General features: G+C 46.7%; 3 protein-coding genes and 1 long non-coding RNA gene across 4 annotated transcripts; all 4 read right to left on the bottom strand.

The window, feature by feature from the left end:
- Positions 1-33785: 33785 nt before the first annotated feature.
- On the bottom strand, positions 33786-45188 carry LOC125524492 (probable sulfate transporter 3.3). The gene is made up of 13 exons (XM_048689539.1): positions 44850-45188; positions 44591-44639; positions 44067-44280; positions 43787-43958; positions 43613-43678; positions 42232-42345; positions 42020-42136; positions 41770-41896; positions 41353-41639; positions 41059-41249; positions 40898-40977; positions 34044-34120; positions 33786-33935 (listed from the first exon to the last, which is right to left on the bottom strand). Exons 1-13 carry the CDS (start codon positions 45186-45188, stop codon positions 33786-33788), a joined length of 1983 nt encoding a protein of 660 aa, XP_048545496.1.
- A 7543-nt stretch (positions 45189-52731) lies between these two features.
- LOC125519263 lies at positions 52732-53117 on the bottom strand. Its single transcript, XR_007288210.1, has 3 exons — positions 53091-53117; positions 52908-53003; positions 52732-52820 (listed from the first exon to the last, which is right to left on the bottom strand). It is a non-coding gene; the product is annotated as an uncharacterized LOC125519263 (long non-coding RNA).
- An 11688-nt stretch (positions 53118-64805) lies between these two features.
- Positions 64806-65162, bottom strand: LOC125519364 (probable alkaline/neutral invertase D). The gene has a single exon (XM_048684199.1). The coding sequence runs from the start codon at positions 65160-65162 to the stop codon at positions 64806-64808; it is 357 nt and encodes a 118-aa protein (XP_048540156.1).
- Positions 65163-65536: 374 nt separating this feature from the next.
- LOC125519363 lies at positions 65537-66243 on the bottom strand. Its single transcript, XM_048684198.1, has 3 exons — positions 66133-66243; positions 65961-66038; positions 65537-65545 (listed from the first exon to the last, which is right to left on the bottom strand). Exons 1-3 carry the CDS (start codon positions 66241-66243, stop codon positions 65537-65539), a joined length of 198 nt encoding a protein of 65 aa, XP_048540155.1.
- Positions 66244-72089: the final 5846 nt, after the last annotated feature.

Genomic DNA, 72089 nt, shown 5'->3' with positions numbered 1-72089 from the left:
CTCTCAGCTCGACAATTTGATTGAGGATGAGCTATAGAAGAAACATCAAGCCGGATGTGCTCTCATTGACAAAACTCCTCCATAGCCCCTTGGGACAGATTAGTGCCATTGTCAGTGATAATGATGTGTGGAAAACCAAAACGGAAGATCACCTTTTTCATGAACAGAACCACCGTGGCCGCGTGACACTTACTCACAAGCTCCGCCTCAACCCACTTGGTGAATTTATCAACTGCCACCAAGAGATGTGTCTTTTTATCCTTAGACCTTTTGAAAGGTCCCACCATGTCAAGCCCCCAAACCGCAAATGGCCAAGTGATTGGAATCATCCGGAGCTCTTGAGCCGGTACATGCACTCGTCGTGCAAACTTTTGCAATCCATCACATCTACTGACAAGATCTTCTGCATCAGCGTGAGCCATCAACCAGTAAAAACCATGACGAAACGCCTTGGCCACCAAAGATTTTGACCCGGCGTGATGACCACAATCTCCTTCATGGAACTCATGAAGGATTTCTTGACCTTCTTCGGGGGAAACACACCGCTGAAACGCTCCGGAAACACTGTAATGGTATAACTCTCCATCCGAAATCTTCATTGACTTAGACCGCCGGGTTATCTGTCGAGCCAGGGTCTCATCCGCTGGCAACTCTCCCCGGGTCATGTAAGCCAAGAACGGTACTGTGCAATCTGGGATGACATGAAGAGCCGCCACCAACTGCGCCTCCAGGTCAGGAACAGCTAAATCTTCTTCTATGGGCAACTTGACAGAGGGGTTATGCAAAACATCCAAAAAGGTGTTAGGTGGTACCGGCTTACGCTAAGACCCCAACCGGCTTAAGGCATTAGCTGCTTCGTTCTTTCGACGGTCAATGTGCTCCACCTGATAACCTTTAAAATGCCCTACAACGGCATCAACCTCCCGGCGATAAGCCGCCATGAGAGGGTCCTTGGAATCCCACTTGCCATATACCTATTGAGCCACTAGATCTGAGTCGCCAAGACATCTGACCCAGCTCAAACTCATCTCTTTTGCCTCTCGAAGACCATGGAGCAAGGCTTCATACTCTGCTGCATTGTTAGTGCAAGGAAACATCAATCGTAACACATAACAAAATTTGTCACCTCGCGGAGAAGTTAACACAACTCCAGCCCCCGAGCCTTCCAACTGTCTGGACCCATCAAAATGAATAGTCCAATACGTGTTGTCTGGTTTTTGGCATCTGCATCTCTGTCCAGTCATTAATGAAGTCAACTAGTGCTTGAGATTTGATCACAGTACGTCGCACATACTTCAACCCATGAGACCCAAGCTCAATTTCCCACTTGGCGACTCGCCCAGTGGCTTCTCTGTTTTAAATGATGTCTCCCGAAGGAGCAGAACTAACCACGGTGATTGGATGTCCCTGAAAATAATGCTTAAGCTTCTGGCTTGCCATGAACACCCCATATACGAGCTTCTGCCAATGTGGATATCGTTGCTTGGATTCAGTCAACACCTCACTGACGTAGTAAACCGGATGTTCCTTCCCAGCCTCCTTGCGCTCCACCACAATAGCCACACTAATAGCTCGTGAGTTGGCGGCCACGTATAATAACAGCGGCTCTTTTTCAACTGGAGCAGCAAGGACTGGTGGCTCAACAAGCTGCGTCTTCAGATCCTCAAAAGTAGTATTTGCAGCATCACTCCAAATAAAAGCATCTGTTTTCTTCATCATCTGATACAAATGCATTGCCTTCTCCCCTAACCGGCTTATGAACCGGCTCAAAACAGCAACACGACCCGCCAGCCGCTGAACGTCATTGACGCATGTTGGTTTGGCTAGGGATGTAATTGCCTTGATTTTCTCCGGGTTAGCTTCAATACCTCGGTTGGACACCAAAAAACCCAAGAGCTTGCCGACTGGGACTCCAAAAGCTTGGACGGGTTAAGCATCATTTTGTAGACCCAGAGATTATCGAAAGTCTCTTTCAGATCTGTAACCAAGGTTTCCTCCTTCCTGGATTTTACCACTATATCATCCACATAAGCATGAACATTGCGCCCAATTTGATCGTGAAGACAATTCTGCACACACCGTTGGTAAGTCGCCTAGGCACTCTTAACACCAAAAGGCATAGACACATAGCAGAAAGCTCCAAAAGGAGTGATAAAAGTCGTCTTCTCCTGATCTTTGACCGCCATCTTAATCTGATGATAACCTGAATAAGCATCCAAGAAACTCAAACGTGCGCAACCCGCCGTAGCCTCAATGATCTGATCAATACGGGGGAGTGCAAAAGGATCAGCCGGACAGGCCTTGTTCAGATCGGTGTAATCCACACACATACGCCAGGTGCCATTCTTTTTTAGTACAAGCACCGGGTTAGCTAACCATTCGGGGTGAAAGACCTCCACAATGAACCCGGCCGCCAATAGCCGGGCCACCTCTTCTCCAATAGCCTTGCGCCTTTCTTCATTGAATCGTCGGAGAAACTGTCCGACTGGTTTGAACTTTGGATCAATATTAATAGTGTGCTCAGTGAGTTCCCTCGAGACACCCGGCATGTCTGAAGGTTTCCATGCAAATATGTCCTGGTTCTCACGAATGAACTCGATGAGCGCGCTTTCCTCTTTCAGATCCAAGTTTGCACTGATGGTGAACTGCTTGGATGAGTCGCCATGCACAAAGTCAACCATCTTAGTGTCATCAGCTGATTTGAATTTCAACACTAGCTCATGCTCTGTTGTTGGTTTCTTTAATGACGTCATGTCTGTCGGTCAACATGATCCTTGTAAAATTTTAATTCCTCTGTTGCACAAACATATTCAGCATAGGCAGCATCACCTTCCTCACACTCCAAGGCTATCTTCCGGCTCTCATGTACCATAATGGTACCCTTATGACCCGGCATCTTGAGCTGCAAATACACATAACACGGCCGAGCCATGAACTTGGCATAAGCCGGCCGTCCAAACAGAGCATGATATGGACTTTTGATCTTAATCACCTTAAAGGTTAACTTTTCTGCTCTGGAGTCATATTCATCCCCAAAGGCTACTTCCAGTTCAATCTTACCAACTGGGTATGCCGATTTACCAGGTACCACACCGTGAAAAACAGTGTTTGATTGTTTAAGATTTTTATCAGTCAATCCCATCCGGCGGAACGTCTCATAGTAGAGGATGTTGATGCTGTTGCCTCCATCCATGAGCACCTTAGTGAACTTGTATCCACCAACCTGAGGTGCCACTACCAAGGCCAAGTGACCTGGATTATCAACCCGGGGCGGGTGATCCTCTCTGCTCCACACAATGGGCTGCTCTGACCAACGTAGATAACGTGGAATCGCCGGCTCAACGGCATTGATGGCCCTCTTGTGAAGCTTCTGGTCCCTCTTACATAAACTAGTGGTGAATACATGGTATTGCCCACTGCTCAGCTGTTTCGGGTTGCTCTGATAACCGGATTTTTGCTGCTGATTACCCTGGTCGGGTTGTTGATTATATCCTCCTTGGTTACCAGGATGGCCCTAACTGAGAAATCCTCCTCCACTTGAACCGATGCCCGGGCCGTAAAAACCGCCTCCTCCTGAACCGCCACTTGGACCGTGACCTCCATCAAACGCGTTTGAATTTTTAAACGCCTTCATGATTGTACAATCTTTCCACGGGTGGGTGGCTGGCTTCTCCCGGGTGCCGTGCTTTGGACAAGGTTCATTTAATAATTGCTCAAGGGTGGGACCTGACCCGCCCGACCGAGGGGCTGTCTGCCCTTGCACCGTTGATTACCACCTTGTGCATTGGTGTTAGCAACAAACTCATTAGCCTTACGTTTATTACCTCCGTGATTTGTCGGGTTATGCTGGTGACCCTTGCCGTTGCCGTTCTTCTTTCCCTTTGTTTCCTTTTCTTCATCAGACACCGGGTCCTTGGTAGTATCAGAATCAACATACTTGACGAGAGCCGTCATCAACGTTCCCATGTCATTACAGTCACACTTGAGCCGCCCCAGCTTCTGCTTTAGAGGTTCAAAATGGCAATTTTTCTCCAACATCAAGACTGCTGAGCCGGCATCCATCTTATCAGATGAATGTATTATCTCCTTGACCGGCGCACCCAATGGGTTGTGGATTCACCATCCTCTTGCTTGCAATTGGTCAGGTCCACAATCGACATAGGCTGCTTACACATGTCCTTAAAGTTCTGGATGAACCGGGCCTTCAACTCCGCCCATGAGCCGATAGAATTGGGTGGCAATCCCTTCAACCAAGTACGAGTTGTTCCATCTAACATCATGGTGAAATACTTGGCCATTGCAGCATCGCTGACCTCCAATAACTCCATAGCCATCTCGTAACTCTCAATCCAAGCCCCAGGCTGTAGGTCAGCTGTGTAATTAGGCACCTTAGGAGGCCCCTTGAAGTCCTTTGGCAAACACTCATTACGTATGGCCGGCACCAAGCAAGGCACTCCTCCGGTTCTTGTGGCCACTCCTACTTCGACCGAGGTTGCTGGATAAGTTGGAAACACTACTAGGAAAAGGGCTACTAATGGCGCACCGGTTTTGCCTACTAATGGCGCATCACCGGTGCGCCATTAGTAGCACGCCACTAGTAATTTTTACTAATGGCGGATCACTGGTGCGCCATTAGTATCTGGTATACTAATGGCGCACCAGCTAGTGCGCCATTAGTATGCAACAGCATGCGCCATTAGTGTGCCTCCCGGGGGGCCATACATAAGCATGGCTTTGTCATACTAAGGGCGCATTCTCTGTTGATGCGCCATTAGTATCCTTTGGCATACTAATGGCGCACCTGGTGGTGATGCGCCATTAGTATGAATATTTGGTTTTTTTCCTTTTCTGATTTTTGCGCAGGTTATGAAATATATTATTAGACAGAATATAAAATATATTATTAGACAGAATATAGATAGCAACATCAGATTCATCGAATACAATAGAAGATTAGTCTCCGAATACAATTCATCATATTAGTCTCCGAATTCAAAAGACCGAACAAAGATAAAACATTACAAGTCTCAAGACCGCGAGTATCGAGTTTGTCGAAAGTAATACTAATCCTAACAAGTCCTACTAATCATCATCATACAACTTCTACTCGTTATTCATAACAAGTCATACGATCATCATCTTGATAGTCTTTGAACCAACCCTACTTAATTGTTCATCAGCACATGATCATCAGTATTAGGCAGGACCTAAATACCCTATTTAAGCTAAAATAGCATAAAACAATATAGACCCTGACTCTCCATTATGGAGAATGGAGAACATCCTGTCTCCAATTCTTGCGCTTCGCTTCCTTTTGCTTCCAAGAAGCTCCTTACGACTGTCCATACATTTTTTCCATCCTTTGATTTTCATGTCTCCACTTCTTTTAGAAATCTCGTATGGACAGTTGAGATTCGTAGGATGACCTGGCTGTATGTTCAAAACATTAACACTACCTTTCAGATACATCATATGAGGCACACAATTCTCTGGGATTATCTGTTGAAAAACATAGTAATAACTTCATAGTTAGCAATGATGTACTAGTTTTAGAAGTATGCAAAAGATGCACGGATGTCGTAATAGTAAAAATCTTACCAGGGTATCTCCATGGTAGTTACCGTAGTTGAACACATGCACTAGTGGCACGTATTTACCATAATGTTGAGGAATTTGTTTGTGGATAATGTAATTTTCAATGTCAGCGCAAAATCCGACCAGATGATTTTTCTCCTTGTAAGTTGTTAATTCGGAGCCATCGGTGTAGTGGGTTTTGTCTACCATCTCCCGCACATTCTTTGAACAATAAAAATAAGCTGTCAATGGAAATAAGCTGTCAACTATTTTGAAATAAACAATATAAATTAGCTAATAACTATGTTTGAGAAACTCACATAGCGGTAGAACTCGAGGCGTATCAACAAGGACCCAAATGTCCATATTGTCTTGGTTGATGTCAGGATTACCAAGATCCATGGTGATAAGCATACCCTCATCAAAACCATACATCTTGCAAAATGCTTACCAATTTTTGCAACCAAAATGGGTTACGCTCTCAGAATTATATAGATTTACTTCAAAGTCCACATCATGATGAGTCCTTAGGTGAATTTTCTTTGTTTCAGAAATTTCATGGTCTTCAAAATCCATCCTCTCCAAGACATAGCGTCTTGCATGGCATGGGATAAGCTATACTCGAATTGTAAAAGATGAAAATTACACATTGAAATAGTTGAAGTAATGCTTAATTATGAAAATAACACTTGTCGTCGTTGTGTACCATTTCGACTTCGAAGGTCTCCTCGAGCTTAATGCTGAAGCACCGATTATCGTCCAGGTGAGGCATGTCGCACAGACCTCGATTGTCGTGGCACCAGTCGCACTCCGCCGGGAGACTTTCGTCGTCCGATGATGATGACGACATATCCTCGGACAGCTCCCAGAATTGCTTGCCGCCCGAACCACCGGCCTCATCGTTGTGGGCCATGTTTCGCTCTAAATAGGAAAAAAGTTTGGTCAAAAGTTGGTTATTGTCAAGGAACAAGATCATGGTCTCATCATTTAGGGTTTGTCGACACGAAGGCACCCTAAAAGCCTAAGCTTTCACCATTTAGGGTTTGTCGACGCCGAGGCACCCTAAAAGCCTAAGCGTACATCATTTAGGTTCTCATCGACACCGAGGCATCCGGGGCAGCCAAGTTAAGTTTTCATCATTTAGGGTTTATCGATGCCGAGGCACCCTAGGTTGGGCCTGATCACTTGGCACTAATCACTTGGCTCTATTGCCACCTATGGTTTAATGCAGCAAGAATGGCGGGGCAGTTGATCCTACTTAACTAAGTACTAAGATACCCCGGCCCATGCATTAGTCGCAAGTACCCCATATGTCCTATTTTTAGCAAAGTCATTCTAAAATTCATGGAAAATTTCAGCATGACCTTTGCTGAAAATAGGACATATGGAGTACCCGAATTTGCCGGAACGGAAGTTAATCGACATTCTGGCAAACTCAAGGGCCTCTTAGGGTACCTACAAATTCATCACGACACAATGGTCGGAGACAAGAGACAAAACCCAGCCACAGACCATATGGTCCTCTGCTTTCATATGGACAAAAATCAGCTCAACTTATGTGAGCTTCCATTCCAGATATAATATGTCTCCCAACAAAAAATCATCAATAGTTTAGCAAGTCTGTACAAACACAGAAAGAATGACAAATGTATTTTACAGATCATGGCATTGTTTTTACTATATGCACCATGGCAAATTTCTTTTCTTTTGCAACATGGCAAATTTCTTTTGCACCGGGCCATGGCAAATATAGTCTATGCATCATGAAAATTATAGTGTATGGATCATGGCATTTTTTATTCTACATTTTTATTCTATTGATCATGCCAGAAAATTATAGTCTATGCATTTTTTTAATCTCTGGATCATGATCTAACAAAATTGCCATCTCCCATGGCAAATATAGCCTATGGCATCATGGACACTTGCAGGTGCAGCACATTTTTTCTTTCAAAGCACACCTCTTTGTTTCAGATATCTATATATCTTGTTCTGTTGCATTTTTAATTCCTGATGTTAACAAGAGTGTTTGTCAAAAGGAAAAACAAAGTTCATGGCAGTGTAGCTAGCTTCTCATGCATCCCTCTTATCATCTAGCTAGCTAACACTTGAATCCATGATGCTTCCAGACTTGAGCATTGAGAGTTTCAGACTAGAACTCACCTCGATGGATGCGGTCGCAGACGAGGTCGTAGACGGCAGCGGAGCAGAGACAAGGTCACAGACACGGTCGTGGTGCTCCAGTGGTCGCGGCTGCATCAATCGTTTGAATTGGCATTCAATCAAACACCTCACAGTCAAGAACAGAAGGTGAAGACAGAGAAGAGAGGGGATCGAGCAGAGAGGGAGAGGGCAAGGAGGGAGGAGCAGAGGGGAGTCTAGGGGGAGGGAGCTTACGGGCGGAGGAGGAGGGGGCTTACGGGCGGCGGTGGTCGTCGTCCTGCGGGCGGAGGAGGGTGGGCGGCAGAGGAGGGTGGGCGGTGGAGGAGGGGGCTTACGGGCGGAGGAGGGTGGGCGGCGGAGGAGCTGCAGTGGTGGGGGCGCGGGGGCGCGGGGGCGGCGGCGCACGTAGGGGCAGCGGCGTCGTGGGTCGTCGGGGCAGCGGTCGGGGATTGGCGATGTGAGATGGGATCGGTCGAGGATTGGGGCCGAGATTTTAGTCGGGGGAGGTATAGCAATGGCGCACCACCTAGCGGTGCGCCATAAGTAAGTTTTTTTTCTGATAGCAATGGCGCATCCTCCTCTAGTGCGCCATTAGTAACTTTTTTTTCTGACAGCATTGGCGCACCCTCCTCTGGTGCGCCATTAGTAACATTTTTTTCATTATTTCTTGTTGCATCTAATAATTTGTTTTTATATCAAATTTGTTATTTTCATGAGGACTAGAACAGAAGATATCATCAAATTTTCTTTTTGAAAATATCATCAAATTTGTTATTTGAAGATATCATCAAATTTCTTATTTCAAAATATCATCAAATTTGTTGGGTCGGCGGCGCTGGAGCGGGGGGGGGGTGCTCAGCGGCGAGGGGGATAGCTATCGAGAGGGAGGGGGATCGAGATCGAGTGTCCTCATGAATATTCAATATTTTTTCATATTGAATGCAATCGATCTTCTGTAGGCCCGAGAAATATTTTTTTCATAATACAAAAATATTCATGATATCAAAAAGTGCCCGAGAAATGAAGGCTACAATTTAAATACAATCGATCTTAGCTAGCTATCTGTTCACAATCTTCTTGCCCTTCTTTTCCGCAAATGGAGTTCTTCTATGGAACGGACGTCCTTTAGGTAGGGTGGTCCTGCTTCTTCTTGTGGTGTATGCTGCTACTTCATTGTCGTCGTCATGTTCGATCGTCGGGTCGCCGTACTTGTCGAAGTCTTGCTCATTGGCTACTCCATCCATTCCGATGATCTTCCTTTTGCCTCTCCTCACGACAACACGACTGGGCTTTGACGGATCGGTAATGAAGAAGCATTGGTCCACTTGTGAAGCCAGTTACCATGGCTCATTTTTCGCGGTGACGTTTGCGCCCGTGGTCTTGGATTTGGCTTCGGGTATAACCATGCTGGTGAAATACCGGTCTTCTTTTAGGACGCTCTTGGCCCATCTGACACGGAACATCGGGACCTTCTCTCCAGCGTAGCTCAGCTCCGAGATCTCCTCGATCCTTCCGTAGTATCTGTCCTTGTCGTTACCGGTGTAGGATTCCATCGTTACCCCGGAGTTCTGATAACCATCGCTCTTCATGTCCTTGTCCTCGGTGTAGAATGTGTAGCCGTTGATATCGTACACCTCATAGGTCATCAGGTCGTGCTCGGCGCCCTGTGACAAGGCGAATATGAGTTGTTCTTCCGCGGAAGAATCCTCATGTAAAGGGTACGATAGAAGCTTCTGCTTGAACCAAGGCGTGAAACATGAGTTGTTCTCTTTGAGTATATCTCCGTCCGTCCTCTTTTGGCCTCGGTCATTGTACGTCTTCTCAATAAAGGTTTTGTGCTCTACCACCCAAGGATCGACCACGTCTATGTGTTGTAGCGTGACTAGGTTTTCTCTTTCAAAGTCGGCGAGTCGACCCTCGAAGTCGACATGCATTTCGCTGCGACCCTCGCAGTGACCCCATCCAGCGAGCCTGCCGAGGTGCCTGTTGACGGGCATACCAACGGGGTTCTCGATGCCTAGATAATTCATGTAGTAGGAGATGCACTCTTCGGTCAGAAAGCCCCTGGCTATACTTCCCTCTGGACGTGACATGTTGCGAACATATCCTTTAATGACACCATTCATCCTTTCGAACGGCATCATGCTGTGCAGGAACGTCGGCCCGAGTTGGATGATATCCTCCACGATATGGACCAGCAGATGCACCATAACGTCGAAGAATCTATGGTGGAAATGAGGTGAAAAAGAGGACGCACCCGAGACAAGGAGGAGGTGGAGAGAATGAAGTGGGGAGAAAGTGAGTGTGGGTAGGACAGGCTGTCCAAAATATCTTGTTGCTGCCCACTTACTAATGGCGCACCAACTCTAAATGCGCCATTAGTAATCCAGGTTACTAATGGCGCACCTTCTGGTGGTGCGCCATTAGTAGTTTTGCAAATAAAAAAACATACTAATGGCGCACTGTCCCACAGTGCGCCATTACTAGTTTAAACTAGTAATGGCGCACGGTGGAACAGTGCGCCATTAGTAGTTTTGCAAAAAAAGGAATAAAAAATATAATAAAAAAAACAACATTAGTGGCGCACTTTCTGACAAGTGCGCCATTACTAGTTACAACTAGTAATGGCGCACTGTGTCTGGATGCGCCATTAGTATGTTTGGACAGGCGCACTAGTTCAAAAAAAAATTTGATACTAATGGCGCACCCTGGGCCAGGTGCGCCATTAGTAGTTTCAACTCTAATGGCGTATCAGAAGGTGGTGCGCCATTAGTATATACTAATGGCACACCGCTTGTCTGGTGCGCCATTAGTGTCAATCCCATCTATAGCCCTTTTTCTAGTAGTGAAAAGTTTGATGAGCCTCCTGATCTACTGCCATTTGAGCTGCTCGTTCCGCCTCTTGACGAATCCTCTCCTGATCCGCCAAGTTAAGGGCTCTAGCCCGCCCCGGTGCTCATGCCTGTATGGCCGGTTGTGGCGTTGAGCATTGCTTGACATATCCGCGGACTCCATATGCCCACTGTAACTCGGGCTCCGGCTTGCACGAGGAGTTGAATGGATCCTGTCTCGACTGTAGGAGTACGCATCCTGCTGCGCCAGAGCTGTTTGAAGAAGTTCTCTTACCCTCCGTGTTTCTATTGCCGCCGGTGAGTTACCTTCCATGGGAAGAGCCGCCAAACGAGCCGATGATGCGATGAGGTTTTCCAAAGGGTTGGAGAAGTGACCCGGCGGTGTTGGTACATAATGAGGTGGAGCGGTAATTATACAAGGTGGTTCCATGGCACGCGGCTGAACCGGTGCGCCTGGTGCCGTGATCCGGTTTGCCTCCGGCGGGTTGCTTGCCCCAGCCCCGGGTGTATGGAATAGGTTCCTAGGATCAAGCGTCAGAGGTAGACGTGACTGAGTTTTCTGATGCCTCCTCCTCATGACCTTGTTTGATGCGTTAAGATCCGCCGAGAGTCGGAAGGTCTCAGCTTGAAGCTGTTGAGCACGAACATCCAAAGCCACCCGCTCCGCTGCCATCCTGACTTCCTCTGTGGCTAGATTTTCCTTAGCTTGCACCATCTCTTCACGTACGCGTGCCACCTCTGCGTCATGTTGGGATTTATCTGCCGGCTCTACCACGGCGGTCAATAGAGTCATCAGTTTATCCATGAGGTCCATTAGAATCTGAGCCGGGGGCGAGCCGGGGGGCGCGCGGGGTCTCCTGACCCGGCTGCAGCCGACCCGATACCTGTTGCTGCCGCTGCTGTAGATTTCTGCCCGGGTTGTGTCCCTGCCATGAAGACTCCGGCCCAATTCGGCGGCTCAAGAGGGTCCGGAACACTGCTGCCATCGGAACAGCTCCCGAGCATGCCGTCTTGCAGCTGGTACAAAGAGCCCGTCTCGCCCGTTAATGATGCAGTGTCAGAACAGACGGCCGTACGTCTCACCGCCCTCCACCGATCCTTCAGAGTAGTCACCACCGTAGACGCAGCCTACGAAGGCATGCTTCACGACAGATTGAACACGGGTGGTCCTAGCACGCTGAGCCGTTTCGATGAGGTTGGTGCAGACGTCCGGCTCAGGGCCTGACTCGCCGATCCGGCCGATGAAGACGTGAATTCCGCCGAAGGGAACCCGGTACCCATACTGAATTGAGCCGGCCTCGGCGCCCCAGCCTTCGTCGTCGATGTAGAGCTTGCTGCGACGACTCTTGGTCATCCGGCCCACAGCGTATCCCTTGAGCCCTTCGAAGTTGCCCTTCAAGAACTCAAATCCACCGTGCGCTGGCCCCACGGTGGGCGCCAACTGTCGTGGAATTGTCACGGCAGATGTCCTAGAGCAAGGACTTAGTCGTAGGGCCATCGCACTAGGAAGCTTAAAGGGGTTAATCGGGACAAAGGACACGAGAGAGTTTTATACTAGTTCGGCCCCTTACGATGAAGGTAAAAGCCTACGTCTAGTTGGGATTGGTATTGCTAAGGTTCCAATCACCAAGAGGCTCAACTCGCCAGCTTGGTTATCGACTTGTTCTTTCCTGCCCTAAGCCGCCACCGGGTCGCCCCCTTATATACACGGGTTGATGCCTGGTGGCCTACAGAGTCCCAGCCGGCTCATAATCATGTCTGGCTCGGTGACTTCTTTTACGTGCCTTTCTTTACAAGTCTTTCCTTACATACGATGGTTCATAAGATCAGGCCTTCAACCGTCTTTAGGCCTTTGGGCCTTCTATAAGGCTTAATAAATTATAATCTTGAATGTTTACTGGGCTTGTTTGTGTAACCCGCCATTGGGGCTGACCCGGCCCCTCCTAGGCGGGTCATAGTAATATCCCCAACAAACGTGGCAAAATACACCACCAACGGGTAAAACACACTACCAACGTGGTAAAACACACCACCAACGTGGTTTTTAACAACATGACTCGTGATCCTTATGGCAATCACAACCACGACCAATATCTGGTCCCAAATTTCTCGATGGCCTTTCTACCATCCTCGACGATGCAAAGTTTTACAGTTTAGTGTGCAATTTTTATTAATCATTGACTCATGGTGGGCCTATCGATAGATTATACACTCTGCAGAGGTAGCACACTGTACCCACACAACGGAACCCATGGCCTCACACTCCCATTCGGGTGGACCAACGACATTCCGATGAAACCCCTCCATTGCCATAGCACTCTCCCGGCCACTCCAACCCAAATCCCCACTGGGCTGGTCCTAGGTGGCCCCGTGTCTACCAAAGACACCCCGACCACCGTCGTGGTCAAACTCCCACTCGGGGACACTCCCACTTGGGGAAATCGGTACCATAATCTCATCAACGAGCACACAAGGTTATGTCTGCTTGCCGGGCCAGGGCAAACACGACATAACCTTCCCTAGATGGAGGCACCGACCAAAGCCCGTGTCAATGGACCGAATCAAGGCCCCCCATAAAGGCAAATGTGGTTGCACTGGAAATAACTCGATTCAGCGGCACCATGACCCAGTCAACGATGTATTCAAGTTGAGTTATTTTCAGTTTCAACTTAAACTAACAATGATCGGTGTCATAGCATGCCATGAAATGCAAAACAACACATGCATCATAAAAATAAAATGACCGATGTCATCTTTACACCAAGCATAACCGTCAACAACTCACGTTACTCTACTAGCTCAAGATGACTCACAACTTAACCAAAATATTTTGCAACAAGTCTCATTAATTTCTTACGCAAGAAAGCAACTCAGATAACTTTTTCATATGCATAACAAAAGATTTTACTACCAACAATTCTTACTTTCTTTATCACTAAATTATGTTCAAACTTTCTGTAAAACAAGTAATATGTTCACTTCTAACAAATTTTTATCAATTTTAGGAAGGCAACAATATAACTACCATGCATAACAAAATTATTTCTAACATCACCTCAAATAAATCTTAACTTGCTTTATTCACTAAAATAGTTTCAACTATTCTGTAAATTAGGCATAACAACTATCCAACATTTAACAGAATGCAAGTCACTCAATAATTATTTAAATGCATGGATAAATTATTTCATTCAAGTGAGAAAAATCACAAATATTGAAATGGCATCATAAAAATGTTGTTGTGGCTTGCCTTAGTGCGGATGAGGTTCACAAGCCTCCTGGTGATCCTCAAGACAAGCCTCACCTTCTAAAAATAATTTTAAACACAAAAAGAAAATATCAAGAACACTTATGAAATTCACCAGAAATTCTAAACAGCTCGAAAAAATTTCATCTTTGGTGAGCTATTAGATTTTCTTTCAAAGAACATAATGCAAAAAGAATCAATTCATTTGGGCTTATGGTTAAAAAGTTATAACAGTTTGAAGTGTTCTGTAAATTCAAATGAATTTGGATAAAAGAAAAAGACTAGGGGTGATGTCGAAAGCATAAAGCCCAGGGGCACCACCACTCGTACCGCATCGCGCGCGTACTGAGTGGCTGACTAGGGGGCCCCGCTAGTCAGATGGGGGAAGAGGGAGAGAGAAACAGAGACGGAGGCGGCTTCGCCGGAGCTCTCACCGGCGACGAGGGCTCTTTGGACAAAATGAGAAGGAGGGATGGCAAGAGGAGGTCGAGGCGCACCTGCCCGTACCCGTAGCGTGGCTAGGGGTGGTCGGACGGTGTCGGAATCTAGCTCGCAAGCGGAGGCAGAATGAGAGGGTCGTCGGAGTTGAAGAAGACGGCGAGCAGAGGCCGCTCCAGAGGCTCCAAGCGGGCGAGATGGCCTTACCGGAGAGAGGCGAAGGCCCTGGAGAGGTCGCCCAGGCCTGGGAGGGGCTGGAGCTGCCGTGGCTACCAGAGGGGATCGCCGGCGAGCACGAGCTCGGGGGCGGCGGCCGGAGGCCTGCCCGGCCGGGCTACGGCTTCCTACTCGACCGTGGATTGTGTGGGAGTGCTGGAGGATGCTCGGAGAGGCTGGGGAGGAGCTCTATATATAGGCAAGCGGCGAGGGTGCTTCAGGCTCCGCCGGTGGACACCTGTCCATGGCGCCCGGCAACGAGCGGCGTCAGTGAGGGGGAGAAGGCGACGGAGATCACGCGGCCACTGTGGGCGAGCGGAGACGAGCACTGGATCAAGGGGGTGACGACGAGCACAGTACGCTCCGCACTGTTGGTCTGCCGGACCTTGCCCGTGCTCGCTGCGGTGAGCTCCGGCGTCGGCGAGTGCCAGGGTGGTGTTAAGGGTGTTGAGATGATGATGGTGACGAGTTTTGGCTAGGTTTGGCAGTTGGGGGAAGCGAGCACGCGCGAACAGAGTGCTCGGCGGCTCCCAAAGCGCGTCGACACGCATGCCTGGCATCGTAGACACGCGTGGTCACCGCGCGAACTCTCTCCACAGGCCAGCCTTCGTCCAAAATTCATGTTTGGCATGTTGTTCGCGGTGGTTTTGAAGTTTACCACGGGTTGGTTTGGATCCAGGTGCAGTAGAGAAAATTTTACAAGTCTGGTAAGTTTCTAGGCAGTAACTTTATGATGTTACTGTGGTCAAATGGCTGGGAGTTTGAAGCTGTGCTTTGGAGGCTAGCTTAAAGTTACTAATGTAAATAAGCACTAGAAACCCCCATTTCTGTCCAGAACAGAAAAGATTTTCTATAGCAAAAATATTCCAAAAAGTGATGAAATTTTTTGCTCAGGGAGGTGCCCTAGGGTCCCTAGAATATTTTTGAATTTTCTTAGAATTTTCCGAGCCATAAAAATTAGGGTTGCTTTTAAGGAAACAGATTTGGCTTAGGGGTTTTAGAGAAAAATGGAATATTTTTCATTTAAGAAAAATATTCCAAAGATTATTTTGAGGTGGATCAGAAGTGAAATGATGGTTTGTTTGAAAAGTGAAACACTTGGGTGAAAGCCAAGGATGCCCAAGTGCTTAAGTCCAAATGAAAAGATTCAAAAACTCCAAGTTTCAAAAAAATTCAAATGAAAACTCAAACAAATAAGAGAGGGCAAAAACCAGGCTGTCACAAACCTCCCCCACTTAGAATGAATCTCATCCTCGAGATTCGGTTGCTTGGGAAAACCACTCTAGACACTGACTCTTAAGGAACTCTTCCTGCTCCCAAGTTGCTTCTGACTCGGTGTGATGCTCCCACTGAACTTTGAAATTTTTTCTGACTTTGCTGCGAGTGACCCTTTCCAATTGATCTAAAATTTTGAACGGCCTTTCTTCATAAGTTAAATCCTTTGCCAATTCTATCTCAGTCATTGCAGTCTTTTTCTCAGGCGGGGATATGCATCGTCACAATTGCGAGACATGGAATACATTTCTGTATATCCGACAACTCCGGGGGTAGTTCCAGTTGGTACGCAACCGTACCCACTCGAGACATAAATGGGAATGGACCAATGAATCTGGGTGCCAGCTTTCCACGAGTCTGAAATCGCTTAACTCCTCTCATAGGAGTGACTCGGAGGTACACGTTTTCTCCGGGTTCAAAACAGACCTGCCGATGCTTTGCATCATAATAACTCTTCTGACGGGATTTGGCCAATTGCAGTCGGTCTCTGACTTCCCTGACTTGTCTCTCAGCTTCCATCATGAGATCGGTTCCGAAGATACGGCTATCTCCATCTTGAGACCAATTTAGAGGAGTGCGGCACTTACGACCGTGTAGAGCTTCATATGGCGACATCTTTAGACTGGTCTGAAAACTATTGTTATACGAGAACTCGGCGTATGGCAAGAAATCTTCCCATTTAGCTCCATTGGCTAGCACACAGGCTCGCAACATATCTTCAAGTATTTAATTTGATTTACTCGCTCTGTTTGACCATCCGTCTAAGGGTGATAAGCAGTACTATATTTTAGTGTTGTCCCCAATGCTTGATGGAGATGGGACCAGAAAGCGGAGGTAAACACAAAACCTCGGTCGGAAGTGATAGTCCGGGGTACTCCATGCAGACTGACGATTCTAGATGCATACAGTTGTGCAAGTTCATCTTCTCTCTATCTGGTGCTGATCGGGATGAAGTGAGCAACCTTGGTGAGGGTGTCCAGTATAAACCAGATCGCGTCTTTGCCTCGCTGAGTCCTAGCCAATCCGGTGATGAAATCCATGCAAACATCATCCCATTTCCATTGTGAAACTGGCAGTGGTTGGAGAAGTCTGGCTGGCTTTTGATGATCTGCTTTCACCTTGTTGCATATGTCGCAACAGGTTACAAAATAGGCAATGTCTTTCTTCATCCCATCCCACCAGAATATTTGCTTAAGGTCTTCATACATTTTCGTACCTCCCGGATGAATGGAATACAAGGATTCGTGTGCTTATGACAAGATTTTCTTCTTCAAGTCCGATTGATTTGGTACACAAATTCGTCCACGGAATCGAAGGGTACCGAAGTTGTCCTTGAAGAAATCTGGGAGCTGCCTTGCATGTTTTTGTAGCTCGGCGTCATCTGGCTGGGCCTTGCAGATTTCCATCTCAAGTGTGGGGGTAACTTCCAAAATATTAGTGAGGCCAGCATCCACGATAACCAAGTTGAGCAGAGAGATCTCCTCCTGAAGTTCGGTAGGCAATGATTTTAACATGACATTTAAGCTGACGGGCTTTCGACTGAGCGCATCGGCAGCGACGTTGGCCTTGCCTGGATGGTAATTTATTCCAAGGTCATAATCCTTGACCAACTCTAACCATCTTCGCTAACGGAGATTTAAATCTGGCTGAGTGAAGATGTACTTGAGGCTCTTGTGGTGGGTAAAAAATTGGCACCCTTTTCCAATGAGATAGTGTCTCCAAATTTTTAATGCATGAACCATGGCGGCCAATTCCAAATCATGAGTAGGATAATTTCCCTCATGTGGTCGTAGTTGTCATGATGCATAGGCTGCTACCTTGCCGTCTTGCATCAGCACGCAACCAATACCTTGTCTGGAGGCATCGCAGTACATATCAAAGCTGCGATAAATGTCTGAAAGAGTCAATACCGGTGCAGTTGTTAGACGTGTCTTTAGCTCATTAAAACTCTTCCCACAGTCCTCTTTCCACTCGAACTTTGTATCCTTTTTGAGCAGTTCCGTCATATGTTTAGCAATTTTGGAAAACCCTTCAATGAAACGATGATAGTACCTAGCTAATCCGAGGAAACTCCGGATCTGTGTTACAGTCGTGGGCGGTACCCAATCGAGCACATATTTTACTTTGCTCGGGTCCACAGCTATACCTTCGGCGGATAGTACATGTACGAGAAACCCAACTTGCCTGAGCCAAAATTCGTACTTACTGAACTTGGTGTATAACTGATGGTAGCACTGCTCAGAGGTGATCCTTATGCTCCTCTTCACTCTTGGAGTAAATGAGGATGTCGTCAATAAAGACTACCACGAATTTGTCGAGGAAGTCCATGAACACTTTTTTCATCATGTTCATGAAGAAGGAAGGGGCATTGGTGAGACCAAAGGACATCACAGTATATTCGTAAAGACTGTATCGTGTAGTGAATGCGGTCTTAGGAATATCTTCCTTTTTAATCTTGAGCTGATGATATCCGGTCCGTAAATCGATTTTTGAGAATACTTTAGCCCCACTGAGCTGATCAAACAGGTCATCAATCCTTGGCAGTGGGTATTTATTTTTGATGGTGACCTCATTCAGTTGGCTATCATCTATGCACATACGGAGACTGCCATCCTTTTTGCCCATGAAAATTGCAGGTGACCCCCACGGTGAAGTGTTGGGACGAATATAACCCTTCTGGAGTAATTCGTCAAGCTGTTTCTTTAGTTCCACTAATTCTGATGAGGGCATCCGGTAATATTTCTTGTATGATGGTGCAGTTCCGGGCATAAGATATATGGAAAACTCCAGTTCTCGATCTGGTGGCATGCTTGATAGTTCTTCTGGAAAGACATCAGGGTACTCACTGACCACAGGAATAAATTCCAACTCAACCATAGTGGTGCAAACTAGTTCGGGCTTGGGTACATGCTTGCGAGCATAGAATTTGATGAGCTGCCCATTCAGACTGGTCAAACTGACTGCTCGGGTTGCGCAGTTTATACAAACTTGATATTTGGTCAGCCAATTCATCCCCAATATAGCATCCAACTGTTCAGACTTAATGATTATCAGAGATGTTGGAAAGTGGACCCCATTGATATCGATCTCTAGATCACGGCAGACTAGATTGCTCTTGATTATAGATACTGGGGTTTGTACCAGCATATTTTTGCCCAAAATGGTGCAAGGAAAATTATTTTGGGCGGCAAAACTCCAATAAATAAAAGAATGGGAAGCCCCAGAGTCAAATAAAATTACTGCAGGTATGTCATTAACAGAAAACATACCAATGACGACTTCTGGCTTCTCTTGCACTTCATCGGCGGAGATATGATTCACGTGCCCAGCGAAGTTTGGCTGGGTTGGCCCTAACTCCATAAAGTTGACTTGTGGCCTGCTTAGGGCATTCACCTTGTGGTTCTTGGGGCACTGTTTGGCATAATGTCCGGGCTGCCCGCAAATGAAACAAGTATTATTGCGCTGGCTCTCCTCATGTGTTGGACTGGTTACAATATTCTTGACTTGAGTGGTGGTCCTGTTAACATTTTGCTGCCAATTTGGCCTGTATTCCACCTGAGTCGGCTTCCAGGTACGAGCCTTTTACACAGGTTGTCCATCCTTCTTTGGCTCAAACTTGCGCTTGTTGTCGTTGTTAGCAGGCCTATTATCCGATATAAGCTTGTGCTCCCGTTCAGCAATGAACGCCTTGTCCACCAAAGTTTGGAAATCGGTGAAATCAAAAATACTGAGAGCACACCGAAGTTGTGGATTTAAACCTCCAAGAAATCTGTCAATCTTTCTTTCTTCAGTGGCCACTTCATACATAGAGTAACGGGACAAATGATTGAATTTTTGCAGATACTCAGCCACAGACTAATTTCCTTGGACGAGCGCGAGAAATTCACGCTGCTTGGCCTTCATAACTCCAGTAGGGATGTGATACTTGCGGAACTTATCCTTGAATTTTTCCTAGGTGACTTCCTCATCAATCGGCCACATGGCTGTTGTATTTTCCCACCATATGGCAGCTGCGCCTTCAAGATAATGGGTTGCAAATGGGACTTTATCATTTCCTTCAGTATGGGCGATCTCAAGCTTTTTCTCCATAGTGCGCAACCAATCGTCTTCATCCAATGGGTCAACAACCTGACTGAAACTGGGTGGATTGGTCCTCTAAAAATCTGAGAGCTTTGAGTGGTGACCATTCTGATTTCCATTCTGTCCAACCTTAGCTTGCACACTTCTCAATATTTCAATCTGATCATTGTTCCTTTTCTCTTCAAACATACGCAGAACTTGCTCGGTGGAGGGAGGATCAGGCGGTGGATGTGGTGGCTGAACGTACGGCTCGGGAGAATATCCTGCCTGTCGTGCGGAACGACGAACAGGAGTTCCCTCACGAACGTTGCTACTACTGCCTCCCCGCGTCATCTTATTGAGTATTTTTCCAAGGCAATGCAATCGAGATGAGAGACATCCAAGAATAAAATTGGGGAAAAGCCAGCAACAAAACTCGAAAAAGACCAAAAAGAGCGAAGAAAATACGGCGATTAAAGTCCCAACATAATTATACATAGACTCATACATGAAAATTAAACAACATGGCTGGTTCCACTACTCTCATACATGAAGCATCATTACTCGTACAAGTACATCTGTACCCCATCTAGACAACTGTGAATACTCAAAGACACTACTGCTCTGCTGGTGCTGCGGTGTCCTCCCCTGAAACGGTCTCGGATCCTAAACTGATATGGGTAACGGAAACCTCCGGGTCAAAGGTAACGCGACGCCGCTGGCTCGAGGGCTCTCCCTCAGGGGTAGGGGTAGGATGAAGCATCGGGGCCGCAGGGGTAGCAAGAAGTGAGACCCACTCGGCAGGAGCACTGAGAGGGTTTAAGGCGGAGGTGCCTGTGCTACTCGGGGGAGTAACCGGCGAAATAGGGGAGCTAGAACTAACTGGGACATACGGGGTAAATCCCAGTGAGGACGGAGTAGTGGTGGATCTAGTAGTGACCAAGGTAGTGGCTAAAGTAGTACGGGCACGAGTCAGCTCTCGAGCCAGCTCGTGGATCATCAGATAGCTAGCAGTGATATAACGAGCAAGATGGCTAGCAACACTATCAGACTCCGGGTCAACGAGAGGAAAATGGACACGACCGTTGTCGTGCAGAGATGGTTAATAATAGAAACCTGGGTGCTGCTGCATTTGAACCTCGGTATAACGAAGCTCGACAAGGACCTCAAATGCGGCAAACTGGACAGCCTGAGAAGCGGTGGAGGCGTAACCGCTCCGAGAAGTGCGAGTGTAAGAGCCGGAATCGGAGCTGGTGCGCAGAGTAACCACTGCGTGATACTCATACACTGAGTCTGCTAGATGCTCCCGGTACACACGGTAGACGGGTTTGTCTCCATGAGAGTACAGACGACACCACACGTTGTGGAGAAGGTGTGGTGACGTGTACGGCATCAGCTGCAACTGGCACGGATACGGCACCGGAGCCATCTACACTCACAACCATTAGCAAGTTAGCATAACAATAATAATCAAATGACTAGAATGCAACAACCAGCTATGACTGCTACCGGCACTCAAATTTATTCGCGCCTAGCGTCCAGTTAAGACGTCATAGTCTAGCGTGGCCTACAATCAGCGCGGCTCTGATACCAATCGTTGTGGCACCCCGGCTCAGAGCGACCGGTTTACCCTGCATTGCCAGCCCAGAGACCATCTCTTCTGGCAACACACAACATATTGGTACAGAAAACAACTGCTTTATTGATGCTAGCGGAACAGAGTTCATATTACAACAGCGGTCAAGGCCAAGCGGCACACTTGGTGCGGCTGAACAATATGTACATTATTTAGTGAACATAAAGGGGCCTCGATCCGAACATCTATGCGGCAGCGGAATAACGTCGTAGCGGAAGCTCCATATCACAGGGACACCGATGTGGACATGATCTAGACTTGAACAACGCTCCTTTCCAACGAGACTTTCCTGAAATCTGGCATGACACGCCAGGTCAGTACATTGATTGTACTTGCAAGCTCACAACAAGCATAATCATAATGACAAACAATATCATGATAGTTAACCAATTAAAATGCAACACTATATGTCAACATGCTGTGATCATACTTGAACGTCCCTCGGGACAACTTACCAACCGTGATCATCCTCAGATCACAATCACCACCAACGTGGTCAAACACACCACCAACATGGCAAAATACACCACCAACGGGTAAAACACACCACCAACGTGGTTTTTAACAACATGACTCGTGATCCATACGGCGATGACAACCAAGACCAATATTTGGTCCCAAATTTCTCGATGGCCTTTCTAGAATCCTCGACAATGCAAACTTTTACAGTTTAGTGTGCAATTTTTATTAATCATTGACTCATGGTGGGCCTATCGATAGATTATACACTCTGCAGAGGTAGCACACTTTACCCACACCACGGAACCCATGGCCTCGCACTCCCATTCGGGTGGACCAACGGCATTTCGACGAAACCCCTCCATTGCCACAAAACTCTCCCGGCCACTCCGACCCAAATCCCTACTGGGCTGGTCCTGGGTGGCCCCGTGTCTACCAAAGACACCCCGACCACCGTCGTGGTCAAACTCCCACTCGGGGACACTCCCACTTGGGGAAATCGGTACCATAATCTCATCAACGAGCACACAAGATTATGTCTGCTTGCCGGGCCAGGGCAAACACGACATAACCTTCCCCAGATGGAGGCACCGACCAGAGGCCGTGTCAATGGACCGAATCAAGGCCCCCCATAAAGGCAAATGTGGTTGCACTGGAAAGAACTCGATTTAGCGGCACCATGACCCAGTCAATGGTGTACTCAAGTTGAGTTATTTTCAGTTTCAACTTAAACTAACAATGACCGGTGTCATAGCATGCCATGAAATGCAAAACAACACATGCATCATAAAAATAAAATGATCGATGTCATCTTTACACCAAGCATAACCGTCAACAACTCACGTTACTCTACTAGCTCAAGATGACTCACAACTTAACCAAAATATTTTGCAACAAGTCTCATTAATTTCTTACGCAAGAAAGCAACTCAGATAACTTTTTCATATGCATAACTAAATATTCTACTACCAACAATTCTTACTTTCTTTATCACTAAATTAAGTTCAAACTTTCTATAAAACAACTAATATGATCTAACAGAATATCTTCTAACAATTTTTTATCAATTTCAGGAAGGCAACAATATAACTACCATGCATAACAAAATTATTTCTAACATCACCTCAAATAAATCTTAACTTCCTTTATTCACTAAACTAGTTTCAACTATTCTGTAAATCAGGCATAACAACTATCCAACATTTAACAGAATGCAAGTCACTCAATAATTATTTAAATGCATGGATAAATTATTTCATTCAAGTGAGAAAATCACAAATATTGAAATGGCATCATAAAAATGTTGTTGTGGCTTGCCTTAGTGCAGATGTGGTTCACAAGCGTCCTGGTGATCCTCAAGACAAGCCTCACCTTCTGAAAATAATTTTAAACACAAAAAGAGAATATCAAGAACACTTCTGAAATTCACCAGAAATTCTAAACAGCTCAAAAAAATTCATCTTTGGTGAGCTGTTAGATTTTCTTTCAAAGAACATAATGCAAAAAGAATCAATTCATTTGGGCTTATGGTTAAAAAGTTATAACAGTTTGAAGTGTTCTATAAATTCAAATGAATTTGAATAAAAGAAAAAGACTGGGGGGTGACGTCGAAGGCGTAAAGCCCAGGGGCGCCACCACTCGTACCGCTTCACGCGCGTACTGAGTGGCTGATTAGCGGGCCCCGCTAGTCAGATGGGGGAAGAGGGAGAGAGAAACAGAGACGGCCGCGGCTTCGCCGGAGCTCTGGCCGGCGACGAGGGCTCTTTGGCCAAAACGAGAGGCAGGGATGGCAAGAGGAGGTCGAGGCGCACCTGCCCGTACCCGTAGCATGGCTAAGGGTGGTCGGACGGCGTCGGAATCTAGCTCGCGAGTGAAGGCAGAACGAGAGGGTCGCTGGAGTTGAAGAAGATGGCGAGCAGAGGCCGCTCCATGGGCTCCAAGCGGGCGAGACGGCCTCACCGGAGAGAGGCGGAGGCCCTGGAGAGGTCGCCCAGGCCTGGGAGGGGCTGGAGCTGCCGCGGCTACCAGAGGGGATCGCCGGCGAGCTCGAGCTCGGGGGTGGCGGCCCGAGGCCTGCCTGGCCGGGCTACGGCTTCCTACCCGACCGTGGAGTGTGTGTGAGTGCTGGAGGATGCTCGGAGAGCCTGGGGAGGGGCTCTATATATAGGCGAGCGGTGAGGGTGCTTTGGGATACGCCGGTGGACACCTGTCCACGGCGCCCAGCGACGAGCGGCGTCAGTGAGAGGGGGAGAAGGCGACAGAGATCACACGGCCACTATGGGCGAGCGGAGACGAGCACAGGATCAAGGGGGTGACGACGAGCACAGTGCGCTCCGCACTGTTGGGCTGGCCGGACCTTGCCCGTGCTCGCTGCGGCGAGCTCCGGCATCGGCGAGTGCCAGGGTGTAGTTAAGGGTGTCGAGACGATGATGGTGGCGAGTTTTGGCTAGGTTTGGCAGTCGGGGGAAGCGAGCATGCGCGAACAGAGCGCTCGGAGGCTCCTAGAGAGCGTCGACACGCATGCCTGGCATCGTGGACACGCGTGGTCACCGCGCGAACTCTCTCCAAAGGCCAGCCTTCGTCCAAAATTCATGTCTGGCATGTTGTTCGCGGTGGTTTTGAAGTTTACCACGGGTTGGTTTGGATCCTGGTGCAGTAGAGAAAATTTTACAAGTCTGGTAAGTTTCTGGACAGTAACTTTGTGATGTTACTATGGTCAAATGGCTGGGAGTTTGAAGCTGTGGTTTGGAGGCTAGCTTAGAGTTACTAAGTTAAATAAGCACAAGAAAGATCAGGTCAAATGGAGCAAGTAAAATGGTATTTGCTGTAGAAACCCGCATTTCTGTCCAGAACAGAAAAGATTTTCTGTAGCAAAAAGATTCCAAAAAGTGATGAAATATTTTTGCTCAGGGAGGTGCCCTAGGGTCCCTAGAATATTTTTGAATTTTCTTAGAATTTTCTGAGCCATAAAAATTAGGGTTGCTTTTGAGCAAATAGATTTGGCTTAGGGGTTTTAGAGAAAAAATGAATATTTTTCATTTAAGAAAAATATTCCAAAGATTATTTTGAGGTGGGTCAGAAGTGAAATGATGGTTTGGGAGAAAAGTAAAACACTTGGGTGAAAGCCAAGGATGCCCAAGTGCTTAAGTCCAAATGAAAAGTTTTAACAACTCCAAGTTTCAAAAAAATTCAAATGGAAACTCAAACAAATAAGAGAGGGCAAAAACCAGGCTGTCACAAAGACAAGGGATCAGAAGCAATGCTCTCATAAGGGATGGATAGGTAAAATAGCCTTAGGGGTACAATCGATGGCGATTTGATTGATCGAGATTCAGCACATGTTAAAATGACGTTTGAGCTGGAAGGATGAATTCTAGGATCTGATTGAGGATTGAGAGCATTTGCAACATATTGTATCAACGGACTCAAAATGAAAATGACAAAGGCTGACAATAAGATTACTAGACTTATGGTATTAACCATAATGCAGGCAGACAACACTTTCGGGAGCACTGGGCTGTAGAGGATCTTCAGGAGATCGAATTGCATTCGAAGAATTTTGTGAGACATATGATCAACTGGGGATGAACGAACCCTGATAAGTGTGAGGAATTAATCGTATGGTCATTCAGGTGGAAAAGAGCTGCACGGCAGTCGGAAGAAGGATTCTCAAAAGTCGGAGAATACTTTCGGGTATCTTGTAATAACAAGAACAACTAGGGATGAAAGTATGAACGGCAAGGGTACATAATTATCCATAAGGATTCAACGATGTTAAGGGATTGCAAAAGAAATCAACACAAGTTCTCGGGAGTAGATCGAAGAATATCTTTGAAGTCTTTTGGTGAAGCAGGCAACCATCCGAAATGAAGGGGCTCTCCGAGGAAAGTCGTTACGAGAACCTAATGTAGTTAGTAAATTCATTTAACCCGAATAGAAGAGAGAATAGAGTCCCAGAGTATAGACGAGGAATAAAAGATCCTAATACCATCCAATGGCGACGTGGGCCCTTAAGACAAATAGTCATGTTAGTAAAAGTTTTTGTAGTGACTAGACTCAACTTCGGCCAAGGAGTTGGAAAGGGGGCTACCTACAGGCAGTTGGCTCTGATACCAACTTGTGACACCCCTGATTCAATCGTACACTAATCATACACGCAAATGTGTACGATCAAGATCAAGGACTCACGGGAAGATATCACAACACAACTCTAGACACAAATTAAAAATAATACAAGCTTTATATTACAAGCCAGGGGCCTCGAGGGCTCGAATACATAAGCTTGACTACACAAGAGTCAGCGGAAGCAAAAATATCTGAGTACAGACATGAGTTAAACAAGTGTGCCTTAAGAAGGCTAGCACAAAAGCAACATCGATCGAAAAGGCATGGCCTCCTGCCTGGGAGCCTCCTAACTACTCCAGATCGTCAGCGGTCGTCACGTAGTAGTAGGCACCCTCGGGGTAGCAGTAGTCATTAGTGGTGTCGTCTGGCTCCTGGGATCCGTCAACTGGTCGCAACAATCGGGTTTGGGGGAAAAGGGGGGTAGCAAAGAAACCGTGAGTACTCATCCAAAGTACTCGCAAGACTTACATCAGATCTAAACTAAATATGCATCTGTATCAAAGGAATGGGTTGTATCTGTGGACTAAACTGCAGAATGCCAGACAAGAAGGGAAAATCCTAGCCTATCGAAGACTAGCATCTTCAAGCATCTTGCATCATATAAAAGAGTACAGATCAACATAATGTAAAGCAGTAGTAGTGTTATCAACCTCGGCCAGAGATCCTTTCTCGACACCCTACGAGAAAGAAATCCCAGAGCCATACTATCCATTTTTCATATCCATTTCTCATCTCAAGTATCCAATTCTAGTTGTATCGATCGGGATACAACTCCAAGTGTCCGTTACCGTAGGACATGCTATCGATAGATGTTTTCTTCCCTGCAGGGGTGCACCAACTTACCCACCACGCTCGATTAACTCCGGTCGGACACACTTTCCTGGGTCATGCCCGGCCTTGGCCAAACAATACGCCGCAACCCGACCTAGGCTTAATAGAGAGGTCGACATGCCGGACTAAACCAATGCCCCCAGGGGTCATGGGCCATCTCCCCGGGAACTCCTGCACGTTGCGTACGCGGCCGGTGAGCAGACCTAGCTACCTCCTTCAGAAAGGCAGGTGCTTACCAGTCCAACCCGGCGCACGCCACTCAGTCGCTGACGTATATTAAGCTTCGGCTGATGCATACAACACAGAATGCCCATACTATGCCCACGTGAGAGGCCCCTCGGCTCAAATATCCAAATCATAGTGGATTAGGAACGCGCGGTAACAAGCAGAGACTCATGAAAGATGTGACCCCGTCACCCCGTCTCGAGTACTTGCGGCAAGGGCTAAGAATGCCCGGCCACGCCTCGTAAGTATCTCGCGGGCACCTTCCAGGTCAACCCGACTCCACATCACTCGCTATTAAGCTCGCGCGGGTACCCCTCGGGGCCGACCCATCTTTAGTAACATGATTCAATGTAAAGTCATAGTAACCATAGTAACTGTGTGTCTAACACCAAGGGGAAAACCCAAGGAATCACCCCCGGTGAATTCCACTCGATGTTATCATCAAGGTGAACGTAAGAGGATCCACCCTCGAGGTTCACGCTTGAGGGGTTGCACGACAGAGCCGTAACGGAAGTGGTTGAGGAAATCACCCTCGATGACCACGACCGGATAGCTACACTACAGAGATCTCATCAGGAGTGATGTATGAGGTTCCACCCTCGGCACTCGATGGTAACTCTGCAGAGTCAAGCGACAAAAGGGGAAAGTGATGTGCGGTGTCGGGGCCTGGACGTCGATCACGTTAATCGAGTCATCAAACATAAAGCGAGGCAACTGGGACAAGGTGGGGTCACTGATGTATCTCTAACCAACCTATACTAAGCAGTTTAGGATAAGCAGGTAAGGTATGAAAGCAGGTAACAAAAACAGGCTATGCATCAGAGTAGGATCATACATAAAGCAGTAGCAGTTCTAATGCAAGCATGAGAGGGAAAGAAATGGGCGATATCGGAATGCTCAAGGAGGGTTTGCTTGCCTAGTTCTCTGGCAAGGAGGGGTCGTCGTCGACGTAGTCGATCACAGGGGCGGCGTCGGTCTCGGGGTCTACCGGAGAGAAGAGGGGGAAGAAACAGTAAATACAGAGGAAACAATGCATAACAGGACAACATGCAGAGCTAGATGTGTTTTAACACGGTGTTACACGATACCGGAGAAGGGGGAGAACATCCGGAAATGTTTCCCCGAAGTTTCGCGTTTTCAGACAGATGAACCGGAGGGGAAAAGTTGTGTGTTCTCTATGTTAGGGAGGCGTGGCAGACGAACGGACTACGTATTTGGATTCGTCTCGTCGTTCTGAGCAACTTTCATGTATAAAGTTTTTCGATTCGAGCTATGGTTTATTTTATACGAATTATCAGTTTTAGGCATTTTGAAATTTATTTAATTATCTAAATTGAACATTATCTAGAACAGTGAAAAGTGATGTTAGCATGACATCACCATGATGTCAGCAGGTCAAACCCAGCTGACCAGAGTCAAACCTGGCCTGTGGGTCCAGCGGGACCCACCTGTCATAGACTAAGGCTAACTAAACAGGGTTAATTAGATTAGTTAATTGATTAGGTTAATTAAACTTAATTAATTAAGTTAATTAATTAATTAATATTTTTTATTTAGTTATTTATTTTTTAAAACCTTTTTAAGGGGGCGTGGGGCCCCAACGTCAGTGGCCCACGGGGCCTAAACGGGCGACGGGTTACGGGCGTGTGGGTGCGGGGCGTACCCAGGCGCCCACGACGCGAGGGGAGGCGAGGCCGGCCGGGGCTATGCCCGGCGACGGCGAGGCCACGGCAGGGCGACCCTGGGGCGCGGGCACTGCGGCGCGGAAGGGGCCGGCGGTGGAGGGCGCGGGCTCAGGGGCGCTGCAAGCGGAGCCGGGCATGGCTACAAGCGCCGGGCGCCAGCCCCGACTGGGTACATCCGGCGCGGCTGAGCGCGGCCCTGAGCTGCGCGGCGCGCACGGGCCAGAGGGGTCGAAGCCCGGCGAGGCAGGGGCAAGGAGGGGCGCGGCTAACGGCAGGGAGGGTTCGGCGAGTGGAGCGAGAGGCGGGGGCGGCGGCGCGGCGAGCCGGGCCTGCACGGTCACGCGCGGAGGACCCGAGCGCGCGCTAGGTGGAGGGGGCTTGCAGCAGGGGGTGAGCGGGCGTGGCAGAGGACCGGCAACGACGCCGCGGCCGGAGCAGCACGGGCGAGGCTGCACGCGAGCGCGGGCGGAAGAGCTCGCGCGAGCGGGGAGGCGTGGAGCAGGGGCGCAACGAGCGGACGGCGGAAGACGGCAGGCGGTCGGTCGCGTGCTCATGCATACGGGGACGAGGGGAGAGAAGAGGCCGGGGGCCTCACCAGCGGTCGTGGGGTCAAGGGCAGCGGGGCTCGTTGGAGTCGTTGGGGAGGACGACGGGGACGGTCCAACGGCGTCGTGGTTCCAGTGAGGGGGCTCCTTGCAGCGGCGGCGATGTGATGAGCTCCTGAGAGGCGACGACGCGAGGACGGCGTAGGGAGGAGGCGAGGAAGAGGGCGACGGGGTCAACGACGGAGAGGCCAAGGCAGCGGCGGGGTGGCGTCTCCGGGCGACGACGTCGCGGCAAAAGGGGGGCTCTGCCCCGATCTAGACAAGGGAGGGGAGAGAGGCATGGGGGGATCGAGCGAGAGGGGATCGGGGTGTGCGGAACGTGGGGGGAGTGGGTTCGGTAGTGGGCTAGGATTTGCGGGTGGTGGGGGGTTATGCGAGGAGAGATGGGCCGGTCGGGGTGGGCTGGCCGACTGGGCCGACCAGTTGGCTAGCTAGGCCAGTTGGCTCAGTTGGCCAGGGGGGTCTCTTTTCCATTTTATTTTCTATTTAAAACTTTGCTATTGTTTTCTATTAAACTGTAAACAGTTTTGTTAGATAAGAGACTTGTCTCATAAAACAAGCACATTATTTTTACGAGTCAAAAAATGTTCAAGGCCAAAATGAGTTGTCTAATCATTTCTAATCATTTCTAGAAATTGGAAATGCTAATTTTAAATGTTGGCAGACCACTAAATAAATTTTCAGGGGCACTTTGGAATCCCAAAAGAGGTTGGTCCCAACATGATAAATAACCAGAGATTATTTGCCACACTTTAAACATTTTAGTTTTCATGTTTGGCAAATTTGAATTTTTTACTTTAAATTGAATTTGAATTTGAATGGTGATTTGGATCAAGTGAAGATTAGCAACAGTAACATGATGACATGGCACCATTAACAGGTGATTACTGTAGCATGACATTGGGGGTGTTACAATTTATTATCAACTTATCTATGAATATTATTTGAATCTTCTCTGAATTTTTTTATGCATGATTTGATATCTTTGTAATTCTATTCGAACAATCTGTTTGGTTTGCCCAACTAGATTGGTTTTTCTTGTAATGGGAGAAGTGCTTAGCTTTGGGTTCAATCTTGCGGTGCCGTTTCTCAGTGACAGTAGGGACAGCAAGACACGTATTGTATTGTTGCCATCGAGGATAAAAAGACGGGTATTTCATCATATTGCTTGAGTTAATTCCTCTACATCATGTCATCTTGCTTAATGTGTTACTCTGTTCTTTATGAACTTAATACTCTATATACATGCTGGATAGCGGTCGATGTGTGGAGTAATAGTAGTAGATGCAGAATCATTTCGGTCTACTTGACACGGACGTGATGCCTATATTCATGATCATTGCCTTAGATATCGTCATAACTTTACGCTTTTCTATCAATTGTTTGGCAGTAATTTGTTCACCCACCGTATTATTTGCAATCATGAGAGAAGCCTCTTGTGAAACCTATGGCCCCCGAGTCTCTTTTCCACCATATAAGTTCTATTTTCCATCGTATTATTTTTCGATCTACTATTTTGCAATCTTTTACTTTTCGATCTATAAACCAAAAATATAAAAAATATTTACTTTACCGTTTATCTATCTCTATCAGATCTCACCTTTGCAAGTAACCGTAAAGGGATTGACAACCCGGTTATCGCGTTGGGTGCAAGTTGTTGTTTGTTTATGCAGGTATTCGGTGACTTGTGCGTTGTCTCCTACTGGATTGATACCTTGGTTCTCAAACTGAGGGAAATACTTATCTTTACTTTGCTGCATCACCCTTTCCTTTTCAATGGAAAAAACAATGCAAGCTCAAGAAGTAGCATCGCCACTAGCATCAACACTTCCTTTGACAATGCTCCCAGTAACATCGCCCACGCCGTCTTGCTCTTGCTGGCGTCGATCGCCGTGCCTTCCGCCAGAGCAACCACCCCCCATAGCCCCTGGCATCAAGGATGGCCTCCACCTTGATCGCCTAGGAGGTGTAGTTCATCGGTGTCAGCTGCGGGACCGGCAACGACAGCGTGCCGGCGCCAGCGCCGTGCGGGACAAGTGCCATGGCCGCCGACGGACACCTCCGAACCGTAGCTCCGATGCCACTTGTTGGTGGCGCAATCTTCTCCCTCGCTTGTCGCCACACTCTCACTCACTCTGTGGACACCTCTGCCTCACCCTGGCCCCAAACCGAGAAGAAGAAGGAAGAAGATCAGAAGGAGCAAGGTGGACACGGCAAGGTTTTCCCAGCGCACGAACACGGCCGCCACAACGACTGTTTTCCTCAAGGTACAACTCGAGCCACAAGGCAATACATAGGGGTGGGGGGGGGGGGTGTCTTATAGGCCCATGCACACACGCCACACCGCACCGCGCCCCCAACACGCCCACTCAACCCACTAGCCACGTCATGCACCCCTGGCTCGCGCACCCGCCGCGCTCCGATGCGGATGACGCGACCACTCCCAGCGTTGGCAACGCGGTCACACCTCCTAATTCCTCGCCAACAGACACACGCACGCACACACACTCGCCACAGACTGGGTGCTGCCACGAACTCGTGTCCAACATGCTCACCGCACATACAGGCTCCCATAAACAGGATCGGACTAAGCATAGACACAGGTCGGACTAAGCCTGGACACAACTCGGACTATGCCCAACCGTGGCTTATTTGCCCAACAGTAACTGCAGGCTTCATTGGGTTGCATCTGCAAGTTTCAAATGGGGTAACATTTGGAAGTCTTCAATGGGTCGCAGCTGCAGGTTCTCAAATGGGGATTTGGCTTTTAAAAGTTATATGTATTTTTGAAGTATTTTTTTACACACACGCTACACTTTTTCTATGCATCTGCTCCCCGTGATTCGACATCCTTGTTAAAATCACCCTTGTGCTAGAAATGTTAGAGGCATCCGAACCTCTGATGACTGGATTACTTGGTTTATCATGATGTTCACATTGCTTTGCCTTGCCGGCCCTTCACGTTGACCTAGGTTTGGGCATCTCCAAAGCTAGCCGGTAAATGTCTTTGGTATATGTCCGTTTTTATGTCCGGACGTGGTCCGAGGACATAATACGGGAGGGATCCATCCAATGCTAATCACAATTCACAAAGTATCCGATGGGAGAAGAAAAAGTAAACGGGGACCATGCATGTGGTGGGATGTTTATTGTTTGTGTCTGATCAGGAGGAGAGAGAGGAGAGGGGGGGCATGCATGTGCAGTTGGAAGGAGAGGAAAGAGAGGGACCATGCATGTGTTTGATCAAGTGCATGTTCAAACTCCGACAAAGCCCCCCACATTCGTCTCTTGGATACGAAATCTGTATGTCCGGAGTGCTAAACGGACATATATAGTTCACGTCGAATGACAAAAATGGTCCGGACTTATAGTGGAGGTTTGAGGCTTCGCTTTGGAGATGTCTATAGTAGTTTCCGCACACTGTCCTGGACGGGATAATTATATCGTGGAAACCAAAGACCCATCAGCCATCATCCTAAATTCAGTACACTGTCAACCTGGATGTAGTTCAATATGGGTCCAGCCGAGGCACACATTGTTCAGTTGAGGCGGAAAAATTAATTTATGAATAAATTCAGAGAAGATTGATCATCAATTTAAGACCAAAAAATTATTGGTAAATGATAAAACTGTTAATATACTTGCAGTCATCTTTACTAGCATAAGGTGTACTTTGGACTAGCTTTTCTTAGTTTACAGGACATACTTTACATTTTCTTATTTATTAGTTTTCTATACTAAAGCAACTACAGGTATAGTAGACACCCTACATCCAGAAAGAGCAAATGGTGCAACAAGCCATATATATCGTGTCTGTTATGCTCAAACAATACTGCTGAAGAGTTAGGACTTTGTCAGAACTTCAACCGATAAATAGTGACTAAATGAATCATAGGACATGAACACATCCTTGGGATTAACAACTCATTCTCACCGGATAGTTCCTGGCGAAGAACAATGAACTCTATCAGGAGATGAAGCCTCTACGTCTTTAGTTTAGCGGCAGAATACTGATATCAAGTAAGTTGGTAACTACTTCCTTCGTTTCTGAATATAAGCCATTTTAAAGATACGGAGCAAAATGAATGAATCTACACTCTAAAACATGCATATGTACATACGTATGTATTTCGTATTGAGATCTCTAAAAAGTATTATATTTAGAAACAGAGGAAGTAGAAGGAAGGTTAAATACAAAACCTATAACGTCTAAATGAATCTTTCTAATATGTCCATCTCTTTCTATTGCTCTGATATTAGCCCAAAAGCTAAGTTCCAGGAAATGATAATGGCAAAGTTGTAAAGCGCTTTGTTTCAGGCACTTTCATGGATGAGAAGGCTATGAAAATTTAGCAGTGCAACCAAATGATCAAAATAATAATTCGGCAAACTACTCTATGGTATTGCCATATTGGCCTCTTCAGAAAGCGACGCAATTGCTTCCCCGATGGTCAAATAGAGACAATCTGGCCTGAAATGGTTGTGTGTGGTGTTCGCTCGTTGTATTTTCTCCATGACTTCTCCTGTTGGATTCACAAGTACAAGCTGCACAGGCAGAGGAAATAAAATGTTAATTTTCCATGTAACTAAAATTGGCAGCTTATGAACAAGAAAATTCAGTATATATATACACACATACATACATAAATTTACCTCTAGGCCAAGTTTCTCTGTTGGTTTCTTTAGGTCAATGAGGAACGCTATGCCACTTGTATCAATTGCAGGGACAGCTGAAGAGACAAAAAAAAAAGATGTGTTAGTGAAGATGCTACTGAAAATACTAAATTTCTAACACGCATCCAACACTCAAGTACATACATATGGTTTATGAGTATGAGTTAAGTAATACGAGAAAAGTATTCGGCGAATGGTCCAAAAATAGTGATAGAACGTGGATGTCTGTTTCTGAAATCACTAATTGAGAAGTACTCATTGCAAAGATCACTCCCACCCTTAGGGTGCGACAAGTGACGCGCTGCATGTGCGCCATTTGTCGTAACCTGGTAGTTTTCCTTTTTTCACAGATCTGTTTATTCAAAATGTTTTATCTCTTAAACCGTTCATCCAAATCTAGAACCGTTTTCATCATCGGATTCCTCGCGCCGAGATCTTCAAAACTAGATCTCATGTTGATAGGTTTTGACGAACTTTTTTTCATGAAAAAAACCGGACGAAAAAACTGAACCGGGACCACTGGTTTTTTCCCTTTGCGGAAGAGGCACGCCCGTGCTTCTCGTGAAATCACGACCGTGCTTCTCACGAAATCAAAACCGTGCCTCCGGCGGAAGGAATAAAAAGAAGAGAAAACATGTTTTTTTTCGTTTTCGAGGAGGCATGGCCGTGCCTCTCGCGAAAGCACAACCATGCTTCTCGCGGAACCAAAACTGTGCCTCTCGCGAAAGAAAAAAAACAGAAAACACATTCTTTTCCGTTTTCGAGAGGCATGGCCATGCCTCTCCCGAAAGCATAACCATGCCTCTCGCGGAAGAAAAAAACAGAAAAGGTGTTCTTTTTCGAGAGACACGGCCGTGATTGTCCCGAAAGCACAACCGTGCCTCTCATGAAAGCAAAACGTGCCTCTCACGGATGAAAAAAACATAAAACACGTTTTTTTTCGTTTCCGAGAGGCACGGCTGTGACTCGCGAAAGCAATACCGTGCCTCTCATGAAAGCAAAACCGTGACTCTCACGAAAGAAAAAGAAAGGAAACGTGTTTTTTCATGCAAAAGTTAAGGAAGACCGGTGGAAAATCGACACGTCGAAAAAACCCAAAAAAACATTTAAAAAGCCACAAACGCGTGCAGAAAAAAATCTGGAGGAAGCATCCAGAGTGCGACACGTGACGGATGGCTGAGAGTGCGCCAAGTGGCGTTGATCGTTGCGAGTCTCCCGTAAGAGCGCTCGTCAACTAGTTGCTCCCATGTGTTTCTTTTTTTTCCCATGCTTCGCTAGCCACATCGCCAAACCTGGCCTAGGTTCTCACATCGATCTCTAGCTCAGGCCCATCTCCTATGATCTTTCTTTTTTCTTCTTGGCATGCTGACAATCGCTAGCTTCAGTGCGTTCTCTCCCAAGTCCATGTTATAAAGCCAAACGATTACGCGGTGGATGGGAATCAAACCCAAGCACTCCATGTTAATTCCAACACACCAGCCATTTGAGCAGCACACTGTTTTGATTACACACAACACACATTTCTTTTTTATGTCACACACAACACTATTGGCGTGTTCTGATTTCCTCCAACTCCAAACTTCACAAATTCTCAGCGAGGAACCAGCCCGAATGTGTCACCTCCAGGACAATAAAATTCCAGAAGCCATCTTTGGTTGTAGTGCAATTTTTTAAGCGAATGATTCCAAGCGCAATAGGTGTCTTAGGTTGGGTTGTCTGGATCAATTCTATAATGAATAGCTCTCTTTCCTTCTAACGGAACACTCACTAGATTCTGCTAAATAAGGATAACTGCAAAGATAAGCCGGGTCATCCGAAAATCCAGGAAATATTTCCTTGATTTTCTGCATGGCATATTTCCTATCATTTCACAACCTACTTTTTTTCTTAGTTAGATACTATAGCACCTTCCCTTCATGGGGAGATGTTTATATACCATCTAAATTCATTCATTCATTCATTACTTACTTGCGGAATCTGGAGTTGGACTTGTTTAAGGCCATAATGCCACCGCCAAAGAAAATGATTCGACCCCTGTGAGCTAGCCTTGGATTAAGCGGTCCCCGGGCCGCCGGGCCATTTCTCATGGGCTGGACTGATGGGACACTATGGAGCCAAGCTAGAGCGCGGATTTCTGGCTGGATAGAAAATCTTTGGAGCCGTGGTGTGCCCTCCAAGTCAAGATTTAGCATGATCTTTTGTTTATTGTAACCGATCGTATGTAACCCTAACCCTACTGGTGCCTATATAAACCAAAGGGCGTTAGTCTTTAGGGCTAGAGCAACATCCAATACCCCCTGAACCTAGGGTTTTAGCTCGCCTGATCTCGAGGTAAATCGACTCTATAACCATATCATACACATAAAATACAATCAAGCAGGATGTTGGGGTTTAGCTCTTAGAGAGGGCCCGAACCTGGGTAAACACCGTGTCCTTCGTCCTTTGTTCCCCATTTACCCTAGATCCACAACTCGGGACCCCCTACCCGTGATCCGCCGGTTTTGACATCGACATTCGTGCTTTCATTAAGAGTTCTGTTGCGGATTGCCAAAGGATCGATGGCCCAACCATTCCTTGGAAACCCCGCCAGCGCCAGGGACATCTTCGTCTCGGGCTAGATCTTCATGTTCGGGAGCATTACCTTACGCGCCAACCTCACCAGCTGTTTGTACCAGGTTGAGAACCTCACCTCCGAACATGAAGCCGGCCACCGGAACTTAGAGTCCAGCGCTGGCCCTCAGGAAAGCCTTGCTCCTGTAGAATCCGCTACCCCTGCGGAAGAACCCGCCGAGCCCGACGCCTTGACCTCGAATTCAGTGGACACCTCCCTGGATTGGCCTTAAAGCCAGATCCCATCGAAGTATCCGAAGAACATCCCGCCGATTATCCAGGAGGCGTGGCCCCGACGGGAGTCTCTTCGGTAAACAACATGTTGGATCGATTCCTCGCTATGGGAATCTCCGTCAGCAGGCCTACGACCTATAACCAGATCGGACTTAAACATGACAACAAAGAGATCCGCATCCCGCCGATCACCCACCTCGTCGCTACCATCAATAAAAGGGTAGAGGGATCGCGATCTCCGAAGTTGAAGACAGTATATACCCGGGTCTCTAGCCCGGAGATAGACACCCGTCAAGAGAAGAGTGGGGACTCGGCCTGGGATACAGGATCCGACTTCGAGTCGGCCCAACCACATACAAGCGTTCGCCCAAACACTATGCGATCCGATCTGGACATGGCCCAGGCACGGTTCGCCGCTGCCGACGCTCCGGACTCACAGCAGACGGGAATGCTAAAAATTCTCCCACCCACCTCCCATGCTGAATATTGTCCAGATGCGGGAAGTCTGGACGTATGGGACTTGACGTGCGTCAAGCAGCAGCCCGAAGAAGCGGTCCATCATTACTAGGCGAGATTTCTCCTGGTCAACAATAAGATAACAAACTGATGTGATGAAGAAATAATTGAAGCTTTTCGGTTCAACTACGATGATGCAGGGATATTGAATGCCCTCACCCATCTCCACGTGCAAAACTTCGCCGAACTATCGGACATGGTACGCAAATATTGCGCCATGGAAAGCACCTGGAGGTTGCAGCATATGAGCAAGGAGTCAGTCCCTGCCCCGCAGTACAGGAAACCCCAGGCAAAGCGAGCATATGCGAGATGGTCACCCGAGCACGAGCCTGACAAAAAAAATAAACCCATAACGGTCCTGGACGAATTGCTGGATAAACCATGCCCTATACACTCAGCCCTGCTTAATGCAAACCCAACCCACGGGCTTGGAACTTGTTGGGTGGTGAGCTAGGTGGCCAAAAGTGGTGAAAATATCCTTGGTCTCACACACCCTAATAGACGATCAACAACCTCACCCCATGACAACAACATCCTGACAGTTTATGAAACATTCTCTTCAAACAATCAAAGGAAAAGGGTTCTTTGAGAGCTCGGCCAAGTCTAACAGGTGATAGCCACACGGCCATGGGCGAACACGCCTATCACCTTCGATCAGAAGGACGAGCCAAGGTCCCGCCCCACCCACGTGCCCGCCGCACTAGTCCTTGATCCCATAATTGAGGGCTTCAGGATAACTAAAGTACTGATGGATGGGGGCAGTGTCCAGAACCTCATTTATGAGGACACTATTGACAAAATGTAGCTCAACAAATCCCGCGTCGAGCGCAGTCATACTACATTCCGAGGAATTATACCCGGGAGGGAGGCGCATTGTTCCGGACGCATAACCTTCGACGTAGTGTTCGGTACTCCCGACTACTACAGAACCAAACACTTGCTATTCCACACTTCCATAGTGGATACCACGCCCTCTTAGGACGAGAGGCATTTGCAAGGTTCCAGGAAGTAACGCATTGTGGATACATGAAACTCAAAATGCCAGGGCTTAACGGCATGATCTCGCTCTCCAGCGATCCGAACATGGCCCTTCGAGCTGAAAATAAGACCACATTGCTCGCCCTTGAGGCACTATCTGAGCCCTCGCGGCTGAAGAATTAACAACGCTCCGCACTAGAGTCAAAAGGGACGACGTGGTCCTCAATAAAAGGCCAAAATCCACGTCATTTAAACCAGTTGACGAGATAGTAAAATTTCAAGTACACCCGACGGAGCTGAATAAAACGGCGTCCATCGAAGCATAGCTAGACCCCGTAGTTGATGAAGCGTTGCGTGCATTCTTATGCAAAAACTGGGACATATTCGCCTGGCACCCTTCAGATGTGCCAGGCATCCCACGGAGGATGGCAGAGCACAGCTTGAACATCATAAAAGGCTTCAAGCCAGTTAAACAGGCCCTGCATCGATTCTTCGAACCCAAACGATAGGCTATGGGTCAAGAATTGGGAAAGCTATTGGAGGCCGAATTCATCCGTGAAATCAAGCATCTTGAGTGGCTAGCAAATCTGGTCATGGTACCCAAGAAGGACAAGTCCTGGCGGCTCTACGTCGACATCAAGAACCTAAACAAGGCCTGCCCCAAGGACCTCTTCCCCTTATCTCACATAGATCAGATCATCAACGCCACTGCCAGACATGACTCACTATGCTTCCTCGACCGCGGGAACCTGCTCCTCCTCGTCCCACCTGAAATGGGCTGATTTTAGCTAGCCCAAGGTGGTAACGAACGCGCCTGTAGTCCCAAAGTTGGGCTGCCAGCTCAACATGGCGCTCGGAGAAGCTACGTGGCAGTCGTACGCTTTCCAGTTGCCACCTGGAGAAGCTACGAGGCAATTGGATGCTTTCCAATTGCCACGTGAAGCGAGAAGCCATGCGAGAAGTTGAATCTAGGAAATTTTGGGGAACCTGAGAAGTTTCATAACATGCCCTTCATGATACTTGTACCTTGTTATTATGAGTTTGAACTCCAAAAAAATAGCAACCAAACTGATGATTCTACCATTACTCCGGCACATCTTGCTACTAGTTTACATGGTTCCACCCATTTTTCTTCACATCTCCACCAGCTCACATGGTCTTTTCTGAAGTTTTTACACCGATTCATAACTACTCATGCTGAAGTTATTGGAATCTCTCATGCTATAGTTACCACGCTGCTTGTACTATAGTTACTAGCGCTCTCATGTCATAGTTATAGTCTGCTCATGCTAGAGTTACCAGACTGCCCATGCCACAGTTTTAAGCATAGTGGTTATGTAGCTAATAGCCAATCCATGCTATAGTTACCAACATGAGACAAGTGTGGTTATCAGGTTCCACGACTACATTTTCTCTAGTGTGTTAGGTTGCATTCACCAGCGTAATAGCCATATAGTTACATTGTTGTTTGTGGCGAAGAGTCACTTTTTGGAATCGATAACCGTCTACTCGTAATTGAACAATCCACATAATCTTTGGAGGTAACAACACAAGAATATTATGGGTAACTCTTGTAGTACCGGGTGATAACTTTCAGCTAACAAAAACATTGAAACGTAGCAAAAAAACTTTAGGTTTTCATGCAAGTAACTTTGGTGTAAATAATATGGTAACTTGCGTATAGTTATCAAAACATACCCACATGAGGTCTAATTTTGAAGGTCTCACTACAACAAGTTTAATAGTGAAAACCAGTTTTGAATTGGAGCAACTGTTTGAGCTAGCTACAGAACATTTTGAATATTTGAAATGGGAAGAATCCATGATGACATTAACTTTTGTCCCCTGGTGCGTTAATGCATGTGCATGTTGGGAAAAGGCTGGTTGAAACATTGTTATGACCCGGAAATTTCTGGGCAAACAACATGGTGACTTTTGGCTGAAAAAGTCATTGAAACATACTAACATGAGATCTAGTTTCAATGGTCTCGTCACAACGGATTGAGTGAAAAAAATAGATTTTGAATCCACCAACAGTTTAAGCCACAAAACATTTAATTTTATAAATGAGGAGAATCTGTTATGACATCAAATTTTTTCCTCTAGTGGATGCATGCATGTGCATATGGAAAGACGGAAATGGACCATTTGTCCCCAAAAACATATTCCGTCAATTCCAAAATATAAGGTGTATTAGTTTCTCGAAAGTCAAACATATGCATGTTTAACCAAATTTTTATGAAAATATATCAATATCTACAATACTAAATTGATATCATTTGATCCATCATGAAATGTATTTTTCATATTTTATATATTAGGTGTTGCATATGTTGATATTTTATTCTCTAGTCTTGGTTAAGCATACAATTATTTGGCTTGCACGAAAACTAATACATCCTATATTCTGGAATGGAGGGAGTAACATTCACCAGTTAGTGAAGTCTGATGCTAAACTTAGCAGTGGACAACTTTTTTTGTTGGCGGTTACAAACCTGATAGATCAAAGATTACGAAGCGGAGTTCGGTTTGTTTATTCCCTGAAAAACTTTCATCCTCTAACCATCTTTTAGTCCTACAAATGAAATATTGCATTGTAAGTTGTTCAACAACCTAACGTGAACATCTCTTTATGGAATTTGAAATTTCTTCTTACCTTTCATTCAAATAGTTGGTGTTTGCGAAGTTTATAGGAGCCTCAACTGTTAGTATCAAGAATCCAGGAACTCTCTGAGCCTCCTCATACTGATGGACGTTTCGGTATATATCAGTTCCCTTTATGTTCCCTTGAATTATCATTCTTGGCCTTGTGATTTGCATCAATACCCTAAATATAGATATACCAACCTACAAATTTGGCAACTTCAGTGACAACAAAAAATTCAACTATGAACTTCCTCTACAGAAAAATTAGTAATTAATACAGCTCTGTAATATATCTGTTGGTTACCGCTATCGCGAGGCCTTGTTGGACTGAGAAGAAGATGACACCAATAAATGCACACAAACACACGAGGAAATCCATCTTATCCATCTTCCAGAGATGGTATGCCGCAGGCACATCGATCAGGCCAATCACAGCAACAATTATGATGGCTCCAAGGACGACATTCGGGGTGTATACGAACAATGGCATGAGAAACAACAGTGTGACCATGACTGTAAGCGCCATGATCACATTGGACATGGCGGTCTTGCAGCCGGCATTGTGATTAACAGCAGAGCGAGAAAATCCTCCTGATAGGAATAGAGAGAGCAATCAATCTTTCTTCCTATGGTTGTGTGCATCATATGATGCAGAGTCTGGGAACCTTGTCAAGAATGCACGAAAATATTGGAGGTCATTTAGTCCGAAAATGTAGGTTACCTGTTGTAACATAGCATGATGTACATGAGCCCACAATGTTCATCAACCCAATGGCCATCATCTCTTTGTTACCATCCACCTGGTAGTCCCTGATTGAAGCGAATGTCCTGCCAACAGCCACTCCTTCCTGACAGAGTGAAATTTAGGGCACATGTCAGCTTGTTAGTGTCAAAAGTTATGACAAATAAATTTCAACTACTTTTCTAATTTCTAATGCAATCTGAGGTTATGCATAGGATGATTAGCGTACTGTAAGGGAGATGATACCGGTGACGAGACCAGTCTTCACGGTGAGTCCTAGATATTTGGGATCAAAGAGTAGTTTGTCCCATGACGGGTGATTCAGGCCACATTTGAGATGCCCAATCTGCGGCGAAAAGATGAATACACTTCCTGTTTTCCATCATGTTGCATAACACAGTTGTAATATATGAACAATTATTTCATTTTGTTGTTTCTTACGGTGCTTATGTTGTGGTTCTGTCCTTTGAAGAGGTCAATGAGCACCGTGGATATGATGATAGATACCAAGGGAGCACATGCTGAAATCCAGAAGAACTCTGGCCATCTCATGCTCTGTATATTCACATGTAGAGCCAGATGAATAAGTACTGCTGCAGGACATAGCTACAATTAACAGGTGAAAAAAATAGTTCTAATTTTAGGTTCTGAAAATGAAATGTTCTGTGATAGTTCCGCATAAGGGGAGAACTGGGGATAATATCGTGAACTATCCTTATAATATCCGAGCCTTATGCTGAACTATATAAACTAGCCTCTTGGACTTCAATACCCGAGCCTATATAATATCGTGAAGTGACAAGACGTTTTCGTTGCTTCGGCATTAGGAACGAGTCTGCAGAATATCAAGTTTTGAAGTGTGCTTACTGGGGATAAGTGGACGACATGGTTGCATCTGGTCCATAGGTTGATAGGGGATCAACTTACCGCATGAACCCGACGTGTTCCATTACATTGGAAGTTACATATGTCTCAAGTCTTCTCTATTCAGTTCATGTACACAGACCTCATCGACAATGGGTCCAGTTTTCCACAAGAAATACATTTGGACAATTAAACTGTCTCTAAAAATAATGATTTTTATATGGTGCATGGACAAAGGTATGGTCCTAGTGAAACAACCTAGCAAAAGACAGATGGCAGGGGGTGCAAGAAGTGCTGCTTATGTTCCACTAGGAAACAATTCATCATTTATTCTTATCTTGCCCTTTTGCCACCCTCCTTTTGGGTACTATCCATGTAGCTTTTAAAGTCCCTTCACCAACATGTAGCACAACAAATATGTTTGGAAACTGGTTGATTGGGGTCCACCCAAAACATAAAGTTCAGATTTGGCTAGGAGCATGTGCTTTAGTGTGGTGAACTAGAGTTGCCAAAATGAATGTGTTTTGAACAGGTTGATACTTCGAAAGGAAACTTTCCATGCTATTTTTTCGAACTAAGAGTGGGATCCATGTGCGGGAGAACTGGAGTTTCCCACTAGTCCATGAATTTTAGGTGCAGCTGGTGCAAGATGATTGCACATGCTATGTTCAACCGGTTCGGATAGCTACCAGTGAAAAGGATATGTGTATATTATGTATTTTAATTATCAAACGGTTGTTCTATGCTTTCTTTCCTCCACTCGTGTAACATCTTGAATGATTTTGGTTTAATTTAGATGGATGTGTGAATACAGAGGCCGGAGGGTTTACCATCATTTTAGAAAAAGAAAGCAGAGCAAAAACAGCATTTGCGCGCAAGACAGTAGACGATCGACGCCAGTGATCAACGGTACAAGAGCTGAATTGAAGAAAGGAAGCGCACGGCCACACGTACGTACCACATGTCTGGCTGACAGCAGGAGCACGAGGAAGCACGCACCCATCAGTATCGTCTGCCACGACCACTGCACGAAATCAACCATCAGCTAAGCATGCATGCACGCACCGTGTATATATATGCGTGTATATATGCATGCAGCAGGGGTTCAGAGGTAGAAGGATGGATGGGTGACCTCGTCGGTGTGCTGAAAGACGGAGGCCATGACGGTCACGAGGTTCATTTCGTCGGTGAAGTGGACGATACCCAGCAGGTCCTTGAGCTCCTGTAGGGACACGATGATCGCCGCGCCCGCCTTGAACCCTAGCAGCGTCGCTTTGGACAAGAAGTCGATGATGAAACCCAGCCTGCACCATCGAACAACAACAGCACATGCATTAATGTGTCCGTGCATCGATCTTTCGTATGAACGTAGGCAGATTGGTTGTTGGATGCATCAGATCATTGCAAGTTACCTGAGGATGCCGAGGGAAGCCTGCAGGAGGCCGGCGAACAAGGTGGAGGTTAAGGCGAGCTGCAGGAACAGCGTCGGGTCTGCAGAGGGGCTCACTGAAACCCCCTTTTGCAGCATGGACCCCATGATGAGCGACGTGATTGACGTCGGGCCTACTGCCAGGTCACGGGAGCTCCCCAGCAGCGTGTACACCAGCGGCGGCACGAAGCTCGAATCTGCACACATGTATGATGGATACGTCAATTATTAATTCGCACGCTAGGCACCGCCTGTAGAATGGGAAAGCATGTGCGTCATTTTCTTCTTTGGTGTCTGCTGTGGTGGTGTGAGAGGCAGGTGATAGGTGTTGGTGTCAAGCTCAAAGGATTTTCGGTCTTGCTTGTAATTTTTGTTTGTGCAAATGCTAGCATTCTGATGTCTTTTTAATTTTGTTAGGTCGGTATTTACATGACTTGTATTATGATCTTTATGATATAAATGAGAATTATATTATATTATCATAAAAAAAAGCATCTGCATACGTACATAGGCCTGTGAGCGGAGGCATGTCTGCCAACTTCGCGTAGCTAATACCCTGCAAAGAGCACACATGCAAGAGAGTAGGAGCAGCACAGTTGGTAAGGAAGGGCGTTCGTGGAGAATAATTAAACATGCATGCACAGGTTAGCTTCCAAATTATTACGGGCTATAGCAATTTCATCTGCATGCACGTGCTAAACGCTACGCAGTAGGTAAATATGCAAACAATCAATCTTGTCTAGGAATCATTAGTGCGTGCACATGCCTGAGGGATGGCGACGCTGGCAATGGTGAGGCCGGCGATGAGATCGGACCTGAAGAGGGACAAGGAGTAGCCGGGCACCCACTCCAGGACGGGGAACACGTACTTGACCGCCATCAGGCACTTCTTCTGCAGCGGCTGCCCCTTGAAGCTCCGGAACGGGTCGTCAGGGAAAAAGGTCTCCTTCACCTTCCCTTTCATCTTGCTCGCTGAGCTTTGCGCCGGCTGCGCCATAACCTTGTGCACCACTGCCGGCTGCGGCGCCTCGACCACCACAGCTTGCATGGGCGGCAGGATCTCGCTGCCATTGTGGCCACCATAGGGATCGCTCGTCCCCTCCATGCGATATTATTGTGCTGAGAGAGCTACAGGCTCACTGAGCGGGACACTGCACGGCACAGGTGTGTCTGCATGCACTGTATGCACAACCTTAGTGACTGGTGAATTTAGTAAGAAAATTAAGGGTTGGCTCAAAGTTAACGATGAGAAAACTAAATGCCATCTTAAAGAGAAAAAGGCATTATCGCGTAATCATTTTGTCCAAATAAGCTAAGATTTTGCCAGAATACTACTGAAAACATATGTATTATTTCTATCATTTTCTTGTTTTTTTTAATATCGAATTTTGAACAGAAATTCAATTCTATCTAGCTCAATACTCCATCCGTCCAGCAATACTTGTCGCTCACACGGATGTATTTAGCACTGAAATACGACTAGATACATTCGTTTGCGCAACAAGTATTTCTGGGCAGAGGTCATTATCTCCCAGTCCTTTTCTCCAAGCAAGCTCATACTTTTCTAGATTACTGCTGGAAATATGTACTAATTGCTACTCTCTCCTTCCCAAAATATAAGATGCACTTGTCTTTGCACGGTCTTTGAACGATTTTTACCATTAATATATATTAAAATGCATGGATTGAATCAAGGTTTTCGATTTTGTTTTGCAAATTTTACCGGGGCTGGGCAAAATCCGGTTTTTCGGGAAAAAAAATCAAAAAATTCGGACGAAAATGATAATCCAAAATTTGAAATTTAAACCAAATTCGACCAAAATTGCCCAAAATTGAAATAAACCAGAACATAAATGTAATGGTGAATCTTTATCAAAATATACATGTAGAAAGGATACAAAAGAATCTATGCATCAAAACATTATAGACCAGATTTGAGTATGAGATTGTTAACGCTCCAATAGAATATACGCATCAAGGCAACCTCCAACTCATGTGGCAGCGCTCCACCTCAAACAGCATGGGAAACAGAAGAAAGGAAGAACAGGGAGGGGTGCTTGAGAAGGAGGATGCTGGGCGGTGGTGGGTCGCTGGAGGAGGAGGCTAGGAGGAGGTGCTGCTGCCCTGCCTCCCTTGGCTCGACCTAGGTTCCCAGCAGCCGCCGCACAGAGATGGGGGAAAACGAAATTTAGGGTTAGGGAAGGCTCGGTGGCAGTTTTTACAGTACAGGGTGATATCTGTGGGCTATTTCGGATCTTGGGCTGGGCTGAAAATTCAAAAAGGCCGAATTTTTTGACTGGTTTACACTTATACCATGCCCAAACGAAACCGATGAATTTCGGACAAAATTCTTTTTTTTGGGAAAAATTCAAAACTCTGGATTGAACAGGTATCAATAGCATCATCGTATTTGTCTTACAAAACAATTCTTTTTTTATATGTCTTGATAGCAATTTTGTATGCATACATTAAGTGAAAATCATAGTCAAAGTTGTGCGATGAAGACCAAAAAGTCAATGCATGCCTTATATTTTGGGAAGGAGGGAGTACATGTTTTTCGATTTTCTAAAAAATATCTCCATTTTTAACCAAATTTTGATTTTTTTAGCAAAATATAGCCATTATCTCCGAATCGTTTATCTTCAAATATGCTTAAAATTTGTGAGATTACTACTAGAAACATGGATAGTTTTTACTGTAATATCAAATTGGACTATATATTTGGTATTGCCTACTTAAACAGACAAAATTTGATATGCTTGTCTGATTCTTTGCTTGGCTGGTCCACTGCCAACAGCGCTAGGTCTCGAACCGTGGAGCGTGAGGGTCCATCATCTAGCTATCTACTTGCCTGCTCAATGTTTTTAGGCAAACTCGCAGAAGCTTTATTAAATTGTCACAATGTTTACTGGGACGAACAAAAGCTCGCTGGGGTGGCCTAACCAAACATGATGGCCAATCCCCAACGTTAAGGCATGCTTTGCGAGGTTGTGAGCCTCTAAATTCGAGGTCCAGAATTTATGACTAAAAGTACAAGAAGAAAAAGATCTAGCTCGCTGAGTTATTTCATGTGCCACCGCTCCATAAGATGCACAGTTCCTCCTCTGATGGCATCAACCGCAACCTTACAATCTCATGCGATGAAAATTTTCTGCGCATATAGATCCACAGCAAGCGCCGGTGCTTCCCTGGTGGCTAGGACTTCAGAACCTCCGGATCTTCGATGTTTCTGAATATGAAGGCCAAGGCGCCCTGAAAGACCCCTGAGACGTTGCGACATATCATACCTACAGCCCCAAAACGGCCTGCGCTATCATGCTTGCCTGCTCAATGTGTTGTGCGCTATTTGCCCGTGGGCTGTTGGTGTTGTTGTCTGAGAATGTGAGATTGGGTTGATGTGCTGGGATGCGTAGTAGTAATTCATTTTGTATTTTTGGATGGTAGGCTAGAGCCTGTTGAAGCCCCCATACTAGACTCGCCTGTGTTGCATGCATATATAGAACGGGCATGGGCTGGCATCTCACCGAGGCCTAGCTACAAAAGAAAAAAAGCGGTACGTACTACACAACTTCCGAAGGGGAGGTAGGTTCTGGGGCAGGGGTTTTCAAGGCTCATGAGAAGACATGAGAAATGGAGAATCTGAGACAGAGCCTTGCATTGGTGGGTTGGTAGACCACAAAGCGACCATCATCACTCACTATTGGCAATAATAGAACGATATGGACCACTTTTATGACATTACCACGATACTGGGGAATGTTAAAACTCTAGTCCTACCTTACTGAGGATGAATTTGGATTGGGGGCTGCAAATCAAAAAAAAATTGCTCCATTTATTTTTTGCAATATATCCAAGGGCAAAAACCTTACTGTGCAAAAATCTTACGGGCATGGCCTTGGATTTTAAATATCAATACAAATCAGGCCTCACGATGCAACTTATCATCGAATTTTTGGAGCTACAAAGGTCAGTCTGCAAGAAGTTCACCTCACCGAGGATGTTGAAGATGGCACTGTTTGGAACCTTAACAATTCGGGCGAATACTCGATATCATCGACGTACTCTGCTCAGATTGACTCCACGATCATTTCCATAACGAAACCGGTTCTTTGGAATAATTGAGCGCTAGCAAAGCACAAATTATTTATGTGGCTCATCTTAATGACCGGGTTTGCATGACCGGTATGCTTCAACACAGAGGATGGCCTAATTGTGGCTGCAGCGGACAACGGTGACCAACATGTACCTGCAGCGGCTGCTCGTCTGCAGGATTGTACGCTTGGTGCGAGGAAAGGCGTGCGACCCTGTTTCCCGACAAGGCAGACATCACAGAGACAAGACAACCGGCACCATCTCATCACGTGCAGGGCCGGTCTGACTCCTGATATTACGGGGGCGGGCCGATATTTTAGGGCCCTTTAAGTATAACACTACAATACTTACTAACCAATATTATGACTACATGGAAAGAGGATGGACATCGGATGCTCACTCTGGAGACAAGGGGAGAGACATCACCCGAAGAGGAGATGACTGCCTTGTCGTTCAAGGACATAGACGAGACCACCAGTTGTTGGAGAACATGTCGTGTCACTATTGACAAGGAGGAGTCGACTCAACTGGGATGAAACTCCTCACCAAGAACCGTTCCACGTGTCCAGGCTGCATGGATCGACCATAACTAGGCGAAGAAGCTTTTGTCCGAGAACGGTGCGAGAGGTCTGATCCACATGGATGAAACCAAAGTCCTCGTTGATCCCATCTAAGATCTAACTAAACAAGGCTAAAGGAACAAACTAAATAAAGTCCACCCACCATGATGCATTGTACTGATGGCAAAAGCCTCTGAATCTTTGCGTCGGGCTCTCATTCAATCAATTCTCGATCAATAAGTGCTTAGGGAAGGAAATAGACACCTATGAACAGCCGCGAGCCCATAGGCTGGTTCGTCGGTCATTGGTGCGTCCCCTGACCCGGTGTCGATCGATCGACCCAGATCGAGGCTCGGGGACGAGGCCGGATCGAGCAGGATCGATGGATGGGTCGTGACCCCGATCAATGGGTGCTGACCCAGATCGGTATGCAAGAAGACAATGAGTCCTTGATGAATTGAGGCTTACCTGAGCACCAGGAAATCGCGCTCCACCACCGGACTGCCGGAGTCCGTCCTTCCGCCATCTGCCACTCGCCTGCCGGTGGCCGGCCGTCGACCTGTCCGCCGCCGTATGCGGCCTCCTATCCCACTTCCGTCAATGACGGATATGGCACCGGGAGATGGATCCACGGGGTACCAATGACGATATGGGACCTGCAGATGGATCCACGGGAGACTGTTCCGCTGGAGCTTTGGAGAAGAACAATGGTGAGGGGTTGGCGATACTTCCTTTTTATTCTGAGATGATTTGAGATACTTCCTGGAGCAGAACGCTTGGTGTAAAAAAAAGGAAGACGAGAAAATCACGGCGTGGTCATCAGTACACTTGTGGCCCCATTTCTTCTGACCATTTTTGTCAGTTCCTGAGAGGGATGACAATTTAATGTAAAAAAATAGACGTAAAATTTTCTGGCGGGATTCCCCGTGTGCAATATTGGGAAATATATTAGCACAGATTGTATTATTTTTGGAGAGAGCGTCTAGATCTTTGTATCGCGTATCTTGTCCCGACGTATCATACCAGGGTCATTGACCTCCAAAATTCTTTGTCCCTCAACGAAAAAAGACCCAAAATTCTTTGGATCCTCGTCCCGGAGTGGTGACTGGCAACCCTCGACCCGCGCGACCTTGTTCCTCGACCTGGTCGCCCAGAATTCTTGGCAACTATGCTTCAGATTAGCATCAGCGCAGCCCAAATATAGACGCAAAACGTAGCTAGCAACTGTGCTACCAATTACCAAACTCACCAGCCCAGTTGGCATTAACCCAAATAAAGCCTGAACTCTAGATCACACTCCAAAAAAATTGACAGAGTGATTTTTGAACTTGGAGGATTACGTGATTCGTCAGAAAAAGGAATGATAGTTACTTTTTTCTCTATAACAGGATTCTTAGTTTCTCGGTGTCGGTTTCGGGTACAGGTACCCTTTTGTTGAAGGTCGTTCGAGCTTTTCCTGGGAGTATGGCATCAGTTACATACTTCAGCGTTAACAAGCCATTTTAGCGTAAGTGTTCCATTTCTTTTTACCAACTTCTCTTGTGTTGTTTTAGGTCCGGAGATTCAAAGAGTTTTGTTTCACAGTGAGAGAAATAACATGATATATGGATACACTAATAACAGCTACTCCCTCCGTTCAAAAATAGATGATGCACTTGGCCACTTAGACGGAGGGAGTAGCTATGATGATTGTTGGTATTCCCTCGGTTGACAACTTAGACTTCAGTATGTAGAGTGGTGCACTAGGCCATACTGTCATGGATCAGTTGCAGGGACATGAAAGCTTTGCCTGCGGTTACCGAGGCTATTACATCTGAAGAGTTGCTAACATGATCATTTCCCATATACATGTTATAGTAGAAATAAATGACTTCATTCTTCTTCATGTGATCGTCAAGCTTGAGAACTACAAACCTCTGCTACTTTTCCTATCTCTGTAGTTCACCTTGTTTTTCTAGTTGTGCTTCATTGGTTCTTTTACTTGCTACTAGGTAATTGCCCATGTGTTGCAATGGGGCTGCCTTAGTGTAACTTTAGACATTTTCTCGGTTAACACAAATCATATCCTCATGCACGTTAGACATTCAACTTTAGACCCATAATTCACTCCTATAATACCAGTACATAAAAAGGTGAGTTTGCCACATAGTTTTCGTACTTTTACTTGCTACTGGAGTTGGTGAACTCGGGTAAATGTATCCAAAGACAAAAACTCAATTATATACTCCAAATTTTAGATTTTTCAGGATATTCTAGTTTATATAAATTGTCGCCACACAGTCTCTTTCGTCCTCTACATATGCTGATATCCTCGCATTCTTGGGGTCCATGAGGATCGACTATGTCCTCCTCATGGCGTGCCCAACTACCATACCCATGACTTGTACAACTCGTTAATTCCGTTTGGAGGGGGAGGGGGGGTGGATTCGAAGAGAATTCAACATCTTTGTCCTCTTTTGTACTCAATTCAGTAAATAAATTTCATTTTATCGTTGCAGTCCAAGCGGTTAGACCCCAGTGTTGAAGCCAGATTAAGACCAAATCGTAGGGTTGTTGCTTCTGCCATGAGCGCATCTCCAAACCATTCAAGTTTCCCGTTTCCAGCGCCAATAAATTTACCAGTAGTGTCCCTCAAAACAGCTCCATATTCCCCTTGAAGCAAATCAGAATCAAAAGATCCATCAACATTTAACTTGACATAGCCTCTCTTTGGTTTCACCAATCCATGATGTTTGATCTTTGCACCAGGGCTACTAACTGTAGAGAAATTTGCATCCAGGGGTCGGTATAGTTGTTGGTTGTATGTGATGTATGTTGAATGATACGAAAGCCTACCCGCTTGAAGATGGTCCAGATTAGCCCTTGGGCGCTGGGCTGGGTTGTGAAGGAGCCCATGTAGCCATAGTACACGCTGGCCCAGCCCCGTGCACCCCTCGTCCAAGTATTACCGGTTAATCAAGCACTACCGGACTCGCGGGCTATGCCTACGGCCACGGGCCGTCGGCATAGGCCCCTAGGCCATCGGCATAGATCTATGCCTACGGCTGCCGTCGGCATAGCCCCGTCGGCGTAGATGTTGTCAGCGTAGTCTTGTCAGACCGTCGGCATAGTATAGCCGTCGGCATAGGGGCCTATGCCGACGGCCTGATGTCAGCCATCGGCATAGTATAGCCGTCGGCAGTGTTTTTCGTCTGACGGCAACGGACGGCGCCGTCAAAAGCGCTGACGAATCACGCAATGCCACGTCGCAGGGCTATGCCTGGCAGCTCCTGGTTTCTCCTGGCAGCAGGGCTATGCCTACGGCAAAGCCGTCGGCATAGATTTTCATATATGCCTACGGCTTTGCTGTAGGCATAGATGTGCCACGTGGCAAGCCCTGGTAACTCCTGGGCGTATATATGCCGACGGCTTTGCCGTAGGCATAGTTTTTTTTCCCTGTTTTCTCTTTTCCAATTCATTTGACAGCATTTCAAAACAGAACAATATGAAATTATGCAGAAATATGACAATTCATCATGTAAACATACTCAAGTTCATCTAAACATACTCAAGTTCACCATCATCATCTAAACATACTCAAGTTCATCACATCATCTAAAGATCATCACCGACGGAAGTTCATGAACATAAAAGTAGTGCAAGACATGAAACATGATAAAAGTAGGAATATGAAAAGCATGGCACGATGGCCACATGCACGGAATCATCAAGCAAGAGCACCTCCGCCAAAACCACCACCTCCTCCATAACCACCACCACCTCCGCCAAAAGCACCACCTCCGCCAAAACCGCCATCGCGACCACCACCACTCTGCCAGATCGGAGTGACTGGGGTTGACGGAGCAGGAGTCGAGCCACCGGTCCCCTACATGTTTCAGAAAAGATTCTAATGGTAATATGATATGATAGTGTTTCATGAACGAGAACTAGTTTGCTAGTAGTTAGGCAAATGTACTAACCGGACCATCACTGCCTAGTGCCACCCATTCATCGAATGTGGGCACGTGTGGGGGTTCTCCCGCAGGTGGTGGTGGGGGTCCCATTTGTGGTGGATCCGTGCGGTTAGTCCAAGACGCCAACATAGCCTGAATGTTAGTTAAACAAGCAAACTAGAAGATCAGAAGGAATGAAAGTGCAAAAATTTAGCTTGGTTTTAAGAGGGCAAAACTAACCGTCATCATCTGACGGTTGTAATCATCGTTTGCCTTCACTCGTTTCAAGTACTCCCGCACCTCGAGATTCCTATGCTCGACAAACTCCTTATATGCCTACATAATTTAGGTTGTTTCTAAGTCTCAGATGCTGAAAATAAACTGAGAATGCAAGATAGAAAAAGATAAAGAGGAAGTACTTACAGCATGCTGGCGGGCTAAGGGAGTCTGTGAATGCCCCGTACTCTCTAACTGGCTTGGCTTGGTAGCCCGAAGCTGTGTGTACGAGATCGAAGGAGTGATCAAGCCATCTAAACACGGATACCGGCCATTCTTCTTTCCCTGGATGGCCACCACCGCCGTGTCGTCGATCTGAGACTGGGCAACCTCAGCAACAGGAACATCCGGATGCAACTCTTGATAGTGATGAATGTAAGACCCCAAGTGCTCCTCGGTCTTGCCGTAGTACTGGCTCTCGCCCTCCTTGCGATGACTCCGCTCGCGGGCCAGCTTCCACGACTCCATGTCTGAGAGCGGCCTCTTCAACTTGTCCTCCTACAACGTCAAATAGAAGTCATCCATACATAAGAACATGACGTAAAGAAGAACAAAAATGCATCATGCACATAGATATACCTTCATGGCCTTGAAGCCCCAGTGGTTCCTGTTTCCTTGGCCGTGTGTCCCGTCGTCTCCACGGTTAGCCCGGGCCTTGATGCTCTTGGCAGCAAACTCTGCATCGGCGCCGAGCCACCTATCCACCAAACTCTCCCATCCGTCATGCCTTCCATAGCACCAACGAGGAACAACCTATGCAAATTTTGGAAGCATGACATGTGAGCACGAAACATATAGTTGACTGCTTGAAACAATGAAAAGTTAGTAATAGTTACCATCATGAACTGCTCCTTGCTCAAGGTAAGTCGTAGCTTCTGCGCTTGAGTTTTGGTCATCTTTTGGTGCAGGTAGTAGTGGTAGTACTGCGAGACGGCAACCCAGCGCACCTCGTACTGCAACTGACGAGCTTTCTTCTTCGCAGCCGCAAGCAAGACCACGTCGGCTCTGGCCTTGTGCTCATCAAGAACTCTATAGATTTGCTGCAATCATGCATAAACCAGAAGCAAACAAGGCATGAGTTGAGTGATTCAATGATAAACTATGAACGAAACTGAAGACAAGTGATTCAGAAGAGAACTTCCCCAAAATTTGGTGATCACGGCCTTAGGGTCGTCCCGTACTCCGTGTTGCTGCAAGCCTCATAGTGGGCCCAGCTCGTGGCCAAAACCCGCTGCTGCGGGTCCCTGTCTGGCCGTGGGCAGAATAGGCCAGGCCAAAACTCCTTCAACAGGACAGTGATAAGGCCGTTCGATTTACGGCCCTTTCCGCGAAGGATCCAGTTTCTGCAAAAGAATCAAATGATTGCCATGTGTACAATAAGAAAATGTTGTCATGTGTTGAAAATATGATTGAGAGGCACTTACTCTGTCCCCACAGGTTCAATGAGCCACTTGTGCTCCTCGGTAGAAGGTGGTGTAGGTAGTCCGGCATTACCATGCAGCCACCCCTGCGAAGAACCCGGTGGCAAGTCACCCCACAACGCGGGATCAACCTCCCCTCCACCCTCCTCGCCCTCCTCCTCACCCTCCTCCTCGGCCTCCTCCTCCTCACCCTCCTCCTCGGCCTCCTCCTCCACGCCATCAGGAACATACTCCTCCTCCTCAGACTCAGAAGGTGCCTCTGTATAGGAGGGCATCGAAGAAGACCCTCCTATTTCAGACACGGCCCGGAGTTTTTTTGCCCCGGTTGCCTCTTCCCCCACCTCCTCCTCCTCTAGGGGCTCTCCCCCCACCGCCTCCTCTAGGGTCTCCTCCCCCGACCCCTCCACCTCCCTGTGAGGTGTCATCCTCGCGTAGTCGGGAGGGAACCTTGTGGGCTCGTCCACTCCGAGTAAGTCCTTTAAATTTACTGAGGAAACTAGCACCGCTGGACTTGCCCATGATTAGCAAACCTGCATTGAGAAGAGAATAAACAATTAGTAAGGATATCAATTAAACAAGCATACAGGAAAAACATTAATACCAGAAGAGCACATTAAGCATACTATTGTAATGATCATTAAAAGAACTTACATTTTCTAGAACCCATATGAATCATCACTATTGTAATCTATTTGTGGACCGGTCTCATCATCACTATCACGCATATCTTCTTCGTTGTCTGACGGAGGTGGAGGCTCTTCCTCATCGTCAGTGTCTTCATTTAACTTTTCAAGCATAATTATGTCTCTTTGATTCACAACTGCCTCACCATCAATCCGTGCGTCGTCGTCGTGATTCACAACTGCCTCACCATCAATCCGTGCGTCGTCGTCGTTTGGGTCCAGGTCAACATAACCCAAGTCATCATCCTCGTTGTTTCGGACCACGTCATCATGTTCCTCTTGATAGAACACTCCCTCGTATGTCATGGGGTTTATGTTGTAGTAATCATCATCGTTCGGGTCCGGTAGCTTACCATGCGGCGACACCTTGAACACAACTTCCCAACCCTTTAGGTACTCTTTCTGGCATGGGTAAGGCAGATAATATACTTGTGTGGCCTGGGTAGCGGCGATAAAGAGATCAGCTCGGCATAGACGGTTGATGGTTTAACTTCAACTAAACCAACAGAAGGCGTATGTCTCAGACCCTTTTTGGGGTCGAACCATCGGCATTTGAACACAGTGAGACTTAGGTGTTCGCGGCCACGTTTGAATGTAAGCTCGTATATTTTTCCTACCCTTCCGTAGTAATCTACTTTATTATCTCCTTCAGTGAAGACTCCGGTATTTATGGTTTTGGGATCAGGCCGACTGTTCTGGTGCTCCTCTGTATGGAAGCGATACCCATTCACATCATACTTTTCGCATGTCATGACGACAGGATCAAAACCCATGGAAACCCATCTCAATTCTTCATCCATTGATTCGGTCGGATCATTTCCCTACAAGTTTAATTGAAATTATAGGGTGCATGAGTTTAATTGAAAGTGTGAAAAATTACTTTCTCCATGAACCACGCAACGAAATTTTTCCTTCCATCAGCACCCTTTCGGAGAAGAGCAAGTGCCTCCGCTTCAGAGGAGGCAGCATTCCCGTCCATTCTTCTTCAACGAATCGACTACAATAAGAAAAGCGGTATAAGAACTAGGCAAAGTGAACACATAACGAATTGACTAAAAGAATGGTGCAAAGGTATTACCTCATCCACTCATCCTCAACTTCCTTGATGTTGTGCAAGATATAGAACATGACATCCTCCCACTCATCTTGTGGCATGAGATAAGATTTCGAGCATCCAGCCCTACTACCTTGCCCGATGAATAGAGGCAACTTGGGTTTATACTTGGGTTCTTCTGTATTGTATCGAGACACCTTATTGTGCAACGTGGGAACATGGTCCGGATAGTAGGCTGTCCTGAGGTCTGCCACCTCCTCTAGGATAACTGCCTCAGCTATGGAAGCTTCAATCTTAGCTTTGTTTCCACATTTCTGTCTCAGATGCTTGTTCTGTCTCTCAGGGCCGTACTGCCAACGATTCTGCATAGGGCCCCCCAACAATACCTCGTTCGGGAGGTGCAAAAGGAGATGTGTCATCGGAGTAAAGAAGCCTAGCGGGAAGATCTTCTCTAGCTTGCATATCAACTCCGGCGCCTTCTTATGCATTTCTTTTATCTTCTCAGGACATACTTCTTTAGCACAAAGCGCGCGGAAGAAATGGCTTAACTCCGCAAGCACACGCCAGACACGCTCGGGAACATAGCCCCGAACCATCACCGGCATAATCCGCTCAATCCATACATGATAGTCATGACTCTTGAGCCCGGTCACTCTGCCCATTGAAAGATTGACCCCCTTACTTATATTCGACGCATAACCATCAGTGAACTTCACGACGTGTTTCAGCCACTTGAATGTCTCCATCTTATGATCCTTTTTAAGTACGAAGTCAGCATCTGGCTTGAACCAAGATTTTCGACTGCCTGTGGGAGGCTGCATGTGTAGACGTGGTCTATCACAAATATTCTGTTGATCAACTCTAGCATTAACATTATCCTTTGTCTTATCAGGAATGTTGAGGATCGTGTGAAAAAGGGACTCTGCGACATTCTTTTCGGTGTGCATCACGTCTATGTTGTATGGAAGTTTGAGGTCCTTAAAATAGGGAAGCTGCGTGAAGGGGGTAATGTGAGTCCAGTTGTGCGTCTCACCATATCCTTCAAAAAATTTCCCTTTACTTTTCCCTTTGCCCTCGCCCTCGTCTTCGCATGTGGCTTTGCCTTTGCCTTTGCCTTTCCCCTCACCGGTAGGCTTAAGAGCTTTCAGCTGAGCAAGCACATCCGCACTAGAAAATGTTGGAATCTCGTTTACTTCATGGACAACTTTGCCTTTTGTGAAGTTCTTCTTGTCTTCCCTATCAGGATGGTCTGGAGGGAGGAACTGTCGATGCAGGTCAAATGCAACATACTTGCCACCCTTCTTCAGCCAAATGAAAATCAAGGCCTGCATGCACACTGGGCAAGGCATCTTTCCACTTGTACACCATCCGCAGAACAAGGCATAACTGGGAAAGTCATGCATGCAATATTGTAGCCAAACTTTCATCAAGAAATTTTTCTGCAGATGTCGGTCGTATGTCAACCTCGGGAAGTACCAAGAATGGTGCAAATCATCCACCAACGGCTGCATAAACACACTCAAATTCTTCCTCGGATATTCAGGCCCCGGAATTATAAGCGACATGAACATGGTCTTGCGTTGCATTTTGGCGCCGGGAGGGAGATTCAGCGGAATAACAAATACGGGCCAACAGCTGTATGGATTAGACGACATACCATATGGATTGAACCCATCACCTGTTATAGCAATTCTGACATTCCCAGCCTCGGCTGCTTCCTCCGGGTACTCTATATCGAATGACTTCCATGCTTCACCTCCTGATGGATGTACAATTTTTTTTGGATTGTACCTTTTCCCTTCCTTGTGCCACTTCATCATTTTGGCAGACTCCTCGGTGATGAAAAGGCGCTGCAGTCTTTTTATAAAATCAAGATACCGAAGAACCTTCACAGGGATTTTTAGTTGCTGCTTCTGACCATGCTTATCGACCACCTCAATATACCGAGAGGAACCGCACTTCCTACAGTACTTGTCATCCGCATACTCATGCCTAAACAAAAGGCAATTCTTTGGACAAACATGTATTTTCTCATAGTCCATCGAGAGCGCCTTCATGATTTTCTTCGTACCGTACATCGTTTTCGGCAGTTCATGGCCCTCAGGCAGGCTGTTAGCCCATACTCCTAGAAATGCTTCGAAGCAACCTCGGCTACAGTCGTACTCAGCCTTGACTACCATCAGTTGCGAGATGGCATCCAGCACAGACAGCTTGGCACCCTCATAGAGAGGTTTCTTTGACGAGGACAAGATTTCCAGGAAGGCCTTTGCGGTTTCCTCCGGCTCCTCCGGTTCATTCGCTGAATGTGACGGAGGTGTCGGCTGTGCAGCAAAGACATCATCTAGCATGTCTCTAACCCCATCGTCCTCATAACCAGCGACGCGTTGTCGTATCACATCCACTCTACCACAGTCCCGCTGGGCAAAGTTTATTGGCATATTAAAGTTGGGCATAAATCCATGCGTGCGAAGGTGCTTAGTCATCTCACTCTTATCTCTGCGGATACGCCTCTTACATCTGGCACACGGGCATTCTGGCACCATCCTCATTGGACTACGGAATATCTCTTTCAAAAACACATCAGTTTTCTTGACCCACTCTGTTGTTACTTGATTCCGACGGAAAAACCCACTATACATCCACTGATTATCTGCCATCTCTGCTTTATTGGAAGCCACACAACAAAATTAAGGATTCATTTAAATTACTCACATCAATATTTTATTTTTTACAAGGTTGACGAGAAACGACATTTAATCCACCTACATCTCTAATAGGTAAAGATGGGTCCTAATCCCACCCGAGAATGTGTAGATTGAGTACGTTGTCCATGCTCTACCCCATTCTGAGACAAAATTTCGGCAGCACCTCCCCGCTGTTCTCCAAATACACGTCTCGGCAAAATGCCGAGAGAATGTGCATCCGGAGAACAACAGGGAGGCGCCGCCGAAATCCTGTCTCGGAACGGGGTAGAGCATGAACAACGTACCCAATCTACACATCCTCGGGCTGTCCGTGGAAAGCGCTGGACAATCCGAAAGAGCTGCGGTGATAAATATGCAATTGAATGCATATTTATCGATGCAACCCTTTCGTACGGGAGACCTAGGTTACGCGACTTGATGTGAAAATTTAATCTAGTGACATGGAAAAAAGTGGACGAGGTCATGGAATTGTTGCTCACCCTCCGATGTAGTCGATCAAAGGAGACGGACGATCGTGGACCAACACCTCCAATGTCGACAATCACTCCACGAAGATGGAACACCACAAATCATGTTAATTACACCGAGTGAAAAAAATTTAGGTCATCACCTCACATTAAGCATTGATACTTTTAACTATGAAAAAAAATCATGTTTCGTCAAGTGTCAAATTTTGTCCTTCAATTTTTTTAGCAAGATCATCATGATTAAATAACCACTCATCATATCATAATTTTGCAGCACATCTCACATAGCTACTTAACATTAAGCACTGACACTTAAAACTATGAAAAAAATCTTATTTTGTCAAGTGTCAAATTTTGTCCGGTTCAATTTTTTTGACAAGATCATCATGATAAAAATACTCACTCATCTTATACCAATTTTAGAGCACATCTCAAATGACAAGATCATCATGATAAAAATAATGCAAACTAACAATCTAACATCCTAACATCCAACATTCAACTATATATCAACCTAACAACCTAACATCTAACATCTAACCTAACAATCTAACATCCAACATCCATCCATGCATTCATTCATCCATCCAACAGTAGAAAAAATGCAAAAAAATGAAAAAAAAAAACGTAGCTCACCGAGAGGGGCGTGGCAGGGGGCGAGGCGGTGGAGGGGATGGTGAGGCAGGGGCGGTCGGGGACGGGGCCGGACGGAGCCGCGGCCGGCTCCAGGAGCCGCGGCCGGCGAGGTCGGGAGAGGCCGGGGCGCCGACGGGGTCGGGGGAGGCCGGCGCAGTGGCGGGGTCAGGGGAGGCCGGTACAGCGCGTGGTCGGGGGAGGCCGGGGCGACGGCGGGTGGAGACGGCGGCGACGGCGGGTGTGGAGGCGGGGGCGGCGACGCGGGTGTGGAGGCGGGGAGGGCAGCGGGCGTGGTGGAGGCGGGGAGGGTGGCGGCGGCAGGGGGAGGTGGGGGGTGCGGCGGTGGCGGCAGGTCGGGGTGGGGGGTGCGGCGGCGGCGCAGGTCGGGGTCGGGGGCTGCGGCGCCGGCGCAGCTCGGGGTGTGGGGGAGAGAGTGAGTGGATGGGGGAGAGGGTGAGTGGATAAGGTGAACTATGCCGACGGCTAAGCCGTCGGCATAGTTTGGGGCGCCACGTGGCACCTATGCCGACGGCTTAGCCATAGGCATACTTTTTTTTCTTTTTTATTATCCACGTCACCGATCCGCGTATAAGCTTTCGTATGGCCGCAGCTATGCCGACGGCTTTGCCGTCGGCATATTTTTATTTTTACTTTTCTTATTTTGTATAAATTTTGTAATGTTTTCTTATTTTATATAAATATTTTAATGTTTTCTTATACATATTTTTTACATGCATGAACATAATTTAAAATGTACCATACATTTTCTTTAATGGTTTGAAACATTATTTTTAATGACATGATCTTTTTTTATATTGTACAACAATTTTCTAAAATATCACGTATATTTTTTTCTATGGTCTCGCGAAACGTGATACATAGGAGAGCAACTGACTCAGGGGTACTGTTACCGAGTGCCTGATCCGGTAACTATGCGAGTGCCTGATCCGTCTACTACCGTGTCATCGCCGTCCGTGAGGGGGGCCACGCCCCGGAGACGCGTACCGCCTCTTCGGACATGCCACCACACCACCCCGCATGTATGAGGGCCCGGTGCGACGCTTCGGTGGCATTGCTACCCCCAGGGCCTCCGTCCCGCCTAACCTTGTAGCGTTTGACCACGGGATCTAGCCCTTCGACTTTGCACGGACGGGATTTGACCAGTGGACCTCTCCACCCGGTTGTGTTAGGTCAGCCCATAGGAACACTTTGGAGCAACATCCGGGCCAGACCCACAGCAAGATCCCCTCCGTGTAGACCCGACGCGTCCGTTTCCCCCCTCCAGGTGCCGGCGGTGGCGCCGTCCGTGAGGGGGGCCAAACCCCAGAGACGCGTGCCGCCTCTTCGGACATGCCACCACACCACCCCGCATGTATGAGGGCCCGGTGCGACGCTCCGGTGGCATTGCTACCCCCAGGGCCCCCGTCCCGCCTAGCCCTGTAGCGTTTGACCACGGGATCTAGCCCTTTGACTTTGCACGGACGGGCTTTGACCAGCGGACCTCCCCACCCGGTTGTGTTAGGTCAGCCCATAGGAACACTTTGGAGCAACATCCGTGCCAGACCCACAACAAGATCCCCTCCGTGTAGACCCGACGCGTCCGTTTCCCCCCTCCAAGTGCCGGCGGCGGCGCCGTCCGTGAGGGGGGCACACCCCGGACACGCGTGCCGGGCGTTTGCAACCACCAGAACACTTCCAAACTTGTGAGAGGCCGCCTACGCAAGATTTGGCGGCATGCTAGCCCCCGGAGGCCGCCGGCCACAGCCGTAGACGCACGAAGGGCAATACGCGTAGAGGGAATTTTTCGGATACTTCTCCATCACCAAAAATTATGAAAAAATAGTATCGTTCCTATAGCACATGTGCCCACGTCGTGCAAGAAAACTCATGATTTTATCGTGCTTCGAGTATTTAATAGTATTCACGCCGCTTCGTTACCGCAGAATGGCTACTACCATGTCATCGCCGTCCGTTAGGGGGGGGCACGCTCCGGAGACGCGTGCCGCCTCTTCGGACATGCCACCACACCACCCCGCATGTATGAGGGCCCGGTGAGACGCTCCGGTGGCATTGGTACCCCCCAGGGCCCCCGTCCCGCCTAACCCTGTAGCGTTTGACCACGGGATCTAGCCCTTTGACTTTGCACGGACGGGATATGACCAGTGGACCTCTCCACCCGGTTGTGTTAGGTCAGCCCACAGGAACACTTTGGAGCAACATCCGGGCCAGACCCACAGCAAGATCGCCTCCGGGTAGACCCGACGTGTCCGTTTCCCCCTCCAGGTGCCGGCGTTGGCGCCGTCCGTGAGGGGGGCCAAACCCCGGAGACGCGTGCCGCCTCTTCGGACATGCCACCACACCACCCCGCATGTATGAGGGCCCGGTGCGACGCTCCGGTGGCATTGCTACCCCCAGGGCCCCCGTCCCGCCTAGCCCTGTAGCGTTTGACCACGGGATCTAGCCCTTTGACTTTGCACGGACGGGCTTTGACCAGCGGACCTCCCCACCCGGTTGTGTTAGGTCAGCCCATAGGAACACTTTGGGGCAACATCCGGGCCAGACCCACAACAAGATCCCCTCCGTGTAGACCCGACGCGTCCGTTTCCCCCCTCCAAGTGCCGGCGGCGGCGCCGTCCGTGAGGGGGGCACACCCCGGACACGCGTGCCGGGCGTTTTCAAGCACCACAACACTTCCAAACTTGTGAGAGGCCGCCTACGCAAGATTTGGCGGCATGCTAGCCCCCGGAGGCCGCCGACCACAGCCGTAGCACTACAAGAAATATGTCAACTTATGACCACCACTATTGGTCACTGAATGGTCACAAATTTCCATTTATGACCTTTTTGTGGCCAAGAACATAAGGTCAAAAGCTGGGCGTCGTAAACTGACTATAGCGACCTTTAACAAAAGGTCGTTGATCCTATGACCTTCTGTTTTGGTCGCTAGCTCTCTCCCCAGGCCATGTCGAATCCGACGTGGCAATCTGACGTGGCAAAATTGCGACCAATTGAAAAGGTCGTTGGTTAAAATCAGCCCGGTCCAATTGGGGTTTTTACATGGGCCGAGCCCATTAATTCAGCCCATTTTATGTTTTTTTTTCAGTTAATTTTCGCTAGCTACATGGGCCTAGCCCAACATGGCGTTTTTTGTTTTCTAAGCCTTTTCCATTTTCTGGGCCTCAGCCTTTTTGCGACCCATTTTCTATTTTTGAGACTTTTTGTTCCATCTTTGTCCAGCATGGAGAGAGAAAATCAAACACAGAAAATCCAACACATATTACCAATACTCATGAACACATATATATCCAACACATATCCAACACATGTTACCAATATATAGTCATGAACACATATATATCCAACACATATCCATGAACACATATCCAACAAATATTACAAGGAATGATCTAAAACTAAATATCTATTTTCCTAAAAACTATCTTATTACTAAGATCTTCTCTAGATCTTCTTCTTTTCTTCCAACCTGCATAACAAAAACACTAAGAAAGAGAGAATGGGTTAGGAGTAGAAATGTAGCATTTCACTTGGTGAAATGCAATGCTGTAGGAGCCAGCACTTGAGATCAACGCCAGAAAGTACTAAATTTTGATAGATATCCAGATCCTACAGCAGTACATTAAGAGCAAATTTTGTCGCTTGAGATATTCGACGTAAAACAAATGAGGTCGCTTGAGATATTCGACGTAGTACATGAGCAGCACACACTTGACCACCATAGCAGCTTGCCGAACCATTGTATCTGTGGAGCACAAAATAGCAGTCAGCCTGATTGGAAACTTTAAGGAGAGCAGTGCTAGTTTAAGAGTTACGAACAGAAAGAAATGGTGCACAAATTCCTATTATTCAACAAACATTAGTTATTTCCAAGTGACACACGGGGCAATGTTATCCACTTCAAAACAAAACAGAACACACAGGTACACACATCATCAAGTTTTTCCACAAATGAGTTACTGATTGAGTTCAAGAAATGAGGGCCTAATTGGACCTAAAAACTCATAAATAGGAAAATCACTAGGTTGCAATGTCATGCCCTCTCTTGATACAATATGATCGACAGGATGTTCGAGTGCATCATAGAAAAATAAATAAAAGTGATAGATCAGCTGAAGATCTTGTTTAATTGACATTCACCGCATTAACTTAAGGGAAACGACATGACGACCACATTCTAGAGCACATATCCGTACCAAAACATGTATAGTGTTTCCAACTCTTCTAAGCATGTGAGAACACTATGAGGACAATCAAATTGAGTTATCTAAGCAATTTGACAATCAAATGGAGTTAACACGGGCCCCAGCGTTAGGGATTTAGTGACGGCAGCAGACCGGCCTCCTCAATAGAAGGGACAGACCCAGTGCTAGAAGCAGAACAAGAATTTTGATACACAAGATAAGCACAAGCCCTTGAGAGCAGTCTGCTTGGCAGAACAATTAATTAACCACTAGAAGCAGAAGAAGCACGTTGATAGACAAGTTATTATGAAGCACAAACCTTGAGAGCGGTCTGCTTGCGCAAGATATCATTGGACTTGAACATGACTGCGGCAATCCAGATCGTGACGAAGAAACCTACACAATATAAACTCAATTGGAATGAGGAACTCGCCATCATCTTCTGACCAAGAGGCATCAAGTACCTAGACAAAAAAGTAAGAGCATAAGAAGATACAATGTATGCCGGTGGACATGTTTAACAGCAAGAAAACTACCCTATGAATAACAGCAAGAAAACTACTCTCAATGGACACACTTCACAAGTCCATATACTTTAGGCATGTTATATATTGCAACTACACTTGGAATTCTATAACATAAATCCTAGTCATTCTCAAGGCGCAGGACAAAATGCAACACACATGCTAGAGTAAAATCACACAGAGCAAAGCAACAGCCTTAAACAAACATCATCAGCGATAGTGCAGCAGATGCTAACTTTAGATGCTGCTCGGGTGTGGTCGTCGTCCTCCAGGGAGACGGCGCGGAGGTTGGAGGGGTCGTCCAGGAGCATCTTGGCCACCAGGTAGCCCGCCACCAACCACGTCTGGAACTTGCGCGACTGCTTCCCGATGTACTGCCCCGTCTTGCCGTCGTAGTACTCGGGGAAGTCGTCCTTGGCCAGACGCCTCTCCATCAGCTCCACCGCGTTGTGGGCGATGTGGCGCCGCCCCAGCTTCACGCTCACCGCCACCAGGAGCCACAGCAGCACTGCACAGTTTGCGCACGCCATGGAAACAGGACAGCAGAGGGTAAGCTCATTGCCATATAGAAATGCAGTACATATATGGAAAGAAGAGCATACAATGCATGGGCACAGATCCAAGGAGCTACTAATACTGAATGAACATAGATGCAGCGATAAACGGCAGCAACATGCATCAAACAACTGAAGCTGTTCACTATAAGATCATCTATATGAGCTAAACTACCAATTTCCTATCCTATGAAGGTTATTTGATTTCAGGACATTCATATATACACCCTGGACAGGTATAAAACCAAACAGAAAAGTAAAATACCACCACACAACACAAGTGTGCCCTCAAGTCCAGAAACACTAAGTAGACTAATCACAGGTATAAAGCAGAAACAGCAAAGTGAATACTAACTATCCTGCAAAAAGAAATAAAACGTGAATACTAACGACTAACGCGTGTGTGTCCTTAAGTCCAAAACCAGTAACCACGAAGGGGGAAAGGTAAAACAAATTCATGTGTTTTAGGGGGGCATGATAGCAGGGTGTCATAATCAGATTCCTGGAAATACTAATATTGTACACATCCCTTTTCTGAAGATAAATACCTAAAAAAACACCATAATCAGATACTATGCTACATTCAAACACAATATGATTGCCACACAGGTAGAGTAAGAGCTACTGTGTCAAGACTAGAATCTCAAACATAACACAGTTATACAGTATCACACATAGATTTTGGACTAGAATCTCATGCGTTTGTACAGATCCGTGACTGAACTTGATTAGAAAGAAGTGTGGAATGGTGGGACCTGTGGGATCTTGACGCACTTTCCCTGGCCGTCCAACTGCCAGCCATGGTAGAGGCACTCCATCTTGCCATCGACGCAGCCTCTCCTCCATCCTCACCTGCACACGACAAAGAAAAGCGGGAGTAAGCACCGCGGCTTCGACCAAATGGTCCACAGATCGCGGCAGGTTGGTGCGACGGGAGTTGTCGTACCTTGTAGGAGGTCTCGATGCGGAGCATGACGTAGAAGCCGAGGCCGCCGCCGACGATGGTGCCGGCCATGATCCGCACGTACGCCCACCGTCGCGACCCGGGCGGCGCCATTGCTCATACGCCAACGCCGTCTACGCCCGTAGAGGTGGATGGGGCGCCCGGCTCGACGGAGATGGGGTGTCCAGAGCAGAGGAAGGGGAAGGGGAGGGGATCAGGAGGACGGCGACTTGGGAGGCGGCGGAAGCGGTGGAAGTGTACTGCGTAGCAACGGCTGACGGAGGGGATTGGTAGAGCGGACAAAGAGGAACTGCTTGATCTGGATGGGGACAAGGTGTAGCGTGCAGAGGAGCTGCTCGATGCAGATGATCTCACGGGAGGAGGGGCTATGCGCCACCCTGATCCCGGATCCGGCGGCCTCTAGCCTCGCCGTCACCATAGCTGGTGGCTGCTCTGGCTGGCGCCATGGGTGGTGGCTGGGTCAGAGATCGGGGAGAGGGAGAGAGGGAGATGGCGATGGAGGTGGCGGCGGCAGGGGAGCGAGGACGGCATGGCGGATTGGTGGTGGAGGCCGTGGTGCTGGGGGGTGGTGAAGGTCGGGGAGGGGAGGAGGAGAGGGGAGGCGACGGGGTTCGCCATGGGAGGGAGCGGGGATGGGAGGCGTGCGCGGATGGAGAAGAGAGTGAGGGGAGAAAGAATGGAGGCGGGGGGGGGGGGGGGGGGGTCCACGAGGACTAGGGTTTTGCCTTAGGTGGGCTTGCGGTGAGGACTGCCGTTGGATCCGCGAGCATCCGACGGTGTCCATCCATGATCCGCGTGAAACGCCCACAGACCAATTAAAATGCAGCACACAGCTACAATGTAATGACCATTTAAATTGGTCGTAATTGACTAAAAAATTGGTCTAGCTGATTAAAAATTCATTTTTCATTTCTCAAGTGCCCAAAATGAGTTTTTTGTGAGGGACCTACAATATATTTGTTGTAAAATTGGACAAAATCAACTTTTTAAAATATTAGAACATATTTAATGTATAATTGACTAAATATTTGGATGTCAAAAGTTTTGATTCACCTCTCGTGAAAAAGACAAATTTCTGCTGATCTGGTTGGAAACGGGTCAAATTTGAACTGCAGCTGCCTTATAGTTTGTTCTTTATTTTTTTCAAAAATAATTTTTAGGTACATAAGTATCTATTTAATTAGAGAAACACTAATAGTTTTTTAAGATTCAACCACTAGCTAGGAACGGTCATGCCCGCAGTTTTGACAACATTTTGAAACGGGCATGAAAAATTCAAAAAAAAATCAAAAAATTGGAAAACCGTTGCATTGTGTCATTATATGTGACCAAGTTACCAGAAAAAATAATAAACTTGTAATACAACAATTCTTTTAAAAAAAGTGTTCTCAGAAAAGAGCTATCATGTGTGAATGTGCATGGCTTTCAAGCCAAATGATCAATCCTATGGCCACATTCATGGCATGGTTTGTTCAAATGATCTCATATTGTGCACAAGGGTGCATCTTGGAATGGCAAACAATGTTGCTTAAGGAAATTTTCATTTTCTTTGGGCGAAAAATCATTTTTCATTTTTCGAGTACCCAAAATGAATTTTTTTTTGAAGGACCTACCATATATTTGTTGCAAAATTGGACCAAATCATTTTTCTAAAATACTAGGCCATATTTAATGAACAATTGACCAAATGATTGGGTGTAAAAAGTTTTGATCCACCTCTCGTGAAAAAAACAAATTTTTGCCGATTAAGTTGGAAGCGGGTCAAATTTGAACTGTAGCTGCCTTCTAGTTTGCTCTTTATTTTTTCCAAAAATCATTTCTAGGTACATAAGTATCTATTTTATCAGAGAAACACCAAAAAAATTCCAAGATTCAACCACTAGCTAGGAACGGTCAAGCCCGCCGTTTTGACCGCATTTTGAAACGGGCATAAAAATACAAAAAAAATCAAAAAAATTGGGAAACCTTCGCATTGTGTCATTATATGTGGCCAAGTTCCCAGGAAAAATAACAAACTTGTAATACGACAATTATTTTAAAAAAGTGTTCTCAGAAACGAGCTATCACGTGTGGAGATCAATGGCTTTCAAGCCAAATGATCAATCTTATGGCCACATCCATGGCATAGTTTGTTCAACTGATCTCATATTGTGCATAAGGGTGCATATTGGAATGGCAAACAATGTTGCCTAAGGAAGTTTTCATTTTCGTTGGACGAAAAAACCATTTTCCATTTTTCGAGTGCCCGAAAGGAGGTTTTTTTGTGAAGGAACTACCAAATAATTGTTGCAAAATTGGACCAAATCATTTTTATAAAATACTAGGCCATATTTAATGCACAATTGACAAAATGGTTGGGTGTAAAAAGTTTTGATCCACCTCTGGTGAAAAAGAGAAACTTCCGCCGATTTAGTTGGAAGCGGGTCAAATTTGAACTGTAGCTGCCTCGTAGTTTGCTCTTTATTTTTTCCAAAATTCATTTCTAGGTACATAAGTATCTATTTAATCATAGAAACACCAAAAAAATTACAAGATTCAACCACTAGCTAGGAACGGTCATTCCCGCCGTTTTGACCGCATTTTGAAACGGGCATAAAAAATTCAAAAAAAATTCAAAAAATTGGGAAACCTTCGCATTGTGTCATCATATGTGGCCAAGTTCCTAGGAAAAATAACAAACTTGTAATACGGCAATTATTTTAAAAAAGTGTTCTCAGAAACGAGCTATCATGTGTGGAGATCAATGGCTTTCAAGCCAAATGATCAATCTTATGGCCACATCCATGGCATAGTTTGTTCAAATGATCTCATATTGTGCACAAGGGTGCATATTGGAATGGCAAACAATGTTGCCTAAGGAAGTTTTCATTTTCGTTGGACGAAAAAACCATTTTCCATTTTTCGAGTGCCCGAAAGGAGGTTTTTTGTGAAGGAACTACCAAATAATTGTTGCAAAATTGGACCAAATCATTTTTATAAAATACTAGGACATATTTAATGCACAATTGACAAAATGGTTGGGTGTAAATTTTTTTTGATCCACCTCTCGTGAAAAAGGCAAATTTCCGCCGATTCAGCTGGAAGCGGGTCAAATTTGAACAGTAGCTGCCTCATAGTTGGCTATTTATTTTTTCCAAAAATCATTTCTAGTTACATAAGACCTATTTAATCATAAATACATGGTTTGGTGGCGATACGTCGAGGTTTGGGCGGTGGCCGAGGGCCTCAACTCTAGAGCGCGTAAACTCGCATGCCCGTCGCGTGGTCACCGCGTGACCGTAATGTTGCCATGTGTTCTGGGCGGCTTAGGCATGTCTAGTGGGTTGGGCACTCCCCAGGTTGGTGCTAGGAAGAAAATTACAACATAAGATTCTCACGAGAAGACCGATCGATGCTCAAACATGAATTAGCAGCCAAGTGTTTGATTAGCGGTACGGGAAATGCACATGGCCAATGGGCGTGAGTTTTGGCTGAGGATTATCATCTACTAAGGAGAATGTCTTCACAAATTTTTAGCTCAAAAGGAGGATCCTAGGTGGTACTTGCTTTGCAAAGTACCACGCTGGACAAAAATATGAATGTTGAAGCTGGGCTCAAAATAATGAATGGATTGAGCTGAAATTCTGTGAAGGATGGTTATTTGGGCATAGGAAATCATTGTAGAAAATTGATACCATTTGGACATGCCAAAGTAGTACTTCCTTCACAATGCTCTTCTATGGACAGAAACTTGGGAAAACTAGTGAGAGAGATTGGATGAATGAAATGAGCTCAAAATTGGTGTAGGTAAGTTACTTAGGTATGGTCATGCGCTGGTCAATTTTCAGATCATTTGGGTAAGCCTAGCTAGTACTTACTTCACAAAGCTTCTCTCGAGGTAGAAACTTTGGAAATTTCCCGAGAAAGATTTACTAGGAAAATTGAGCTGAATATTATCATGTGGCAATGATTTGGGTATGGAAGAGTGCCCGAAAAGTTTCAGGGTAATAGGAGGGGTATATATAACACTTGCTTTGCAACGTGCCAATTTGGCCATAAAATATAAATTGAACCTGGGCTCACATAGATGATTTGACTGAGCTGCAATTTGGAGCAGGGTGATAATTTGGGCATATGAAGAAACTGTATAAATTTCATGTCATTTAGAGATATAAAAAAGGTACTTCCTTCACAATGCTTCTAGGTGGACAAAAACTTTGGTAATTTGCCGAGGAAGATTTGCTAGGCAAATGGAGCTGAATTTTGTCATGCGGTAATGATTTGGATAGGAAAGAGTGCCCAAAAATTCGTAGGGCAATAAAGAATATATAAATAGCACTTCCTTCATAAAGTGTTGTTGTGAACATAATAGGAAAATGAACATTGTTGAATTAGTTTTGAACTAGGCAAGGAAGGATTTTTACATATTTGATGAAGATATGACCCAAAGAATTTATTAGATTTTTTGGGAATTTTGGGAATGATAGAAATATAGGTTGCTTCACAACCTAGGGCAAAAACTGCCACATGGACATGACACATAGGCAAAACTGATGAGATGGCGCCTAGTCATCACAACCCACCACAATCTACAAGGCTATGACCATCTATATTGGTCATTAACAACTAGAAATAAGGCAGCGGACTAGCACCGTTTGCTTTGTGACCATTTCGTGTAAGGAAATTACGACCTTTCTGACCAAAATGGTCGCAATGGTTTAGGGTTTGAAGCCCCCTGAACAGCTTTTGACCAATTGGTCTAAAATAGTCATAAATTTATGACCAATTCTTCGAGGGTCACTGACATAAGGTCATAAGTTGACATATTTCTTGTAGTGTAGACGCGTGAAGGGCAATCCGCGTAGAGGGAATTTTTCGGATACTTCTCCATCACCAAAAATTATGAAAAAATATTATCGTTCTTATAGCACATGTGCCCACGTCATGCAACAAAACACATGATTTTATCGCGCTCCGAGTATTTAATAATATTCACGCCGCATCGTTACCGCAGAATGGCTACTACCGTGTCATCGCCGTCCGTTAGGGGGGCCACGCCCCGGAGACGCGTGCCGCCTCTTCGGACATGCCACCACACCACCCCGCATGTATGAGGGCCCGGTGCGACGCTCCGGTGGCATTGCTACCCCCAGGGCCCCCGTCCCGCCTAACCCTGTAGCGTTTGACCACGGGATCTAGCCCTTTGACTTTGCACGGACGGGATTTGACCAGTGGACCTCTCCACCCGGTTGTGTTAGGTCAGCCCATAGGAACACTTTGGAGCAACATCCGAGCCAGACCCACAGCAAGATCCCCTCCGTGTAGACCTGACGCGTCCGTTTCCCCCCTCCAAGTGCCGGCGGTGGCGCCGTCCGTGAGGGGGCCAAACCCCGGAGACGCGTGCCACCTCTTCGGACATGCCACCACACCACCCCGCATGTATGAGGGCCCGGTGCGACGCTCTGGTGGCATTGCTACCTCTAGGGCCCCCGTCCCGCCTAGCCCTGTAGCGTTTGACCACGGGATCTAGCCCTTTGACTTTGCACGGACGGGCTTCGAAAAGTGGACCTCCCCACCCGGTTGTGTTAGGTCAGCCCATAGGAACACTTTGGAGCAACATCCGGGCCAGACCCACAACAAGATCCCCTCCGTGTAGACCCGACGCATCCGTTTCCCCCCTCCAAGTGCCGGCGGCGACGCCGTCCGTGAGGGGGGCACACCCCGGACACGCGTGTCGGGCGCTTGCAACCACCACAACACTTCCAAACTTGTGAGAGGCCGCCTACGCAAGATTTGGCGGCATGCTAGCCCCCGGAGGCCGCCGGCCACAGCCGTCGACGCGCGAAGGGCAATCCGCGTAGAGGGAATTTTTCGGATACTTCTCCATCACCAAAAATTATGAAATAAATATTATCGTTCCTATAGCACATGTGCCCACGTCGTGCAAAAAAACTGAAGAT

This window comes from Triticum urartu, chromosome 7 (genome assembly GCF_003073215.2).
Source record: "Triticum urartu cultivar G1812 chromosome 7, Tu2.1, whole genome shotgun sequence".
NCBI classification, from domain to species: Eukaryota; Viridiplantae; Streptophyta; class Magnoliopsida; order Poales; family Poaceae; genus Triticum; species Triticum urartu.
The sequence above is the reverse complement of the archived record's forward strand: the minus strand, read 5'-3'. Positions and strand labels throughout refer to the sequence as shown.

What these genes read in the sequence shown, in the direction of transcription:
- LOC125524492 (XM_048689539.1), bottom strand. Translation starts at nt 45,188, where the DNA reads ATGGAGGGGACGAGCGATCCCTATGGTGGCCACAATGGCAGCGAGATC. An exon ending in GCCTCCGCTCACAGGCCTAT is followed by an intron (nt 44,281 to 44,590) that starts GTACGTATGCAG and finishes ACATGTGTGCAG; the next exon opens with ATTCGAGCTTCGTGCCGCCG. An exon ending in CAGAGAAACTTGGCCTAGAG is followed by an intron (nt 33,936 to 34,043) that starts GTAAATTTATGT and finishes CTGCCTGTGCAG; the next exon opens with CTTGTACTTGTGAATCCAAC.
- LOC125519364 (XM_048684199.1), bottom strand. Translation starts at nt 65,162, where the DNA reads ATGGCGTGCGCAAACTGTGCAGTGCTGCTGTGGCTCCTGGTGGCGGTG.
- LOC125519363 (XM_048684198.1), bottom strand. Translation starts at nt 66,243, where the DNA reads ATGGCGCCGCCCGGGTCGCGACGGTGGGCGTACGTGCGGATCATGGCC. An exon ending in GCATCGAGACCTCCTACAAG is followed by an intron (nt 66,039 to 66,132) that starts GTACGACAACTC and finishes TGTCGTGTGCAG; the next exon opens with GTGAGGATGGAGGAGAGGCT.